At 37.4% G+C, this 72,089-nt stretch overlaps 3 protein-coding genes across 5 annotated transcripts in view; all 3 read left to right on the plus strand.

Annotated features, from left to right (window-relative positions):
- Nucleotides 1-2,272, plus strand: part of LOC125364490 (sulfotransferase 1E1-like) — a 13,410-nt gene extending 11,138 nt beyond the window's left edge. The window contains exon 8 of the mRNA XM_048364101.1: nt 1,869-2,272. Within this exon, the coding sequence (XP_048220058.1) occupies nt 1,869-1,981 (113 nt within the window). The 3' untranslated portion in view covers nt 1,982-2,272. The remainder of the gene's footprint in view (nt 1-1,868) is intronic.
- A 14,136-nt stretch (nt 2,273-16,408) lies between these two features.
- Nucleotides 16,409-31,975, plus strand: LOC125364743 (sulfotransferase 1 family member D1). Its single transcript, XM_048364416.1, has 7 exons — nt 16,409-16,556; nt 20,361-20,486; nt 21,446-21,543; nt 24,516-24,642; nt 25,942-26,036; nt 28,108-28,288; nt 31,699-31,975. The coding sequence occupies exons 1-7, from the start codon at nt 16,409-16,411 to the stop codon at nt 31,809-31,811; spliced, it is 888 nt and encodes a 295-aa protein (XP_048220373.1). The 3' UTR covers nt 31,812-31,975.
- An 18,255-nt stretch (nt 31,976-50,230) lies between these two features.
- Sult1b1 (sulfotransferase family 1B member 1) overlaps nt 50,231-72,089 on the plus strand; it is a 25,433-nt gene continuing 3,574 nt past the window's right edge. The window contains exons 1-7 of one of the 3 annotated variants that reach the window (XM_048364415.1): nt 50,231-50,236; nt 59,615-59,808; nt 60,094-60,222; nt 62,107-62,204; nt 65,782-65,908; nt 66,918-67,012; nt 71,114-71,294. In XM_048364415.1, coding sequence (XP_048220372.1) covers nt 59,661-59,808; nt 60,094-60,222; nt 62,107-62,204; nt 65,782-65,908; nt 66,918-67,012; nt 71,114-71,294 — 778 coding nt within the window. In that variant the 5' untranslated portion in view covers nt 50,231-50,236; nt 59,615-59,660. Of the gene's footprint in view, nt 50,237-56,888; nt 57,118-57,926; nt 57,934-59,614; nt 59,809-60,093; nt 60,223-62,106; nt 62,205-65,781; nt 65,909-66,917; nt 67,013-71,113; nt 71,295-72,089 lie in introns of those variants that run through there. The other 2 variants (XM_048364412.1, XM_048364414.1) reach the window with 2 other exon arrangements.

Consider the following 72,089-nt stretch of genomic DNA (forward strand, 5'->3'; position numbering starts at 1 on the left):
ACGAATGACAGAAGCAGGAGCTGGATGGGGTGCAGCTCTGCTCAGGGGACGGATCTCACGGGTGTACCCCGTGGGATGCGATGAGCTCAGCCCCTCGGTTCTGAGGTATGCAGGCTATGCGCAGAATTGGCGCATCCTCTCTCCAGTAATGAGGAAGTGCACACAGAACAGAGAACGCTTGGCTCTGTCAACCGAGCCACCAGGGAGAGGGTCAGGGAAGCTGTTTCAACAACATGAGTAGGATTCTTGACAATGGGCTAACGCAGGGAGCCTTTTCCGGATGAGCCATACATCAATTGGCTGAAATATTGAAGCATACTTCTAAGTCTATATAATTTACAGATCTATACCTATATAAATATACTTGTAAGTATCAAATATATCTACAAATATAAGTATTTAGGTTTTGCTAGTACTGGACTTCAACTCAGAGTTTCACAATTTTATTTTATTTTATTTTTTGGTGCCAGTCCCGGGGCTTGAACTCCGGACCTTGGCACTCTCCTTTAGCTTCTTTTGCTTACGGTTGGGGCTCTACCACTTGAGCCACACGGGCTACTTCTGGCATTTGGCAGGCTTATTGGAGATGAGTCTTATGGACTTAACCCGGGCCAGCTTCAAATTGCAATCCTCAGGGTTCCGCCTCCTGCTAACGGGAATCAGGGACTCGGCTGGGCTTCTCAGGCTTTGAAGGTGTTTCATTTTATTTTTTCTCAGAGTTAATGTCTTATTGTTTGAGCCACACCTCCCCGTCCACATTGTGCTGGTTATTGGAAGATAGGAGTGTCTCAGCTTTACTTGATCCCACTGGCTTCAACTTAGGCATCTCATAGTTCAGTTTCCCAAGTGGTTTTCCATTTCAGGCAGCAGCCGCCGGGGCTTGACTATTGGCTCTCTTTGCCCAGTGGCCCACCTTGATAAGGTACTCAGTGTTCCTCATGAGGGTCAGGAGCTGCTGAACTGCTGCATCCTCACGCCCTACCGAATTTTCACTGCACATCTGCAATCTTCGGCTGTTCGGGTTCTTCCAGTGTGAGACGGTAGAGTTCCCTGAGTTACAGGGCAACGGAACTACTGATTCCTTTTTAAAGTGAGCCACACTTCCTTCCTTCCCTGTGTGACAGAAGGTAAAGGAAAGCCTGATTTCCTGAGATAGGAGCCCAAGAAGAAATGTCTGAGCAGCTCTTCTGTCTGGTAGTGGCAGAATAGGTAGAGAGGAGCCCATGGAGTAAAACAAAACTCCTGACTGTAGCCCTTGAATTCGATGCCTCGGTAGAGGCCAAGGCACCCAAGCCCTGGCGCCCTTTGGCGGAGGGATGAAAATGGCGTCCAGTAAACAAAATGGATAGGGAAGAACAGAAACTTCATTTTGGATGAGTGGAATTTGGAATACTTGGGCAGCATCCATATGACAGTTTCATGAAGGTGAGTGCCTGCGAAGGGCAGAAGTGTGGTTGTTGGGTGTGCTGTCAGTGAAAAAGCGATGCTCAATAACTCAGCACTAAGTAAAACCCGGGGCTTCCTTTGACCTTTCCCCTTGTGGAAGGAAGTTATTCACCTTTAAAAATCGTTTTTTAAATATTGGAAATCTCAATATTTGAGGAGCAATGAAGAAGAAACTAGTAAGTATATCCTAAGGAACCTCAGTGAATGAATGATGTTACTGTTGTAAAAAAGAGTCAATCTATTCATCCTTGTAACCTCCACTAATATAAAATTTATATTAGATTTCAGTGATAAATTTGAGGATGACGAGAAAAACACTGATGCAGTTTTAATGAAAGTGGTATATAGTAAAAAAAAAATAAATCCCATAATTCTGGTCTTGAAGGAGCCTTTATATTTGTGATCTCCTCTTTCTCTTATAGGAATTTCAGGAGACTGGAAAAATCACTTCACAGTAGCCATGAATGAGAGATTTGACACACACTACGAGCAGCAAATGAAGGATTCGACACTGAAGTTTCGCACCGAGATCTGAGGAGGGCTTCCTTTATGTATGTCTGAGATTAAATAGTCTCCTCATCATTCTTCACTTTTTCTTACTTTAGACTGGAAAAGGAAAAAAATGTGAAGAATCATGGTTCAAGCTCATATATTTGTTGGGTTATTTATAAAGAGGAGAAGTGCTTTTTTGTGTTCTATCTTTTCTTGTTATATATTCTTTCTTCTATCTCCTTTTCAACTAATAGTACACAAAGCTATAATGTATCAGAACAATACAGAGCACCGGATAATTGAGCTTTTTAGAATTGTACAAGAAATAAACATTTTGAACTGCATTTGGGGCATTTTTTCATTTTTTTCTCTGTAGATGCCTGTGATAAACATATCAACACATCTATCTATCCATCTCTCTTATTACTCATCTCTATTTATCTATAATAATAATATTGGATTAAGCCTCATAGCCATTAGGCTTCACTAAAATAGGGGGAGAATGATAAATATCCAGTTATTACTTACAGGATCCAATGCATCCTTTGAAGGTGGAGTTCATGTGGTGATACTTTTGTAAAGGCTATGGAAAGGCTCAGGTGTAGCATGTGGGGAAAGAATGATTTCATAGTGGAGAAACCTAGCAAATGCTACTATGGAGAGTTGGTACAGGTGAGCGTCGTGACGACAAATCCAAACGAGAAATGTGTTGTACAAAATATTCTTATGTTCAAATGATTACACACATGAACAGTGGATCTGTTTTACATTCCCCTATTATCTTTTGGAAACTTTTCTTTTGGCTTATCATGTATTTTCTGGCCCCATGTGTGGAACTGACTGTTTGTCCAACAAATTAGAATTCCCTTTAGTGGATGATAACATTTAGAAGCAAAAATCTTGGTATTTTCCAGAACTATTCAGACAAATTGAAGAAGTCAAAATATGTCCTCATGAGAATAGCAAGTTTCTGCTCTCCAGATTTATTTTTAATATAGATTTTAGCCATGTATATAGATAGATATGCATATCTATGTACATTACATGTAAGTGTACAAATATGTATTATGCAAATGAATATTTTAATTTATTCACTATTAAATAAAGGAAAATAATCCCAAAAGAAGGAGAAAGAAGAAAACAATGACACAGTAAAATTAAAAGAGAAAACAAATATCATAAATACAGGTAAAATTAATAAGAAACCAAACAAGTTCTTCAGAAAATCAATCAGTCTCTCGCAGGACTGCCCCAAATCAAAAGATGTAAATAATTTTGTTTCCATACAATAGCAGTGAAAATAAATTACATTGCCAATTTGGATGTCAATAAATGTATAATAAAGAAAAACTACAAGAAACATTATTTTCATAAGACTGACAAATTACAATTACTGGATTTGTTCCTCAAAAACCATATAGCATAAAATTCACACAAAAATAAATATACAGTTAGAATCATCTTATAGCCAATAAATTTGTTTTACTAAAGACTCACTTGAAAAAGAAATCCCTAGATGTAAATTACTAGCAAACATTTAAAGAAGGTGATATTAATTTTACAGTCTTCCAGAAAAATCAAGGAGGAAAGGTGTTAATCCTATTACAAATTGGATATTTGGTACTACTCTGATATCAAAACAAAATATAATAATGATAATGAGAACATCACACTAGTATCCTTCATTAATTTATGCACAAAAATCCTCAGAGAAGACATTAGCAAATATTGAGTCTAACATATGCAAAGGATTATACATTATATGTAATTGAATGTCAGCTACATGAGGTTGTTGACATTTGAAATTTGGTCAGTTTAGTATATGATAAAATAATAATGTATTACGAAACAGGACTTTCTCAAATCCAATACCCATAGATGAAAGAAAGAAAATCTCTCAAGAAATTGGAACATAGTGGAACTTCAGTTACTGGAATCCTGCCTTGTAAACATCCTACAACTAAAATCATATTTATTCCATACTGTGAACTCTTTCCAATTAAAATCAAACTAAGGTAAAAACATTGTGATTCAATCCAATATTAGAAATCCTGGTCCTGAAAGGAAAAACAGACAGACATATGACCCACTTATGCATACACTGCAGAGAGGTATGCTCATTTGTAAAATTTATCATATGCGATATTCATTTCAGAAACATCTCTACACAAACATCTGGGGCATTTTTTCCCACTGAAGTTGCAAAGGCTTTAGAATAACCATAATAATTAGAGAAATAATTTGAGAAAGTAGACTGTCTAAAAAGTGGTATAAAAATAGTGTGCTGTATAGTTTTAGGTCACCTCCTCAAGAATCAGTCTTCACCTTCTTTCATCTTGTTGCCTGTCCTGCCGATGGGTAGCGTCATCAGAACGTTGGGTTTCATTTGGCAGAAGATCTGAAGGAGAGAAGAAAGTGGAGTTGAGTTGATTATTTTCCTGGCTCTTGCCTATGAGACTAAATCAAGTGGTTGGCAGGCCTCAGTCAAATTAACTAAAGGTGGGTTTTATCTCTTAAGATGCCTGTTCTTGGAGCACATTCCTTTCAGCTATAGCTAGTGTTGCAAATCATGAATCCACTCACTGATTATTACATTTTCTTTTGTACAATGTAAATCTCCAGTTTCCTGCCCAAGGTGGGGTATGGGACATACTCAAAATCTGGGGACCACTTTCTGGCTACAAGTTATACAGAGAGGGAATTTAATACTCCTTATTGGTTAGATTGATTTTTTTTTGAAAAGATCTTTAAAAATTTGTTATTGTAAACGTTATGTACAAAGCAGTTACAGTAAAATAAGTTAGGAAATGGGAGGACTTCTTTTGGCCCTGTGTTACTCCTTCGCTCTCCCCCCACCTTCCTCCCGGTTCTCTCTCCGGACTCTCCCCACAAGCTGTGGAGTTCATTTTCAACAGAGCGTCTAGTGAATAACACAGCTGCATGTTATTAACGGCAGTCTCTTTGTTTTCCTGTTGTTTTATAACAGGAGAGCATTCAGGTTGTTGGTTGGTTTCTTCCTTGAAACAGAGTAAAATGGTGTATTTTAAGCTCTTTCTACTGAAGAGAAAAATAAATGTTTACTCTGGGTAGTCACAGAGGGCGATGATAAAAATAAGTATATTTTCACAGTTTGCTACATTGGAGGCTCCAACTTCAAATTCTAATATTTTGTGTACTGATAAGCTTGCAACATTTTGGACTTTGCCACCTGTAAGCAGTTTGAGACATAGAAAGTATTACATTATTGAAAATATTTCGATTCTATGGAGAATTACTTTTATTTTCAAGCTGGTTATCAGCGGCTAACTCCTATCATCCTCCATACTCCGGAGGCTGAGACCCGAGGATCAAAGTTCAAAGCCAGTCTAGGCAGGAAAATCCATAAAACTCTTATCTCCAAATTACTATCAAAAATCCAGATGTGGAGCTATTGCTCTAGTGGTAGAGTGCCAGCCTTGAGCATCAGAGCTGAGAGACAGCAACCTGGCCATAAGTTCAAGCCCCAGGAGCAGCAAAAAATAAAACAAATCATCATGACACCATTTGTTGACTTTTGAAATAGATGTTATTAGCATGACTGGTAGCTGTGGAAACTAATAGCCACCAATCTGACTCTTTTTAGCAGAGCACCATTTAAGGGGCAGAACATGCTCCAACTTTTCTTGTGTTTTTTTTTTTTGTTTCTCCAATTTTATCCTTCACAGGGAATATACATGGGCACATCTCACTTGACTAAACAGTGCTAGGCAAGACAAATTACTTTTAGTTGGAAGTGTATAAATAAATAGCATGGGAACTGTGAAAGGTCATCTTTGTAGGATCTAACTTTACCAAAGTTAGAAGCTCATGTAGTTAAGAATAAAGAGCCTTTCTTTGCTAAAGATAATTATTTGACAGCAGTATTTCCAGATGTTATCCTTGCATGGGCTCTTTGTTTTATTCTATGGGTCAGACAATAAATAAAAACCATAAAACTGTCCCTTAAGACTTTCACACTCAAATGTGAAATGACCATGAAGCTTAGTTTCACACAGTTCGTTACAGTTCATCTTTTGTCTTCATTGCTATAGAAGCAAAATCTGGGTCTTCAATTCTTTAAAATAAGCAGTTGCAAACGATTTTTTCAAGTATTTCTTTGCATAATACAACAATTAAAATATTAAAGAGTGATAAAAAAGTGCTTATATGGAAGTTTAAGCATAAAAGGGAGATGTTTGAGAATTTGTAACTCTCAGAAAGACACAGCATTATTTCCCACAGTTAAAGCATGGTAAAATAATCTGACCTAATATCTTTTTAGGTTTGCAATACTGAAAATAATGTGAAACTTAATCTTCCATCTTCTCAATTATTTCTGCTTATTACACAGGGATAGTCTTGCATAGTCCACTGGCAGTCGAAGTTCTAACAAATTTTTGTTGGAAAATATAACACATTGAAGCAAGGATATTAGTTTAACAAGCTTGCTTTTGCACACTGTTCCAGATTTCCCAAAGCAATATGTTGTGCAGACACTAAGAAAGTGTGTTTCACATTGGTGGCTGCTTTATTTTCCATTCTAAACTATTTTGGCTACTTGCTATATTTTTCATTAGAACGACTTCATGACTATTAAATCAGAAACACCGAGTGAACTTTCTGAAAGTTAAATTATACTCCAAAATATTTCGAAACAGATTGGAACTATGCTATTTTTATATGTATATCTCTCCCATCATTTTAATGAATCATCTTCCTGGTTTTATACATATATTTCTCAGTTACCTTCATTTTTTAAAACTAAGTAATATTCTATCCAATCCATATTAGAGGGAAGGCTCTGCCAAATAAAGAGTACCATGAAGCATGTGACATGATTGTCTATTATTTTTAACCATAATGGTAAAAGATGATGTATTTTAAATAAAAATATTTTATATTAGATCAAGTATAGTAAATAGATTGATTCACTTAAGCTAATACTGTGAACAGCCATTACAATTTTTTTTGATGAATACAGGTTTCAAAATAATTATTTTAAAATAATACTTAAAATAAATATTGACTTGTTTGATATTCATAAAAAATTATGTTTTTATTTTTAATGAAATATTTGGACTTGTCAGCTATTGGTACACTGAAGCTATTGTGGACCTTAAAAACCCTGGAAGTAAAACGGCCAGAAGTGGCACTGTGGCTCAAGTTGAGCAAAAAGAAGCCAGGGACAGTGCTCAGGCCCTGAGTCCAAGGTCCAGGACTGGCAAAAAAAAAAAAAAAAAAAAAAAAGATGCTGAAATCTGAGGATTGTAGGGTTAGAAGCCAGCCTAGGCAGAAAAGAGAATCCATCTCCAGTTAACTTGCAAAATGTTAAGCTGGAGGCAGAGCTCAGGTGGGAGAATACCAGCTTGAAGCAAAAAAGAAAAAAAATCCTGGAGGTAATGATATTTTTGGTGAAGTGACTTTCTAGAGAACCAGTTTTTCCAGCACTATTTGTTGAAGAGGTTCTCTGTTTTAGAGGTATGAGCTAATTAAATTATACACAACTTGAACAATTAGCGTACAGTAAAATGAATGGTAGGAAAGTAAAACACGTTCTATTGGGGTGCACACCAGTGGCAGGCAGCAGGTGGAGGATGGTGAATAGGATCGAAGGACTTTATATTCATGGATGAAAACATAACAACGAAACCTGTTGAAATTGCTTTAAGAAAGAGGAGAGGGGAAGGAAAATGGAGGGAATTGCATGCATGTGTGCAAACATCACAATAAGACCCTCTTGTACAACTAATTTATGTGAACAAAAATGTAAAAGTAAACCCTGGGCTAACTGCATGCATATGTGCAAATATCACAATAAAACCCTCTTGTACACTAATTTATGTGAATAGAAATGTAAAGGGCTGGGAATATGGCCTAGTGGCAAGAGTGCTTGCCTCGTATACATAAAGCCCTGGGTTCGATTCCCCAGCACCACATATATAGAAAATGGCCAGAAGTGGCGCTGTGGCTCAAGTGGCAGAGTGCTAGCCTTGAGCAAAAGGAAGCCAGGGACAGTGCTCAGGCCCTGAGTCCAAGGCCCAGGACTGCCCCCACCCCCCCAAAAAAAAAAAGAAATGTAAAAGTAAACCCTAACTTTGTACTAAGAGTGATTTCAATGTGATTTAACAGAAAAACAGATACCTTGTCTTTTATCTCATGAATAACTTGGTATTTCAAAATGGCCTCAGGTAGTTAGAAAATATTTTTAAACATCAATGGAATTCTCTATTCTTCCTGGGGATGTTAGAGAATTTATATCTTTGGCTTATCTAAGAGAGACTCCTTCTTGTGTTTTGACACATATCATAGCAAGTCTTTGAAACTAATTTTAAAACTGATTAGGAAGAAGCTTTCAAAAGACATTAATAAAGATAGGAAGATGGGTGGCCCACCAAAATTTTATGTGTTTTAGTCTTTCATCAAGCAGGGAGCTTTCTATTGCTAGGAGTCAAATTTGTTCACTTCAAAATGCACACACTCATCTTTTTAACCATGTTGTGAGAATAAATTGTGAAGACTGGAGACATTCTTTCCTAGTGAAGGAGTGGGATATCTTACAAATGATGACCACAAAAGAAATGTAATGGAGAGTATTGATCTTTCTAAGCAAAATGGGCAAATTTTGTCGTTCTTTTGAAGACAAAGGCAAACTTGCTTTTCTGGTTGGTGGCAATGCATTTTCAGTAGTTAAAAAAGTCAATATGAAGAATTAGGACACTATGAAACATGTCATATTCAATGAATGGTATGATAAATGCATCTGGATGAAAGCAGTGCTCTTCAGAGGCGTTCAAAATCACAAGTTGCTCTTACTAAGCCTCTTCCATTCTGACAAAGACAGTGCTATTCAGATAGCTAGGTGCAAAGTGAGCTGCCTGCAAAGAAGCCAAGGCCTTATGGGAAGAGGGAGTTTGTGGGCGGCACGTGGGGCCTATCACAGTGTTGCGGAGTGTACGTCTGTCACATCACGTTGCTGGCTTGGCATGAAATCCTGTGAGAGCAATGGAGGATTCTGCCGATTTCCAGTTATTCTCTCCTCCAGCTTGGGGTGATACTACAGATACATCAAATACTGACCATCTGGCCATCTTCTTGGGGGGATAACTGCGATGCGTGTGATGCATTTGAAACTGGAAGCGATGTGTGATGCTACAAGAGAAGGGGGTCTTGTGTATCAGTGAGGAAACTTGATCCAAGTGGTTTCATGACATGCCACTAAATTACAATCCCAGAAAGTCTCTAGAAACAGTCCTGACAATTCAACAGTGTGATCACCATTAGTGTCAAGTGTGACTTTGTTAAAAGTGAGGGACTTTCCCAGCCATCAGTGTAAAGGAGTTAGGGAATGACCTTGACTCTGGTGGGGTGATCCTATTTATCACTGTGCACCTGAAGGGCAATGGCTGAGTTGTGGGAACATGCTTATGGGGTTTTGTGATCTGTGGGGAAGCCTCCTCCCTGCCGAGTCGCTGCTGGGCAGCGAACCCAGGTGTTCACCTGTTTGTTGTACAACCAGCTCAGCTGTTCCATCCATGATGAAGCCAAGCCAACAAAATACCATTCCGAAAAAGTTATTTTTTTTTCTTCCAAGTTTAATGTTGCAAGTCTCTTCCTGCTGGGTCCTACACTTTGCAGAGCCAAAATGATAAGGACTTCAAGACTCACTCACTAGAAGACTTCGTGTGGCCTTCAAATCTCTCTCCAAAAAAACCCCCTCAGTTTAACAGCTACTTCTGGCTGCCCAATGGTGGTTTTTTTAATGAGGAACAGCAGCCTCGTTGCCTTCCTACCACCATAGCTGCTTCAGGAAGCCTTATTCCAGTTGCAACATTGTAACCTGCTAGAGTGCACATAAGCCATTACAAACTTCATTAATCTAGAGATCGCATTGTCTACAGCTCCTGATGGCCCTGGCCCTTCCTTCTCTTGCTAAAGTAAGAGTGATGCTCAACTAGATCGGTAGACAGCATACAGAATGCTCTCACTGATGACAGTCTAGTTTTGTGCCTGGTTGTGTAGCCAGTAGAAGGGGTAGCACGCATGTGGCTTTCACAGGAATTTAATATGGGCCAGTGACAGTTTTACCAGCCTCTGTTTTTACCAAGACTGTTTGCAAACCTTACAGGAACCAATTTGAAGCCTCACGTAAGAAGAAATCATAAGACTTGCAGGAAATTCCTTTCCTCCTGATGGCTGTGATAAGGTCAAAACAGATAGTGCTGTAATTATAGTCCATCCTGTTTCTTTAATTTTCCTACTTAGAACGGCAGATGAGATCATAATCGATATGATGAATCTGTCATGGCAAGGAAACAACACAGGCATAATAAAGCAAAAGACACGTATAAATAAACCTGTGTATACATAAAACCTATCTAGAAAGACTGATGTTTATCTTGTTTGTAACATAAATGTCCTTTAAATTACAAAGCAAGCAAGATCTGTTAGCACAAAGAATTGTTTATTCTTTGGGAAATGGACCAATGACCTAAACAATCTCTTTCATTGCTATGGTGCTAAGCAGACTGTTTTCTGAATATTATAAGGCCCTGGGGATTCCAGAGGCAAACAACTTCGATTAACCCTTTACAATCACATTGTCTACTTTAGAGGCTCCAGAGACAAAACTATTGCTTGGTAGAAAGTGAATGACATTTCTTGACTTTGTATAACATATTTCCTGAAGGAAGGCTATATTTACCCATAGAATATCTCCACAAGATGGAATCAGTGGACACGTACACCTATCTTCATTTTAAGTTATTAAGCAGTAAAGTTAATGAATTCCATTCCTTCTTATAATGAATAATATTCTTTATGAATATACATAAAACACTCACATATATATTTATTTATCCAGTTATTCTTTGATAAGTACCTATACCAGTTCCATATCTCAGCTCCTGTTAATGGTACACTGACAAACATAAGACAAGAATCCATATGCTGATTTATTTCTTTGAGATATTGTACTCCGAATGGCAATAACTACAACAGAATTTTGACAGAGGAGATTTGTGGTGAATTTATTTTTGTTTTTTTGGGTTTTTTTGTTATTGTTGTGGGTCATGGGGCTTGAACTCGATCTGGGCACTGTCCCTGAGCTCTTCAGCTCAAGTCTAGCTCTCGGCCAGTTTGAGCCACAGCGCCGCTTCCAGTTTCCTGGTGGTTAATTGGAGGCAAGAGTCTCGTGGACTTGCCTGCCCTGGCTGGCTTTGAACCGAGATTCTCAGGTCTCAGCCCCCTGAGTAGCTAGGATTACAGGTGTGAGCCAGTGGCACCTGGCACATATTTGTATTTTTATTTGCATTTCCCTTATGGAAATTTGATAAATTTAGTGTGAACTATGATTTTTTAAATATCAGTTATAGTTTTGGGGGAAGTAACACAATCTTATTCTTAGGTAGATGTCATACAGTGGTCATAAACCATGTCATTGGGTCATTTGTTTATATTGATGAGCTAAGAAAGTTTATGTGAAAAAGTATGGGAAAATAATTTTTATTGCTCTCAAGTTGCATAGGCTACTTTGTATGAATGCGAATTTTGAGTTTTGTAAAAGTTAAGTTGCATTTTAACTAGGCCCATTCTGATGTATTTTTCCAGCAACAAAGGAGTATTCTGTTCACCTGCTCATTCTTTTCTGGGACTATATCAAGAATATGTTGGTTATTAAAATCCCACTTTCCGAGAGAACAGAACATTACTATCAGTTTAATATTTCTTTTTATAGCTAAGGCACCTAGTATCTTTCGGAAATTAGTATCTTTCATATATCTCATCTTATTTGCTTGAGAGAGTTGGAATTTTTGTTAGGGTTACTATAGAATACTATTAACACACAAACATTAAATTGTGTCTGAGATCTTCTAATTATCCTCCAGAGGAAATTATATGTCAAGGGACATTAGCAGAGATGTAAACAGAGAAGAGGCCGAAGGGAAAGAATTATCTTCCAAACTTTCCTGAGTTTACTGCTTTATTTCTGTTAAATATTAACTTATGTACATACTATTCAAGGGCACCATTCTGTTGTGATTCTTCATTTGAGATTATCCACTTAAGGTACTGGAAGGTAAGTTGAATTTCACTGCATTTGTTTCATGGATCTGTTGGCTGTGGGTTATTAAAAATAATAATATTAATACAGAATTTTGAATTCACACAAAAATTGAGTCAGATACAAATATGAAAACATAATGGTTTGATTTGTTAATCTTTTGTATGCCATATGATCAATTTTGACACGAGTTTAATGCCAACCTGAGACCTTGTTCCAAAATGAAATATAAGAGCAAAAAAAAAAAAAAAAAAGAAACAAAGGAGGATTCAAATCAGTTTTTTTTCTTAGAAGGTAAAATCTTAAATTTTATGTAACTAAGTAAAACTATGTGACTATTAGCTAAACTAGTCATATATGGTATTAGATTTGTTATCAAAGAAAACCACAAAGTCCTTTTCTTCTTGATTCTTGTGACCTTGCTCAGACTCGTGGTGTAAAAGCTCTCTCCATACTCATCAGAGCAGATTAGCTTAGTTCAGGCATTGTACATTCACATGAAATTTTGAGCAGGCAATGGTGGTTGGAAGCTTACCAGTGTCTTTCACCTGATCTTCAGTACTGCCTTCATTTTCCAAGTCTCTCTTCCTATTTCCAGTTAGACGTTTCACTTCCTGGAATCTTTATCAATATCTTGTTTTATTCTATGACACTTATATCCATTTACCTTTGGTATATAACACTTTTTCTGGAAAAAAATGTATGTTAGTGGAGAGTAAAGTTTATGAAACAAGAAATGGATGTGGGGTTGGGAATGTGGCCTAGTGGCAAGAGTGCTTGACTCGTATACATGAAGCCCTGGGTTCAATTTCCCAGTACCACATATATAGAAAATGGCCAGAAGTGGCACTGTGGCTCAAGTGGCAGAGTGCTAGCCTTGAGCAGAAAGAAGCCAGGGACAGTGCTCAGGCCCTGAGTCCAAGGCCCAGGACTGGCAAAAAAAAAAAAAAAAAACAAAAAAAACAAGAAAAACAAGAAATGGATGTGTATATATTAGATGTTACATTTGATTAGTACTTCAGTAACTGTCATAATATCTAGAGCTTGCAATAAGCATATGGATCAATTTATCATACAACTATATACATATGTAAATATATGCAAATACATAATATAATATATGTATTATATTACATATGTGTTTGTGTGTATATATATGTGTGTTCTTTGTGTTAATGAAATGTAAATCTATTGTGCCATCATCTCTAGAAAAAGTATCTGGTACATTTGTGTATATTTCATGTGAGTTATATGTTTTCCTTATCATAACATAGAGCATAACTTGATTTCTATATTGAATAATATAGAAAGGATATAGAAGAATAGATTTGGGAAAGTTCTAAGACATAATATATGTGAATACTTTCATTGTTATACATGAAAACAGTCAGAGAGGTGAACTGGGATATTGTGGACTCCAAAAGAAATTATAATAAGGACAAACAATGACTCCTCATAGAAATGAAATCATGACAGCTTTGACTCAATGAGCACATTTCCCCATCATACCTTGGTGTTTGAGATACCTGGGCAATCCTTGTCCTTTATTTAGGAGAGCAAATACAGTTTCAGAAAATACTTTTGCATTTGTCATAGTTTAAATTCTTTAATTAGTGAACAGGCATGCTAAAACATAGGAGTAATTTTATACCATTGCTAGTACTGTCTAAAGAGACTGCAGTGAAATTGGAATCTATATAATATCACATAACTTAGCCTGACTTATAGATACATTTATCCATTTGTAATTCTGTGTTAATAAAAGATTAATGTACTCAGGTTGTCTATGCCTTGTCTAAGCATCAGTGAGGAGGCTTGTATGTTCTTTAATCTGAACATCTAGAAATTTAGAGTCATGACAGGGAAAAATGGATTTTTTTATAGATTTTATGATGAATGTATGTCTAATGTACTATCAGGAAGCAAATTGGAAAAAATGTAAATTAAAATTTATACCTATCTAAAAGAACTTGACATTGGACGGCTGCAAAGCTTTTGTCATTACTCTTGTATAGGTTTCTTTTTCTTTTACTTGTGGTACTGGGTCTCTTAGACCTTACATCTGCATTATTAGTGTGTCTGTTGTAATTATAGCTAAAAGGACAATAAAGAGCTCTCCAATTACAAATATATAAGAAGAGCTAGCTGTTCTTACATCAATAGTTTTAGAAATAATTCTATGATAAATTGTATAGTTCAGGAAGAATTGAGAAACCTGCGTTTTCTTCTTAAGCTTTTGAAGAACCAACAAAAGATGCAGAATGCCTGCATATTAAATAATAGTATTTGGTAAGCATTTTAATTATTATTTTACTTAGTGCTTAATGTCTATAAGTATAGTGTAAACAATAGCAAAGGCCAGTTCTACAAAAACAAACTGTGTCTCCGGGACAAGTTATTGTGAAGATTTTCGACTTAGCTTCTGAATATATTTTGCCAAAGTGAAGGACGTGGCGACTAAAGGCGCTACGCTTAGGTGTACTAGAAATGCTCCTCTTTGTACAAGCTGCATCGAGGAAAGCAAATCTACTTTTGTTAAGAGAGGTCTGCATCCTTAGACTCTTTTTATCATTGTCATGGATGAGTACCAATGGGATTTCCTCCAGCACATTTTCCCCTCTAGGAACATCTCCATGTAGGTCTCGTCTAGATTTCTTTCCTTGGAGAGCTGCATGCAATTTCACTAGAGCTATGACAGAGGAAAAATACAGCCTGTAAGTGGCGGGCAAGGAGTCTGTCCGCTTCAGAAGGGATGTGGCCGACGCTGGGCACTGTCGCTCCATTGATTTATAGTGCTTCTTCCATATTGGGTTGCACTACTACGCAGAGATGTTTTATATTTATCATGGTTGTTTTTTTGTTTTAATGTCCTGGCAGAATACTAACCAAAAACCATTCTGGTATTTGAGCTGGGGTAAAGCAGCCTGAGTTGCTGTACCAGCCTGCTCAGTACACTCATGTGCTGGAGTGACGTTTTTTCCATCAGTCACCCCGAGGGTACACCGTGCACGGGTTTGGAGCCTGCGAACTCTGTGTCAGTGCAATGTGTGCACACTGGCTACCACACCTTCTTCACAACTAACCCTGTGGTTAAGCAGTGCGTGACAACGTTCTATCTTTTATGACATTCCCACGCTCCAAAAAAAAAAAAAAAACTCCATTTCAAACAATTTTTTTGAACTACAACCTTTTAAAATAAAAGGAGTTTGAATAATGTAGGGTAGGAGTGCAGTGGAAAGAACCTGAGAAGACAGGAAGATAAGAAATTGCAGTTTAAAACGACCCGGTTAAAGTATTTTGGCAGCTCCACACGGGATTGCTGGCAAGACTCCAAGAACAGTCTAAAGTTCCTTATGTTCAAGCCCATTATATAACACAGCCTAGTATTTTCCATAACTGGCTCAGATTCCTCCATCAACCTTAATTCATCTCTAGATTACTTATAATAATGTCTATCATAGGGAAAACTCCATGTAGATACTTGTGATACTCTATCCTTAAGGAATAATGAGAAGAAAACAGTCTGCACACAATAGCTGACTGCAAATAATTACTTAAAAGAGGAGACATGGTTCAAAAAGAATGGTACTGACTCTAATTCTTGAAGGTAAGTTCAATGTCTCATACAGGGTGTTAGGAATCTTTGTAGCCGAAAGACTTTTAGAACTATTGTTTTAGGGAAAGAAAAACGATCAGTCAGCTCCCAGTGAATTAGGGGAAGGGAGACTTTAAGTATATTTCAAGCTTTTTTATTCTTATATGATAGTTATAAAGCAAACTGCCTTCATGTATAGTCTCACTAAGGATATAAAATGACATCAGGATCTCACAAATAAGTACCTTAAGTTGATTAGAGCAAGATACCAATACCTGAATCTTATTTGAGTTCTTGAGTTCTGTTTGCTTTTGTCTCTACCCCACAAAGATATTTTCTCTCACTCATGTGGATTGTTCTCTGTAAATTTACATAGAATGACTTGCCACTTTACCCTATACTTTAAAGGAAGCAAGGTCTAATTTGGACGTTTCTGTTTCTTCAAGAAAAAAAGGCCTGTCTCGTTATGAAACTTACATTATCTCTGCAATTAATTGTCAACACTGCCATTCATATTTCCCTTCTGACACTCAAGTCGCGTAGGCTCAAAGAACTTTTTGCCTAAGTAAATGCCATCAGTTACAAACATGATATCTACAAATGTTATATAACATAGGAGTAATACATGCATGAAAATAATTGGGAGTTTTTGCTGGTGTTGCTACTTTGTCTTCTTCCATGATGCAAACTAGATGCTGTGATTGGATGCTTCTGGAGGAGAGTAATGCTAATGAAAAATAGCGACCGATTTTAAGGTGATTGATGCTACATTTGATTTAAAATTTAGTTGCTCAAAAATGGATAACAGCCTGGATGTGTTCAGGAGAGAGTTAGTGGCTGTTGAAGGAATCCCCCTGATCTGGAGTATAGCTGCCCAGTGGTCTCAAGTGGAATCCTTTGAGGCCCGACCCGATGACCTTCTGATCTCCACCTATCCGAAGTCCGGTAAGACGTTTCATTCTTTGGTACTAGATGATTAAACACTGATTCATACACAGGAGCCCTCTGATCTGCACATCATTCATCAGGTCTAACCTGAGATCTCTAAGTGTTTGCTACAGAAGCACCATGGTGGTTTGTGGAGACTCTTTCTTTCTTTTTTAATTTAATTTCATTGTCCAGGTGATATGCAGAGGAGTTGTAGTTTCCTGCGCAAGACAATGAGCACATTATTTGTGGAGCATTGCCTCGTTCATTTCCCACTTTCCCCTCCCCCAACCGCCCCACCCAAGTTGTAAAGTTCCTTTCCAACATACCATGTCTGGTGAGCATCCCTGTTGCATTGGTTCACCCTTCCTCCTTTGTCTCACCATCTTGTTCCCCTTTCCTTCCCCAGTTCAGATAAACGTGTATACAAGACACAGGGCACCAAAATCAAATACAGTGACAACAGAGGATAAACCAAAGGAAAAAAAAAGAAAAAAAAGAAATATCTTCACACAGTACATTAAAAACAACAACAACAAAGAACAATCTCTTATTTCCATATCTTGGGGTTCATTTCACTTAGCTTCATCTTATATGATCATATTCCTTGCACCATTACTTACCATAGCTAAGATATAGAACCAACCCAGATGACCTTTAGCACGTGACCTTTGGTAGATCAAGCAAATGTGGTATATTGTATATATGTTTATCTGAATTAGGAGACAGAGGGGAACACCAAAAGGGTGAGACAAAGGATAAAAGGAGAACCAGTGCAACCACGATACATGTAAACCAACTGTACAACTGGGGGGCAATTGGGGAGGAGGGAAGATGGGAGAAAAATGAGCGAGGAGGTAACAAGTTTGACAAGAAATGTACTCACTACCTTATGTATGTAACTGTAACCCCTCTGTACATCACCTTGACAATAAAATAAAATCTATTAAAAAAACAAAATGTGGTATATATACACAATGGAATTTTATGCTTCCATCAGAAAGAATGGCATCGCCCCGTTCATAAGAAAATGGAAAGACTTTGTTTTTTTGGGGTTTTTTTGGCCAGTCCTGGGGCTTGGACTCAGGGCCTGAGCACTGTCCCTGGCTTCTTTTTGCTCAAGGCTAGCACTCTGCCACTTGAGCCACAGCGCCACTTCTGGCCATTTTCTGTATATGTGGTGCTGGGGAATTGAACCCAGGGCCTCATGCATATGAGGCAAGCACTCTCGCCACTAGGCCATATCCCCAGCCCAAAATGGAAAGACTTTGAAAAAAATCATATTAAGTGAAGTGAGCCAGACCCAAAGAAATATAGATTCCATGGTTTCCCCATTGGTAGTAATTGGTATATGTTTAGGATAGTCCGAGCAGAGGATCACAATAACTCAATAGCTAGGTACATATGATGCTTTTGTCTTAATTTGCATACATTCTCTTCTTAGTCTACTGAATAATATTCTACAGTAGATATATGCTGATCAGAGAATATATTTTAGAGAAACATTAATGCTATTGCTTTTTTGTTTGTCTTTTGTTTTTTGGTCAATCATGGGGCTTGAATTCTGGGCCTAGGCACTGTCCCTAAGCGCTTTAGCTCAAGTCTAACGCTCTACCACTTTGAGCCACAGCACCACTTTCGGTTTTCTGGTGGTTAATTGGAGGCAAGAGTCTCATGGACTTTCCTGCCCAAGATGGCTTTGAACTGGGATCCTCAGATCTCAGCCTGCCGAGTAGCTAGGATGACAGGTGTGAGCCACTGGTTCCTGGCTGCCCCTTTTGTTTCAAAATTCAAGCCCAGTTACTAAAATTATACCCATATACGTGATTTGGGTACATACAGACTTTTAGGTTGTTTTAGACTTTCTTCCTTTTTTTTTTGGTTTTAGACAGAGTCTTTCTGTATTTGAAACTGACTTGGAAATTTTCATACTCCAGCTTCAGCCTCTCAAGTGCTGGGAACCGAGGTGTGCACCACTATTCACAGAAAAGTTCATGTATTTTGGTTATAAAAACCAAGATTTTTTCAGTAACCAAAAGGAGAACTTAAAGTGGTTCATTATGAATTCATAATTTTTATTTCTCTATGTACATTATTAATAAATCTGTCTGATCCACCTCGTGGTAGATGAGGTAGCAGAGAGATTAGAATCCCTTTCAACTATCCAATCAATTTATTTGAATCCATTGTAAGTTAGCCACTGTAATTATTAAGCACATTAGCATAATTTTTCCCTTAGAGTCCTATCTCAGTCCTTGCCGACCACTGACCTTCCTTTTTACTACAAGGACCAACATCTTTATAAAGACATGAAGACAGGGCTGGGAATATGGCCTAGTGGCAAGAGTGCTTGCCTCCTGTACATGAAGCCCTGGGTTCGATTCCCCAGCACCACATATACAGAAAATGGCAGAAGTGGCACTGTGGCTCAAGTGGCAGAGTGCTAACCTTGAGCAAAAAGAAGCCAGGGACAGTGCTCAGGCCCTGAGTTCAAGCCCCAGGACTGGCCAAAAAAAAAAAAAAAAAAAGACATGAAGACAGCAACTGGTGAAGTACATGTTGTTTTGACTTTGCTATTTGGAGATACAGAAGATCTATTTAAAATCAGAGAACAGTCAAGATAATGTTTGAAACATACAATTGTTTTAAAACACAGTTTAGCACAAAGAGAACTTTTGAACTGAACTGGGTGCTGGCATAGCAAAAGCTGAGTGGCTGTGTGGATTATGTAGTGAGAGGCAGCACCGCTCCACGATCTTTGGAAGGTTTTGCTAATGTTGCTCTCCCCGCAAGCTGGTGATTACATTCATTACTATACTAGTGCCTTTGTATATGTTCCAACTCCTCCTTCCTTAGCTAAACGTTGCGCCTCATTTCTTTTTCAAAGGTTATGGAAAACAAACTTTTTAAGTACAGGCACCAAAAACAGCTACATTGGCATTTTTTCTTGACAAAAAAAACCTCATAGACAGTGCTGTGGGCCACTCATTGGTGCAAGATAAAATGTTTTTACATTCTACTTTGGAATTTCTGTCTCTTTCATGCCGCTATGAGATAAGAAAGCAAAACATTTGAGGATGCATTTCTTAGTATTTAGTATTACACTTGTCTTGAAAGGACAGGAAGATGACTCAGATGTAGGGCCAAGAAGGAAACTAATGGCCATAAGAAAGACTAAAAAAAAAAGTCTCAGGTACTCTAGCGCCTGACACCAAAGGTGCGCACATATTTTTATCATTCATAAAAAAAATGTGGGAATGGATTAATTACTTTTAAGGTTTTAGTTTACCGCTCATGATTATTCAGTTTGGGGACATACCTTTGCTATAGAGAAAACCAGTAAGAACAGTAAGAAGATGATGTCTATATATATTTAGTAATTACTTTCAGCAATGTTTCAGTAACCTGATAGTTGAAACTCAGACAATTAAGCAAACAATGACATCATATGCTTTAGATCATTTCTCAAAGGATTGGTGAGATGCAGTGTCATGAAGGTCAGAGTGAATCAGGCTGTTCTGTACACGCAGAATTTATTGCCTTAGCTACGACGCTAGCCACTGTCCATTCCACGTGAAGCCTTGGAGTTCTGTTTCCCTTCTGTATGTGCTCCACCAGACGCTGGACGTTTTAACCTAATATTCTTTCCAATGCCCAGATGTATTACTATTAGTGGGAAAATGTAAGGATAATTATGGCTGGAGAAAGGGGAAGGAAATAACCCATTTGTATTTCAGATAACACACAAATTCTGTACTATTGTCTCCCTCACACTCGTTTCAAAGGTAATTTTAGTTTCTTCTAGTTTTACTTTTTCTGTAGGAACAACCTGGACCAGTGAAATAGTGGATCTGATCTATCACAATGGGGATGCAGAAAAATGTAAACGAGATGTGATATACAACAGAGTGCCATTCATGGAACTCATAATTCCTGGAATAACAAATGGTACTTACTCTTTTTGTTTTGGTCGGTCATGGGGCTTGAACTCTGGGCCTGGGCACTGTCTTTGAGCTCTTCAGCTCAAGGCTAGCTTAGTGCTCTACCACTTGAGCCACAACGCCACCTCAGGTTTTCTGGGGGTTGATTGGAGATAAGAGTCTCAAGGATTTTTCTGCCTGGGCTAGCTTTGAACCCCAATCCTTAGAAATCAGCTTCCTGAGTAGCTAGGATTACAGGTGTGGGGCACTGGTGCCCGGCTATGGTATTTACTCTTAATGTTACTTTCCTCTATAGGAGTAAATCTGCCTATCTTCTTTCTGTAGAAGTCATGATGAGAATGGTGCAGAGAAAGACTGGCTAGTTGAATCATAAGTCTCTATAAGAGAACAATCAGAATTCAGCTCTGCCATTAACGTATAACACTCCTTCTCCCCACCCCAAAGAGAATATCTGCATGATAGAAGGTTTGTTGTAGCACACTTATTTATAGAAGTATTTGATTGGGGTAATGTGTCATCATTGCATAAAGAAAATTTAGAAGAAAGAGTCATGTATACTACCAATTAGTTCATATTTACAAACTGTAGGAAAGTTTATGGGAATGTAGAATGCTGTATTTAAACGTTTTTAATGACCATGAGCTTTATGATGTTATTGGATTATAGAACTTTCACATGAGAGATCTCAAAAGTAATTTTAAAACACTATAGCTAAAAAAAAACACCACATTTCATAAACATCTGTGCAGATAATTACCACATTCTGGTCATAAGAGATTAAATGGATTCTACTCATAGGACATTAGCTAAGATTCCTGACTTTTTTTCAGGAATAGTTGAAGCTGTACAACCATATAATCATATGCCTATATTAGGCTACAAGTTGGATTAATGAATAGAAAGTTTTGGGTTACATTGTAAATAACTGTGATTCCATATTTCTTTTGTTGATTTGTGTGTTTATAGGGGTTGAACAGTTGAATAATATGCAGTCTCCTCGATTAGTGAAAACACACCTACCTGTTGAACTTCTCCCTCCTTCATTTTGGAAGAATGATTGTAAGGTAGCACATTTTAACAAAACAAAAATCCTCTTTCTTTGTGTTGTAATTTCTTTCTGAAGAAAACAAATTATGGGGGTTGGGAATGTGGCTTAGTGGTACAGTGCTTGCCTCATATGCATGAAGCCCTGGGTTCGATTCCTCAGCACCACATCTACAGAAAAAGCCAGAAGTGGCTTTTCTTTGCATCCAAGAGCCAGAACTGGCAAAAAAAAATTATGCAGAAACAAAAGAAGGGAGGTTAGAACCCTTAGATAAGCCATTGGAGAAACAATAATACTATGGTCACTATATCTCTAAGATCCATACAAAACCAGTGAACACCAGCAATGTTGAGATTTTACTTCATTCTCAGTTACTGAGACATGGTCACATTTTCTGCCATTCTAAACTCTTTTTCTTTTCTTTTCTTTCTTTCTTTTTTTTTTATTTGCAAGTCTTGCAGCTTGGACTCAGGGCCTGAGCACTGTCCCTGGGTTCCTTTTGCTCAAGGCTAGCATTCTACCACTTGAGCCACAGCGCCACTTCTGGCTTTTTCTGTGTATGTGGTGCTGAGGAATCAAACCCAGGGCTTCATGCATGCGAGGCAAGCACTCTACCCCTATGCCACATTCTAAATTCTTTTACTCACAATACAACTACCTTTATTTTTATTTTTTTCAAATTTTTATTATCAAACTGATGTACAGAGAGGTTACAGTTTCATACGTTAGGCATTGGATACATTTCTTGTACTGTTTGTTACCTTGTCCCTCATATCCCCCTCCCTCCTCCTCCTTTCCCTTTCCCCCCCTGAGGTGTTCAGTTCATTTTTCACCAAACAAATACAACTACTTTTAAAGAATTGATATGAAAATAATTTCAGAACTGCTTTTTAATGCTTCAGAATCATTTCAATATAACGTTGTTAATTACACATAACTTGAAAGATGAATCCGTTAATGTCATTTATATCTAAATCACGAATTCATTAGTAAATTCATTTAATTTATAAGCAAATATAAATATAGAAATTATTAAACATTATTTCAATGTACTTTATAGATTATATTTTCATGAATTCATTGTAGGCACTCTCTCCCTCTCTTCCTTTCTCTTTCTCTCTGTGCTAGTACCAGGGCTAGGACCCAGAGCTTCAGGTTCTTACTCAGCTTTTTTTGTCTTTCGCTCAGGATTGCAATAACCATTTGATATACCTTCAGACAACTTTTTAGTTGGTTATTTTGGGAACGAATTTTCTCTGTTTTGCACAGGGTGAATTGGAACAATAATCCTCAGATCTCATCTTCCTGCATAGTTAGGAGTATAAGCATGTGTAATCAGTGGCTGTCTAGGCTTCTATTTTAATAAACATTTTTCTTCAAGCATTTGAGGAGGAAAGAACACGGTTTCAAAAAGTATACATCATGCTGGATTTTAATAAATTGAGCATGCCCACACAATCAACACCCAGATTCAACAGGACATCATCGAATGCCCAAAGCTCAGAACCACACTTCCAATCAGAAACCTCTCTATCCAAAGAGTATCATCCTGAATATTTTCACCATAGACATTGTGTCTTCTTTCCTTGTAATTATCAAGTATACTTCATCCCTCTTATTTTAACTCACCGTAATATTTCTGAGAGCTATTTTCATTTTACCTTTTTCACAAAATGGTAACAAACGTGGCTCATGATGCATGCGAAGTCTCAAATCCCACTCAGATGTTTCAATTATAATTTATAGAAGAAGAGTACAGAAACCTAGGGGGTTGTTTTTTCTCCTAGTAGCAGAGAACTTGGGAGATATTCAGGATGTCCCTTTCTCTAGACTATGGAAAGCCGAAACAAACCTCAGTAAAGAACGTCGAGGTGACGGTGACAGAAATGGAAAACAGTTGGCTCATTGCCATTGTCTACTGATATTGAAATAAGAAGTAAGCAACAGTATTGCTGAGGGTTGTTTTTCTCAAGAAGTTACATGAGCAACAGGCTCTCAGCTGTTAGAACTCTATACGATGTCATTTTTAAGCTTCTTTCAGACACTCCAAACCCACTTCCCAGCCTTATCCCAGAATTTTAACACTACCATCAATGACTGGAACTATCAAAGCTCATTTCCTTTGCCTAATACATTGGAAAGAATGGACATTTGATTGTTCTCAGATGAAAGAAAGGTTCTTCCTGTATGGATTTTCCCTGGGAAATATATTCACAATGTGCAATATTAATATGCTTCCTCAGTGAAGAGGATTTTGTGAATTTCAGTAGATTTTGCCTGAGAACCAGATTTCCAAGATATATGACAAAATTATTTCCATTTTTAAAATTCTTGCCTTCAAGTAGACTTCAAAGATTCAGACAGAAAAGATATTTAAACCTCATACCTGATATGAAATAAGCATCATTATGATCATAAAGAATTTTTAAATTTTCCCTGCCTTTGAATTTACCTAGTAATACTTTCTGGTAAAAAAATTCGGTAGGGTTTTTTTTTGAAGTTTACTTCTTGATTAATTAATTTTAATGACACATATTTTAAATTTAGGATATAGCAGCTACTTTGCTATTTTAATATTTACTGTAGTTTTTATTTTACTTGACATTTAATGTCTCAAGGGCTGATTTTTATAACAGCCAAAAAGAAATTGAGGAGAGGGTATGCAAGATGAGAAGTGAGTTTTTGTATTCAAACAAGACACAGGGCCGAGATGTCGCTCAGTGGCAAAGCACTTGGCTAGCAAGTGCAATGTCCTGGGTTTGATCCCCAGTACCCAAAAGAAAAGACAAAAAATAATACAGTTAAATCCCACTCTCACCAAAAAAAGAAAAATACCAACAAAAGCCAAAAGATAGTTGTAGATACATTACATGAGGCCATTGTCATTAGTATCAAGGTCAGGATTCCAAAACAGAAAATAAGGACAAGGTATGCAAATGTTAAAAACTATGAAAGCAGAGAAAGATGCTAGTGTTCTGTGTCACCTTCCAGATGATTTACATGGCCCGGAACGCCAAAGATGTGGCTGTATCTTACTATTACTTTTACCAAATGGCCAAAATTCATCCAGAGCCAGGCACCTGGGAGGAGTTCTTGGATAATTTCATGGCAGGGAAGGGTGAGTACAATTTATTTGATTATGGAATTATGAGATGTAGACTTGATCCAAAGAAACTACAAATTTTAAATATTACTCCTGTGCCGATCATAAACCTTCCATGCACTCTGCTGACGCATTACAAAGACTATGAAGAAAACATGAAGCACTTTGGGGAATTTGTGGCACATACATTTCTCAGTCCTTCGTTTCATCATCTTATTAGTGATTCGTGGACACTTTCAATTTATTAAAGCACATTCATCATCTCCCTTGTCCCTACTGTCATGCGGTTCTAATTTTACACGTATATCTTGGGATCTCATATCTTCATGCTTCTTTCTTTTCTTACTCTATGAACTCGGAAAATTCTTATATTATTTTCCTTAAGATGTGGTGCTTCTATTGATACTTTGTGGGGTTTTTTTTTCCTCAGAAAACTCATTTATACTCTTGCTAGTAAATGTATCAATAATTTTTAAAAATATTCTCTTATGTACATTCTTCTTGAGGCAAGTACATTTCAGTGGCATCTTGTACAGACTGACCCCTGACACTGGATTTTCTCAGCACTAGAATGTCATCTTTATTAATGTCATGACCCAAGTCCAAAATGCTGAAATCAAGCACTCTAATTTCTCCATGGGCCTTCTTTTCTTTTTTTCATTAATGCATGTGTCTTTCCCTTTTTCTCTCTCCTATGAACTTCCATACCACTATTGTGTAAGTTATTTAGTTTTTACCATCTTACATTTGTAATTTTAGTTATTAAAAGTTATATCTGTTTCCTGGAATTGGCATAGTAAAGTATCAGTCTGAGTGGCTTAAACAACAACAACAAAAATGTTTCATACTACAGAAGCTTCAAGTCCAGAAATAAAATGCTGCCTGGACTGATTTCTTCTAAAATGTTTCTCCTTTACCACCTCCTTCCTCTGTCTTTCCAAGATCTGTCCTAGTTTTGGGTTTTTGCTCTACTTCCCATTTCTAATCAGAGTACTACATACGGAATGAAGGCCCATTTTCAAGCCTGAATGTTAGGTTGCTTATAACGACTCTTCCTATCTCTAAATATAGTCACATTTTGAGGTCCTAGGGTTGGTACTTCCGTATATGAATTTTGATAGAACAAAAATTCAAGCATAACAGTGTATTTTTCTTTTCCAAGTAGATTATAAAATCAGTGAAGAATATAATTTTATATACTTCTCTTCTATTAACTAATAGTTATTGATACTGGTGGTACAGAATGACATTTGACAGGATTTTGAGTTAGTGTAAATAGTTGTGATTTTTACAAATATTTCTCTTTAAATTTAGTGAGCTTTGGTTCTTGGTATGATCATGTGAAAGGCTGGTGGGAGAAAAGGAGAGATTATCGTATCCTTTATCTATTTTATGAAGACATGAAAGTGGTAAGAAACTACTGTTATTTCTTGTTTTTAATATTTTGAAAGAAATGTAAGATTAATTTTCTTTTCTCTCTAGCTTTCTTTTCCTCTTGGTTTATAAATATAATTAGTCTATTATCCTACCCACGGAACCTTAAACTTAGGTCTTTTACCCATCTACTTTTTTCTGTCATTGTAGCCCAAGTGTCTGTCATATTTATGAGGACCCTTTCATTTTACTTTTATGATTTACTCAGAGTGAGTGGTCACTCTAAAGCCGAACGATTCTCACTCCTATTTCCCAATATTTCAGTATTCTCTGTCTTGAGATGAAATATAAATCATTAAGATTGTTGACAACATTTGCAATTATTTAAGCCAATTTTTCGGATCTCTTCTTATGAGGTTGCTAGGTGAATCCACATGAAAAGTTTCCAACTATTTTCAGGTTGGGACTTCGGTCGTCATTATTTGGATGTCTATAAATCTTAAAATTAGTAACATTCTTCCATTTCATGTATGATTTGATAAATCTATTGTATATCTTTAGGGAAACAGCCCACTTCCTTAAACTGACTCTTTTAGAAAGGTTCCTCATTCAAACTCACAACTTGTTCTTCATCTTGTTAAAACTACTCCACACCATTTACTGGATTAAAGAGGGACAATGCCCAAATTATGAATCTCTACAAAATAAGGAATGGCTTAATTGTGAGTCATAAGAAATAGACAAGCTTTCTTCATTTAAGAAAAAGAATTTTAGGACAGATTTAGAAAGTTAACATACATCTAAGCACGAAATAGCTCAAAATGACTCAAGCGTTCAAGAGTCTGTATCATTAGATCATCCTAAATAGTCATTATATGTTTGAACATTCCATCCTTCTCTCTTCACGTGACCAGTTAACATTCATGTGATTGGCCGGACCCAACTTGGAAATCAAATGATATTGTATAGTTGTACAATTAATGTTTGCATTTAATTTTTAACACACTCAACTCTGTGGCTAGAAAAAGAAGAGTGATTCTTTTCTTGTCACTGTAGACATGCTTTGGCTCTGTCTCTACAAAATAGGATGGATTGTCTCAGAAACTTAATCTCAAGTTAGCTTTCTGGTTGATCTCACTTGCAAGGTCATTAAGGTTATGGCCCTCTGCCTTAGCTTGGCTTAGACCACTGTAAAGACTATCTTGTTGATTGGTAGAAATTTGTCTCGGTATTATCTTTTCTTTAATGTTCTATGTCTACTCTGAAGCTTGAGAAAGGGGAACTGATCCGAGATATATCAGATGCATTCCTTCACTTTATCATGCCCTCTTTCTCTTTCCCATAATTCCATAGGTTGGAAAAAATGACAGAATTTTATTGTACTTGCTTCTGGTGTACTATCAAAAATCTATTTAGTTGTTAGATGTAGATTTTTTTCCACTGTAAGAAAAGTCATGAGTCAAGCAATCTGTCCTTGATGATAGCCATCGTGAAAAGCAAAGAATTTCTGACGGGCGTCTGTGGCTCACGCCTGTCTTCCTAGCTACTCAGGCAGCTGAGATCTGAGGAACATGGCTCAAAGCTAGCCTGGACAGGAAATGAAAGTCGGTGAGATTCTTATCTCCAATTAACCACCCCCCAAAAAATTTTTTAAGACAGAAATAAAACTGTGGCTCAAGTGGTGGAGTGTTAGTCTCGAGCAAGAAAAGCTCAAGGGCAGCAAATAGGCCCTGAGTTCAAGCCCCAAGACCAGAGTATAATCTTTTTAATAAATATTTTTTAATCAAGGCATTTTAAAATCTCTTCCTCATTATAGTGGTAGTTTGGATCATTGCCATCATAGTCTGTCTGTAAACTAATTCTATTTTTTGGACAGAAAAATTTAAAACCCTGTAATTTTCTTTCTTTTTAATCTTCAATCTAGCATGCTGTTTTCTGTCACAATTAAGGAAATGATATGTATTTGGAAAAGCAAATTAGAAAAATGTCATTAAAATTTACAATTCTCCCCTCCATTCCAATGGCATAAATAGAAACTTGCTAAATATCTTCCCTTCTTTATGACCAGATCTATCAAAAATGATTCTTTTTCCTTTACTCTTTTAGGATCCAAAGGGGGAAATTCAGAAATTGTTAACATTTCTAGAGAAAGACCTGCCCGAAGAAACTGTGAATAAAATCATCTATCATAGTTCCTTCAATGTAATGAAGCAGAACCCAAATGCAAATTATACCAGCATGAGCAAAGAGGAGATGGACCATTCCGTGTCTCCCTTCATGAGAAAGGGTGAGGCTATAAGATACTAACTTCTGTCGTTTGTTTATTATGCTTTGGAGAGTATAAGCGTGTACTAAAGGATCTTAGAGGCAGCCGAGTAACCTGGAGATAGATAAACTGAAAGAAAAGAAATCCCAGAGGAAATAATCTGTGGTTGACATTTTATTTATGTTGCACATCTAACCTGTAAGGTACATCTCATTCATAGCGCAAGTCTTGGTACACATTTTTATTCCATCAGTAAAAAGCCCTATTTGAATTCTCTAGATATGGTTGGATTTTCTTACAATTTTATTGCACGAGGAAGTTAGTTTTAATTATGCTAGACAAACTACCACAGCTGTTGTTATGATTTCTACAAATTATTACATTGCATTACTGAACTCCATATATAGCATCTTGCAAGAAACAGATCTTTAACACCTACATTGAATTGTGTGAGTGTGCATGAAAGAATGAGAGAGAAAAACATCAAACATCACCAAACACCTTTGGTAAGAAATAAAAACAAACTGAAAGAAACTAGGTCAGGCTTAAGCACCAATTTATTTTTTATTCAACTAACATGTTGATGTTGATGAAAGCTGAATACTTTTATTTGAATTTGTTTGTTCTCTTTTTGAAACTGGGGGCTATGCTTAACATATATGCCTACTATATTATAAACTGGAAGATGAAGATAATTGGTAGAAACTTGTTACGTTTTTTTCTGTTGAGGTGTACACACCAAACATTCCAATTTCATTGACCAAAGCAGATAAAAATGCAAGTCCAAAGTGAATGGGAAAAGAGGTGTCACATAATATGTGATGAGCAGAAATGTACACTCTTACTAGCCAAGGAGGGACTGCTCAGTTACTACCAATAATAAAATCTAAGACAGTTTTGGAGGATCAAAGTGGCTTTATGGTAGGCTATAAAAAAACAGTTCATACTAATTTTAATTATAATGAATATCACTGTAATAGAGATCTTTTGTAACTAGAAGTTTACAAAATATGCCCTGAATAAGTGGGGTTGAGAGTTTCTGCATCTCAACTACATCAGATTTTGTTTTTACTTCCAAGGAATGAATATCTAGAGATAGTGTTGTAGTCACAACTGGAGGTATTATTAGAAGACATAAGAAAATGCTAAATTCACTAATGTATGTCCAATAATGCCCAAGACAGGGATCCCTTTACCCCCAAAGAATTGCTTTTATTTAAGTGTAAAAAGAGGAAATACAAGAAAATAAAATGGGAAAGTTGAGAAACCCTGGGTCAGCCTGACATACAGTCATCCCTTCCTATCCCTGAGGGATTGGCTCTAGGGACTCCCTCGGCTCCTGAATGTACATATACGCAACCGTCTTACAGAAAATCACGTAGTAGCACATGACCTATCTGCATCTTCCTGCATCCTTCCAATCATTTCTAAATGACTAGGAAGAACTAACGTAATTTAAAGGCTACTGTATTGTTTGGGGAATCAAGGGAAGGAAAAAGAATCTGAATATTTTCAGCACATTTTCTGCAAGTATTTTTAATGATGGGGGGGTGGGTAAATCTAGAGAGTCGGATCCCCCAAATACCAAGAGTTTCTTGTAATGAATTTTTTTTTACATGGATTTCTAAAACCTGGGTTTTCTAAAAACCAGATTTTTCAAGAAAATAGTATTTTTTAAAACAGTCATTGCAAATGTAATGTCTAGTGTTATTCTAAAAGTTTCTGATATGATTAATAGCTTGAAGATTCAGATGTGATTAATTATACTTATTGTACTAATTTTAGAATTTTGTTTTAAAACTATTTTTTAAGTTATCATTTGAAATTGGAGACTATAGTTGAGATGTTTCTTTGCTTTTTGTCTGTTGTGGGGCTTGAATTTGGGGTCTAGGCACTGTCCCTGAGCTCTTTTGCTCAAGGCTAGCATAGTAATTCCCATTAAGAGTGGTGTTAGAAACTATGTGTGCCTCAAACTTGCCATCCCAGTTAACTGTGAAGGAGGAACAAGAGGATTTGCAGTTCAACTGGCCTGAGAAATTTTTCTCAAAAATAAAACAGGAGGGCTGGGATGTAGCTCAGGGGCAAAGTGCTTGCCTAGCAAGTACAACTTCCTGGGTTGGATTCCCAGTACCACAAAAGGAAAAAAAAAAGTAATAAAACAGGATGGGGGGTAGGGACGTGGCTTAGTGGTAGAGTACTTGCCTAGCATGCACCAAGTCTTGGGCTCAATTCCCTCAGTAACCCATACACTGAAAAAGCCAGAAATGGCTCTGTGGCTCAAGTGCTAGAGTGCTAGCCTTGAGAAAAAGAAACTCAAGGACAGTGCTGAGGCCCAGAGTTCAAGCCCCCAAAACTAGCCTAAATAAATAAATAAATAAACAGGATGCTGGGTTTTGTCAAAAGCTTTTATGCATCTATTGAGGTGATCCTGAGATTCTTATTCTTGGTTCTTTTAGTGTATTGATAAATACACTGATAAATAAAATGTGGCATGTAATCTGGGATAATATTACATCGTGCAGAGATATGGGTGGTGTTTCAAATAATTATAGTAAATGAAATAAGTCATGAACACAAAGATTACATGTTTTCCCTCATATGTGGAAGTTAGGTCTAAATTATATATGTATATGAAAACACATACCTGGTTGCATGCGTATGGGCACAAAGATATTAATTAATTCTGGTATATGCAAGGGAGGAGTCCGATGGTGTAAGTCCTTTGAACAACTAACTTATAGTTTAACAAAATGAACATCAGGAAGCTAGACCATGTGTTGTGGGGGAGGGTGTGAGGAGGAAGGGGGATGCAAATGCAGTCAGGATAATCAATGCATACATGTGAACAGAGAGCTAAGTAAATTGAGGGGTTGAGAGATGAAGGAGACTGGTGAAAGGAGCCACGCAGATCGAGATTCGCTATGCTCACAACTAACATATTGAGAGCCCCTTCATAAAAAACAACTTAATTAAAAATAATTTCATTCAAAAAATAAAATAGGTACTGGCCCAGATGAGTACCAGTGCATAGGGAAGTGCAAATAAAGAGGGTGAATGAGGTAAACATAGTCAAAGCATTTTCCGTGCATATGGAAAAATACAAAAACAAAACCTGCTGAAATTGTTTTAAGAAAGTTCAAGGCCAGAGTGGAGTAAAGACTACTGGGGCTACTTTGTGCACATGTATTAAAAAGTCATCATTTCTACTATATGACTAATATATACTAATCAAAGTGCAAAACAAATAAGAAAAGGACTGGGATTCATTCCAAGTGATAGAGAACTTGACTAGCATGCCCAGGGCCCTGGATTTCAACACCCAGTACCACATGCACACACACACACACACACACACACACACACACACACACACCCATCAAAGAAAAACTTTATAGTATTCTTAAGTTTTTAACTTTGTATTTTCTTTCTAGGTATTTCAGGAGACTGGAAGAATCAGTTCACTGTGGCCCAGTATGAGCGATTTGAAGAAGATTATAAAAAGAAAATGGGAGAGACTACACTGAAATTTCGATCAGAGGTCTAAGAAATACTTCCTCCTTCTCCATCTCTTTAGCTGGTACCTAAATTGACAGAAAATCCTATATATGCTGTTTTTCTATTTACACAAACTCATGGTTTCTAATAGAAAAGTCAAAGAATTTAAAACTCTATGCAAGTGATGATATAGCTTCCATTTCAACTATCTTCTGCAATATTTATGGTGAAAATTAACAGTAATAGAGGAAGGAGCATGAATACAAAGTATTATTATGAATAAATGGAAATATCATAAAAATATACATAACATTTAAATTGAATTTTAAAGTCAGAGTGACTTCATTTTTAAAATTCAAGTGCTGATCATTGGCTTTATTAAGAAGATTTTTATGGAAATGTTCAAATGAATGGATTACAACTAAAATGTCCCTCTATAACATTTGATTTCTCCTTGTTCTATGCCCATATAAGTGTAAGAGATAAATAAAACTTTGTAGGAGGAATTCAGTGAAATTTATTGCCACAAAATAGATCTCTATGTATTAAATCTTCATGTATTAATCATATTCGCTTCCTGTTAAAATTTGCACTATTCATAATAACAAAGATATGGAACTAGCCCAGATGCTCCCCAATAGATGAGTGAATATAAAAAAGTGGCACCTATACACAACAGAATTTTATGCATCCATTATATATAATAAAATAATGTGATTTTCAGGAGACTGGATGGAACTAGAACAAATAATGTTAAGTGAGGTAAGCTGAGCTCAGAGAGACAAACAGTGCATGTTTTCTCTGATATGTGGAAATCAGATATAAAATGCACTGGGATATGATACATTACAAGGATTCTAGATACTCACACACAGTGAAACCAAAGGAGGATATGCTAAGGAGAGAAACACAAAGGGACGAGGATTACATGCCTCTTAATATTTATATAAAATTATATGCATACTGAAACAAACACCAAGACTTATGCAAAACAATATACATGCTGAAACAAACAAGGGACCTTATTTTCTTTCTGTTATTTCTCATTTTTTAATTTTTGATGATTTTGTCTTCTTTATCTTATGTATGGTATATTCAACTGTACATCTTTGGGAGAGTAGGAAAGAGGGCACAGAACTTGGGGGGAGAGGGTGAAAAATGCAAACATGGGGCTTACTGGACATTGATGAAAAGAGAACTATAAAACTGGTGGATGGAAACTAGAGGCAGGCAGTGAGAGAGAATGACAGCACAGAAGATATTGTACAGAAGGAAATGTACACATTAACTGACTCATGTAATTGTAACCCCTCTGTACAGCACCTCTATAATAACAACTAAGTAATTAATAAGTAAAAGCATGAATAAAAATATAAAGTTTTGAGGGGCTGGGAATATGGCCTAGTGGCAAGAGCGCTTGCCTCCAACACATAAAGCTCTTGGTTCGATTCCCCAGCACCACATATATGGAAAACAGCCAGAAGGGGTGCTGTGGCTCAGGTGGCAGAGTGCTAGCCTTGAGCAAAAAGAAGCCAGGGACAGTGCTCAGGCCCTGAGTCCAAGGCCCAGGACTGGCAAAAAATAAATAAATAAATATAAATAAATATAAATAAATAAAGTTTTGACTTTAATCACCTAAAATAACACCAATAAACTATCAGGTATTAGTTCCATACTGGTGTATTAGTTGCTGTCAAGGTGACATCTAAGCAGTAATTTACATAAAAGTAACCTAAACTTACTAAACATTTTCTATAAATAAATCATTATTGTTAGGAAAACAGAAACAGAATAGTATCTCGAATTCAAGAACTACGTCAAGTTACAAACCAAAAGAAAACAGAAAATTATACCTTCTCAACTTTACTCTGAACTAAAAATTACTCAGAAAACTGAACATTTTTTCTTTTACATAATCTTAGTTGTCCTTATTCTCATATGCTCTCACTAATGTCTCCTGAATTATCCCTATCATGTTATCACAACTGAGGTTTGCATACTAACTATATTTCATTGTTTCTACCTGATCTAGATGTGATTCAATTTACAAATATCACCAAAAACTTTCCTTGACCTGGAAAACAGTTGTTATCAAGTCACACTCTTTCTCATACTTTTGCAAGAAATATGTAAAACTTGCTTTTCTTTCTGTGCCAAAAAATTAACCAAATGCAGAATAGCTTAGCATCCCTGACTCTATTACGAATGTCTTTGCTCTAGGCTTTTCCCTCTTCAGTCACTTTCCAAACACACAGGAATCCAGGAAGAACAGGACTCATTGATAACATATTATGACAAAGGACTAACATTATCTCTATTAAAAAATGGAGCCTTCCCAGCACGGACTAACTACCAGACAGCAATGGCATGGTTATTCTGACCAGGAATGAGAATGATTACTTCTCCAGAGTAATTTCTCAAGAAACAAGGACTGAAACAATTGCCAGCAAGGCCATATTTTGTCTGAAACTGTTTAATAATCATTCTATCTCCCTCTCTGTAACCTCAGTTGTTTGCTTATAGAAACCTAAAATGCATGTCTAAACCGCAAAGGTGACTGAAGATGAACTGAAGTGCTATCTTCGTTGTCGTTTTATATGATATCAAGGGGCGAATAGCTGAACCTGAATGAGACACTTGGAGTATGGGTATCTGGACTAACACTCTAGTTTCAGTTTGATGTTCTAATCTGGGAGTCTTAGAATCTTTCAAAACATTCACATTAAGTTGCTGATGGCTCACTCCTGTAATCCTGGCTTTTCAGGAGGCTGAGATCTAAGGATTGTGGTTCAAAGGCAGCCCATGGAGGAAGGTCTGTGACTCTTTTATCTCCAACTTACCACCAGAAAGACAGAAGTGGTTGAGTGTTACCCTTGAGCAAAAAGAGCTTAGGGACAGTGGCCAGGCCCAGAGATCAAGCCCCATTAAGAATGACAAAAAGACAAAAAGTAAAAAAAAAAAAAAAAAAAAAAAAAAAAAAAAAAAAAAAAAAAAGAACAAAGAAATAGGACCAAAAAAATTCACATTAAATTCAGAGTTCTAGATGTAGTCCAATACTCACTACTGGCAGTCCACCACAAGTACTGATGGTCTAAAGTTGCATGCCATGCGTTAACATTCTGTACATGTTTCCATCTCACATTGACTGCTGGCCAATGCTACGGATGGAAGAAGTCTGTCGTCTAGCTCGACCTTGCTAATGCTAAGAAAGCAATTGCCTTCCCTGTGCTGCAGCTACACTTCCCGCTCTCGCTCACAAGTCAGAAGCCATGGCGCTGTCACTGTTGGATACCAAGATTCGATTCCCCATTCAGATATGGGATTGAGTGTCCAGTCTTCACGGGGCGAATTCTCATGTGGTGCTTTCACACAGCTGAGTGGCAGATTGATTTTGAGGGCTACGTTTGGGGATGTGATTGTCCTGAGAATGACGGAAGGTGTGTGGGCCTTGGTTAGACAGAGCACCATGTTCACATTATGGAAGTGGAGGCTCAGGAATGTTCCTTGTGCTGCGTACCATCCCAAGTGCAACACTACTGATTCCCATTCCAACAGGAAACCCCACCCCTCAAAATGTAGCAGGAATTTCAATAGTCTTTAATAACTGTCAGACAACATGGGCCCTGGTGACTTTGTATCTTTAAAATCAATAGCTTTCTCCCTCTGAAATATCTTGGAGGAGACTCGGGGCTCAGACTTAAAAAATTCAAACATTAAGCTATGCTTTTGGGGGTGGGTTGTTTATAAATTACTATCATCCAGCAGTGCTACATAGAGATCTTAGCCACAGATACAGCCAAGCTGTCTCAACTGCAAGGTTCAGCATGTGTAGAATGAAAATATAGGCTGACTATTGTTGAAGAACGGGGCATGGCTGGGAGTCATGGCTCACACCTTAATGCTTGCTGCTCAGAACACTGAGATCTGAAGATCAAGGTGCAAGGGCAGCCTGGGAAGGAAAGCTCAGGAGTCTCTTCTCTCCAATGAACTACCGAAACCTGGAACTGGAGCTGTGGCTCGAGTGGTAGAGTGCTAGCCTTTTTTTTTTTGGCGGGGGGGGGGGGGGGGGGGGGGCGGGGAGGTAAAAAAACTCAGGACAGTGCCCAAGCCCTGAATTCAAGCCATAGAACTGGCATAGGCAGGGAAGAAAGAAATAAGGAGGAAGGGAGGGAGGGAGGGAGGGAGGGAGGGAAGAAAATGTGACATAGGTAAAGAAGCACAGGTTTGTTATCAAACTATAAGGGCAGAAATCTTGGCAGTTAATTGGGATGTTTCCATTGATTGCAGCATTAACGCTTCTCGTTAGATCTGTGGAGGAAGAATTACTTCAGTGTTGGCCTTAGTTATTCCAGGAAACAAAAGTAAAACATTCTCTTTGAAATGCAAAAAAAAGTGAATAAGATGTAGTTCAGATGGAGACACTCACTGTGTGAAGAAGGAACTTATGTCTCACATGAGGGCACTTGTGAAATTTGAATTATACTGGATTCAGAGCATGATTTTTATGGTGATTGTATCTGTAACCAAACAAGTCTTCTTTTCTAGCCAGAATCAGACGGAAGCTAGGTCAAATATTTTTCTTAGTAGTTTGAAGTTTCAGTTAATGTTTGTAGAAGATCAAATACAGAAAAATAATAACTTGGCACAATGGTGGTAACACAATAATGACTGAACACTATTCAGTTATATGTAAAATAGGAAATTAAGGATATACCTATTCATATCAGGAAGGAGATTTAACACAAGCTGATTAAAGAGACCGAGTTCTTAGGAAGAAAAATAACACCCATATACAGTCTGTTCCAAAGGGAAAGGTAATCCACACATGCTATGAACAAGAAAAGGCTAGGTGTGGTGAGCTCTTGACTATGAGCTCTCTGGGAGGTAGAAATTTATAGCACTGCAGTGAGATTAGTCTAGGCAAAACTTTAGCAATACTTTCTGTCAATAACCAAACGTGTAATGATTCACAAGTTTATAATCCCAAACTGTATGGAAGACAGATGTAGGAGGAACATAGACCAGGGTTAGCTCCAGAAAGTACAAGATTCTACCTGATAAATACCTGCAACAAAAAGGTCTGGAAGCATAGTTCAAGGTGACAGGTCATTTGCCTGGCAAGATTCTGAGTTCAATCCCAATACCACCAAGAACAAAAACCTAAAAGTGAAAAGAAACTAGAAGTCTGGAATTTGTCATCGGAGAGAATAATGTGGCAATGAATGTTGAAGTTATTAACTCGTATTTATGCATAGAAAATGACATTTAGGAAAATTAAATCTATGTAAATAGAATTCACTTTAGACTATTTCATTTTCATTCAAACTCCCTTAAATCAACTCTTGCTCAAAACTGATAGCATATTTTCATTTTCAATTGATATTTTACAAACATGTTAAAGTAATGTACATGATAACATCTGATTGTTGATATATTTATGTCAAAGTCAGGGTAGTTAGCATATCCATCACCTCAAGCACTTTGTGATAAAAACATTTAAAAACCTGTCTTCTTGCTAGTTTGCAAAGTGAACTCCTCATTAACTATGGTCACTTTACTACAGTAAGCTGGTAAAATAGAAAGTCAGAGTTTATTCCTTCTATTCTATTAAACTTATATCCTTTCAATTGTCTCGTCTTCTCTCCCAAATAATCAGAATTCTTAAGGGATAGCTCAAAGAAATTTGTTTCTCTAGGTCATCCTTCCCTTTGTTCTCTTGTTTATTCATTTGCTTGTTTGAAACAGAGTCTAGCTATATACTCTCTGCTGACCCTTTGGGGGCCTATGTCTTCTAAGGGCTGAATTTTCCCTTGCTTTTATCAAAGCATTAATAAGCATGTAAAGCCTGTTTCTATTATTCTAGAGTGAATATTTAAGAAAACAATGATTGCACAACCCATCTCCTGTCTCCCTCCCACGCACTCCTTGCCTGCATTCTTTTCCTTTTTTAAAACTTTCTTTTCTTTCTGTCTCTGTTTCTCTCTCTCTCTCTCTCTCTCTCTCTCTCTGCTGCTAGGAATTAAACAAATGGCTTTGTACATACGAGGCAAAGGCTGTCATTTTTTTAAAAAAACATATTGCAGTCTAGTTTTAAGGTAATAGCAAAATAAAGAGGAGGGTAAAGAGATCTTTTTTGTATATTCTTTCCCCATCACTTGCTTATCCACTTCCATTATCACCAAGCCCATGAGTGATGTATTTGTTACAGTTGACAAAGCTATAGTTATGCACTAGTAGAGCCAAATACCATAGTTTAAACTAGGCATAGTTCTTTGTGATATACCCTTCAGTTACTTTGTCTTATAAACAAAGGGGGTTCTCATCTCTACTTTAGGTGATCTTAAAATGGTTGACATGACTTTTCTTCAATTGTGATTTTATGGATATATCTTCCATTTAGTTTTGCTTTTTCTGTTATATCATCAAATCATAAACTGAGGATCTCATGTACAATACAAATTTATTTCTCATATTTTTGAGGACTTGAAATTCCAAGTGAAAGAATAGGCTAATTTTGTTTCTGGTGAGGGTGTGTTTTCTGATAGAACCTTCTGTCTGTGTCCCCACAGGATAGAGAAGATTATGGGTTTCTCTGTATGAGATGCTAATTTGATTCCTGATGGTTTCACCCCTGTGACCTAATATTTCAGATACTCTACCTCCTAATCCTATCATCTTTGGCATTCAAATTATATATGATGTTTAAGGAAACACAAACATTTAAACCACCACTAAATTTTCAACTACGGCATTTTCTGTTGAATTTCTCATTTCATTGATTTATTGATGATTTTTATATTATTATTATCTTTCAGTAGTTGTACAAAGGAGTTGTCATTCGACAAAGCAGTTTATAAATACAATGCAAATTGATCAATATCACCCCTTTCAACACTCTTACTCATCTTTCCTAAACCATTCCTTCCTTCCTTCTTCTTAACTTTGTAGGTTATGCACTGAATCGTGTGAATCGTGTGGGATGTGTGTGTGTGTGTGTGTGTGTGTGTGTGTGTGTGTGTGTTCTAGTCCTGAGGCTTGAATTCAGAGCCTGGGCCCTGAGCCTGAGACTTTTGCTCAAGGCTAGTACTCTACCACTTTAGCCACAGCTCCACTTGCAGCTTACTTGTTAAAGAGGGAGTGCTTAATTGGAGATAAGAATCTCATGGACTTTCATGCCCAGGCTTGCTTTAAACCCATTCTCAGATTTCAGCCTCCAGTAGCCAGGATTACAGGAGTGAGTAACTGGTACCAGGCTATGCATTGAAATTTTAACTGCATTCTTCCCCCACCCTCCTTCTTTTCCTCATTAGACTTCTCCCTTTGACTCTCCCCACCCTTTTCAAGTACCTACTGCCTGGTGTTTATGTTGGTGACCTTCAGCTTAGCCATTCTAAGAAATTACACTATTTGAGTTTGATGACTTTTAAAAATTTTACATTCTATGGCTAGTCATTTTTAAAGGTCAATTTCATTGATGCTTTGTTTTAAAATATTTCCTGCATAGTTACATTCTCTAGTTAACAAGCCTAACACTTGATATTTGGATATTTGGGAAAGCTTATATCTGTAATGTTCATTTTTATGTCAACCATATATGCTAGAATTCTGAGGTACATATAATTAAGAGAACATTAACATTTGCATCTATTAGAAATCAGCATTATCAGCTTTAATAACTTTTCTGAAAATTTAAAATATGGAGATTATTTGTATCTCTGTGTACATAGAATACATTTAATCATAGAGTAGGCATCAAGCTACAGTTACAAGTTCTAAGGTGTCACCATCGTCATGATCTTGTCAGGGAAAAGCAGATTTTACTGCGAGGTTTTCCTACTTCATTAATTCTTCAATATTTGTTGTGAAGCACATTTCATCTAACTGTGCAAAATTTTAGGAAAAAAAATTTGCAACAACTCAAATCTCAGCATTATGGGGCTTATTGATAGATTGTAATGGTTTGTGTTATGTGACACTTCTCAAAATGTGTACCTAAGTCGAGATCCATCAGTATTCAGCTGAAAGCAAGTTGTGGAAAGAAAAGAGGTAGTTTCATTCTGTGGAGGGAGCTGTACTAATTACAAAGGCATCTGTTCTGCTTCAGTCTCAAAACATAAGTCTGCCTCTTTTTAAGACAGTGTCTGAGTAGGATAACATCTGTATATGTAGAGTACTGAAAATTAACTTGCCCAGCTTGGTTAGTGATTGTTTAAAATTATGAGACTTAACACATCAAAGACATAGATGGGCTCAGTAATTCATAGTATACTTCTCTTTGAAAAGCTAAGTTTCCATAAAACATAAATACTAATTACTAGAGGATATACTAAGTCCTTAGTAAGAGCTTCTACTTAGTGGGGGAATATGATTGCTTTCAAATTCCTGAGACCAAATTTAGTAGGAACAAATACAATAACATTGGAAGAATTGGAATCTCTGTTATTGGTGTCAGCTCTTGGTAGGGTTGGGAAGAAAAGCTATTATGAGAAAATAAGATGACAAGAAAACCAGAAAAGGGGAAGAAGATACAAATACAATAAAATTTAATAATCACTTGTAGTTGTAGAGGTCATCTTACTGGAGAAATGTTACAATGAAAGAGAAATCTCAATTGTGATTTCTACGATCTGCTTTCTAAAGAAAAGTAGCGTTATCATAGTTGGGGAGAAAGCCAGCTACGATGGCAGCTCTCTGGGAATATAAAACTTCTTGTTGTGAATTAGGCTTTTGATAAATGTATTTCCTTCTGGTTCATTAAATGTCATATTAAACAGCTGATTTCTGTGTCACCACTGCTGGTAAATTCTCCTTATTGCTCTGGACTATAGGGTAGGTGAGTCAGAAAAAAAAATTCAGGGAAAATAAAGATAAAACTTCACACTTGCCCAGTACTGACTACAAGTAGAGCATTATAGTAAGTACTTTACAGAATTAACATTACAAAATCAGCATGCCATCCATGCGTATGAGCTGTAGTATTATTCATGCTGTGTGTAAGGTGATGCTGAAATACATAGACAGGCCTTACAGCTTCCCCAAGGGCCAGCAGAGCTAGCATTCAGATGATCCTGCTTTACATAAACCCCACCTCTTTCTGATTCCAAATCAATGCTTTGCACTTTAGGAAACGGATGTCAAGGAAACAAGAGTTATTTCTAGGCTGATATTAATAATAAAGTAGCCAAGAACATAATAATAAAATATCTTTATTTCTGAATGTCAACCTTAAATCCCTAATGCAGTTGGCAAGAAGTGGTACAAACCAGGAAGTGAATTTTTTTTTTAAGTTATGGTGGTACAAACCAGGAAGTAAAAGGTATGTGTGTGTGTGTGTGTGTGTGTGTGTGTGTGTGTGTGTGTGTGTGTGTCATGATAAAAAACATAGTTAAACTTATCCTTGGAAGAAAGACATTTGAACATTGAACATTGTGTGTCAGGGTGCATTGTGGTAAAGCATTCTATCCTTTATCTTTCCCTCTCATGGATTTTCAGTCTACTTAGCCTGTCTCAGAGTTCGCAACTGGTCAATTGTGGGCCAGTAATATGTACAGAAATCTGGATCTTTTTATGTTTATTTACTGTTTACATTCCTTTATCACATTATAAATACAGTGATTTCTTATTGGATATGTTTTAAGCCAACTATGTCTATTTAAACTCCATAGGAGGTTATATAAAATTAACCCTATACTCTAGCTCTTTATTTCTTAAAAACAAGGAAAATAAAAGAAAAAAAGGATATCTTAAGGGTAATATTGGATCTCAAGTTACTTAATATAAACTTTGGGAAGCTCATATCGGCAATAAATAGTATCACCCTAATTTACTACAACTTTTATGAGAAAAAAGGTTGCCTATTATTTATTTTAAGTAAAAGAAAAGTTGTTATTTATTCATTAAAATTTTTTGTTTATTTTCCTGTGTATCAAACCCAGATCCTCCACATATAAGTATTTTATCATTAAATATCCTCAGCCCAATTTCTTTGTATTTCAATGAGTCATAAATCATTTTATCCTAATCACTTTTTTTATGAGTTTACCTCGTAGCTATGAAAATCAGAAATCTCAAGATATTGTGAATATAACTTCCTATGAGAAATTTTTACAATCATCTGCAAGAGCAACTTGGGCAAAAATCTATAAAATGCCCTTATTTGTAGGCAGTAAGGAAATATTTTGAAGATTTATTCAGCTAAACAATTATAAGATTACTATATATTTTAACAACTGAAGTATTACTTTTACTCAGTTGATACATAGTCAAGGACACTCACACTAAGCCAATAAATTTTCACTTTTTAAAGCATATCAACTTATGCAATTAATAGACACTTGCCCAATCACACACTTCTTTAGCTGAAATTAGGCGAGCTTGAAGATTAAGCATGTATTTCCAAAGTAGTCGATGTCTAGAAAGAAGAAAGGACAGGATAAATATTTGAATGCTGAATGTAGATTACATGTCCACAAAAGGCATCACTTCAGTAGGGTGCTAGTGGCTCATCTCTGTAACCCTAGCTACCCAGGAGGCTGAGATCCGAGGAGACCGTTTGGGCAGGAAAGTCTGTGAGACTTTTATCCCCAATTAAAATGCCCCCCCCCTAAAAAAAAAGCTGGAAGTAGAGCTGTGGCTCAAGTGATAGAACATTATTGTTGAGCATGAAAGCCTAAGGGATAGCATCAGGCCCTGAGTTCAGCCCTAAAAAGGCAGGCGCACACTTGCGCATGCGCGCACACACACACAGGCACACACACACACAGACACACACACACTCACACACTCACAATGTCATTGTACATTTTGCTCTTGCAGCATACCTATGCGTTTTCAGGCAAAAGACATATTCCTGTAAGGCGTGTCTGTCTGTCTGTGTGTGTGTGTGTGCGCGCGCGCACACACACACACATATTGGCAGTAAAACAAGGGTGTTGAAGTAGGAAGGATATATATGACTATGAATCATGTAATAAACTTTATTTCCTTCTTGAGGGACAAGAGACAAAAGAAGAGTATACAAAATATACAGATTTGTTAACAGGGCTTCTGTCTTTGGTAGCTAAAATAATAAGTACCCTGGTAACAATAAGTTACCATTGTTTTAGTGATGAAACATTCATTGTCTAATCATTTATATTAACAAAAAGAAACAGAAGAAGCAATCCTATCACTTCGTTTCCATAAACGAACTCCCTTCCTTGAAAAATAATATATTCAATTGGTAGAAGCTATACATGAGAATTCATTTTGTTTCAATAGTGTTTATTCAACTACTACCAAGTAAGTGAAAGAATAAAATTTGAACCTAAGTTTATCTTACTAGTACTAGAATTCATAGTTTCACCATCATACTATTCTGTTATTGAAGGGTCATTATTTAAACTTTTGCCAAATTCACAGAGTAATAACATGCTATTACACACCAAGTACAACTAACTGAATAAAAAATTATGGGGCTGGGGATATAGCCTAGTGGCAAGAGTGCCTGCCTCGGATACACGAGGCCCTAGGTTCGATTCCCCAGCACCACATATACAGAAAACGGCCAGAAGCGGCGCTGTGGCTCAAGTGGCGGAGTGCTAGCCTTGAGCGGGAAGAAGCCAGGGACAGTGCTCAGGCCCTGAGTCCAAGGCCCAGGACTGGCCAAAAAAAAAAAAAAAAAAAAAAAATTATGTCCTAAATCTAGGACAAAGCAGAGCCCTATTTATGTATCACATGACTATACGCTTATTGACACACTTCTAAAGCTATTCTATTAATCACAAGGGTGTATTCTAAGGGACAACATTTGTCTAGAGAACCAAGAAGTAGAGTTGCTGCATGATAGATACACTATAATTTCAGATGGGACTTATTTGCATTGTTTTAGTTATTATTGTGTATTGGTACTGAGGCTTGAATTCAGGGCCTGGGCACTATCTCTTAGCTTCTCTGCTCAAGGATTGTGCTCTGCCAGTGAGCAACAACTCTATTTCCTTCCTCACTGGGATAGCTTCAAGTCAGGATCTTCAGATAGGTTCCTAAGTAGCTAGCATTATGGGTACGACACTCTGATGCTAGGCTCAGAAGGTACTTTTATATTGCAGCACACAAGCTTGTGTCCCTAAGTGGAATTTTGAAAGACAATGTGTTAGTGACAAAGTAGAAAGCACAGGTGCCACCACAAAGTGCTTTGAATAGTGTTGAATGAATTCTGTTGCTATTGATCACATTGAAGGAAAGAAGAACCAACTCAACTACTTTGTGATATTTGCACTTATTTCCTAATGTCAAAACTTGTATATTTTTCTGGATATGTCCTTTCTTCCTCATTGTTGACATCTTCTTTCTCACTGAAGATGCTGAGGCTTGCGGAGACATCATTATTCAGATGAAAGATGTCTACATTTGTGAGACTTGACGTGAAGAAAACCACTTAACACCCATCAAGGCAATCTGCTTTCAGAGAAGGAAGAAAGTCCATCTCCATTTGAACCCTCGCTTTGTTGGGTTGATGAGCAACAATGACATAAGAAATGTTAAGGATGTGACTCACACAGTTACATTCATCATGAGAAGAAAATGATTGCCTCCTGCTCAGAAAATTACATGGAAGTAAATGGTTGCAGAAAGGGCTGTCTTCTGCCCTGGGATCACTCATAAGAAAAATATTATAAAAACATGATCTGTACACAAACAGATGGCACACAAAAGACACACACAGAGCTTCAAATTATCATAGAAAAATGAGTGATTCAGCCAGGTGTCAGTGGTCTCACACTTGATATCTTAGCTTCTCAGAAGGCTGAGACCTGAAAGTTGAGGTTCAAAGCCAGGCAAATTTGTGAAACTCTTGTTTCTAATTAACTACCAAAAATTGGAAATGGAGCTGTTATTCAAGTGGTAGAGAGCCACACGTGAGAGCCTAAACTCCAATACCAGTGCAAGTTAAAGAAAAACGTATCTTTATACATATGGAAAATAAACAAACACCCTCAAAATGTCAAAGAAAGCTACAAAAGTAATCACATTCTGAGAAAAACTCCCTCGATTTTGCCTCTAGTTAACTAGACTGAAAATAACACATACAGTTCTCAGCTTTCTACCTATTTCCAGTTCTTTATTATCTTCTCTTTAAAGTTCTTGGAACATTTAATCAGTATTAGTAAATCATTCTAATGACTATACTATTATCAAACTATCAGACACATTTTCTGATCCTCCAATTATTATTATTATTTTTTTAGATAACTTGAGGTCTCTAGCTTTCTTTTTTTTAAATTTTTATTGTCAAACTGATGTACAGAGGTTACAGTTTCATACATTAGGCATTGGATACATTTCTTGTACTGTTTGTTACCTCCTTCCTCATTCCTCCCCTCCCCTTTCCCCCTCCCCACCCCCCATGAGTTGTTCAGTTTATTTACACCAAACAGTTTTGCAAGTATTGCTTTTGGAGTCGTTTGTCTTTTTTACCCTGTGCCTCTCGATTTTGGTATTCCCTTTCAGTTTCCTAGTTCTAATACCAGTATACACGGTTTCCAATATACTCAGATAAGATACAGGGATAGTGCAGGTACAACCACAGGAAGGGGATACAAGAGGATCATCAATAATAAAAGCTACAGTTACACATAGCACGTTGAAAGTAGTTACAACTGTGATATAACAATCGTTTCCATAACATGGAGTTCATTTCACTTAGCATCATCTTATGTGTTCATAAGGGTACAGCTATTGGGCTCTTGTGATCCTCTGCTGTGACTAGCCTAAACCTGTACTAATTATTCCTTATGAGGGAGACCATAGAGTCCATGTTTCTTTGGGTCTGGCTCACTTCACTTAGTATAATTTTTTCCAAGTCCTTCCATTTCCTTACAAATGGGGCAATGTGATGCATTCTGATAGAGGCATAAAATTCCATTGTGTATATGTACCACATTTTCCTGATCCATTCGTCTACTGAACAGAAAGCCCACAGATTGGGAAAAGCTCTTAACCAGCCATACAACGGACAAAGGCCTCATATCTAAAATATATGCAGAACTAAAAAAATTACATTCCTTCAAAACAAAACCACAAAGAACCAATAGTCCCCTCAACAAGTGGGCTAAAGACTTACAAAGAGACTTCTCTGATGAAGAAATGAGAATGGCCAAGAAACATGTGAAAAAGTGCTCTACATCACTGGCCATAAAAGAAATGCAAATCAAAACAACATTGAGAGTCCATCTCACCCCAGTAAGAATGCCCTTTATTAAGAAAACGAACAATGACAAATGTTGGAGGGAATATGGCCAAAAGGGAACCCTACTTCATTGTTGGTGGGAATGTAAACTGGTTCAGCCACTCTGGAAAGTGATATGGAGATTCCTCAGAAGGCTAAATATAGAACTCCCCTATGATCCAGCACCCCCACTTTTGGGCATCTACCTAAAAGACCACAAACAAGAACACACTAAAGCCACCAGCACAACAATGTTCATCGCAGCACAATTTGTCATAGCTAGAATATGGAACCAATTATTTTTTCTTATACGAGAAATAACAAAAATTTAATTTAATTTAACAACATGAAACTGTTGTGCAAAAGTTAAATCCGATGACATACTGCTGTGGAAAAAATGAATTGGAATTGGCAGCTTGAGGAGATACTTATTCCATTTGTAGAAGAAAAATGATTAATGCCTTTAACATATACATAGCTGCTAATATGATAAGAATATATATATTGCAATAGAAAAATAAAACTAATAAATGTATACTCTCCCCTCTAAAAAGAATGCTAATAGAGTAACATAAGACAATCAATGGCTGGCTGATGTAATAAAAATGTCACTTAAAACAATGTTACTGGGCTGGGGATATAGCCTAGTGGCAAGAGTGCCTGCCTCGGATACACGAGGCCCTAGGTTCGGTTCCCCAGCACCACATATACAGAAAACGGCCAGAAGCGGCGCTGTGGCTCAAGTGGCGGAGTGCTAGCCTTGAGCAAAAGGAAGCCAGGGACAGTGCTCAGGCCCTGAGTCCAAGGCCCAGGACTGGCAAAAAACAAAACAAAACAAAAAAAAAACAATGTTACTACTGTATTATCTTTAAGATTATTCAATACCTGAAAGTTTGGCTATAATTAAATATTGGTCAACAGGGTGAATAAAATGTATATTTATATTCTGCTGCTGTGAATCTAAATTGGTATAATCATTACAATGTATACATCTTTTAGTCCAACAATTTTGCTTATTGCTGGTGCTCTACCACTTGAGCCATGAAACCACTTCCAACTTTTTGCTAGCTATTTAGAGAAAGGAATCTCTTATATATGTCTGGGCTGACTGTGAAACCTAAATATCAAATCTTAGCTGCTTGAGAAGCCATGAACCACTAGTGCTCAGGTAGAAATAGTCTTTTCTTAATAGAAAAATCAGCTTTAAACTAGTATTATAGTACAACACTATTGTTTTAGGTTATAGTATTTGAAAATTAAGTTTGAAAAGAAGATACTGCAAATCCCCAAATAATTAGCTAATGTTGGCAATATCTTTTAAAGACAAACATGCTTTAAAATTTCCCTTAATAGCCTGTTAATATAATTAACAGTTTCAAAATATCTGTTAAAGATTTCTAGGCCTCCTGATTTACCCTCCGGATAATATTGACATAATTTCCAGGACAAAGGCTTAGAGGATGTCATTACAATGAGACCATGGATTAGTACTCCTAACTAAATGCCCCGGCCCGCGGGGTTTCATCAACAGGAGCCCAAGGGGGAATTGACCTGAATGAGAGACAAACCAGACACAAGGAGGGAGACCAAGACAGGATTCTGATCAAGGTCTCAAACTTTATTTTCGCAGGGCAGCTTATATAGTAATCGGCAAAGGGTAACTCACACAGACAGGGTCATTAGGTTGCTAGGTTACAGAACCATGGGATGGTCCTTCTCAGGACAGGGACTGGGTAAAGTTTACAAGGTTGTTAATTAAAACTAGACAAGATGTTAGGCTTAACAGGCAAGGTTGTAAAAGCATCAAACATTCTTATCAGCTAAGACTTATAGTGTCTTCTTGTTAGAGCATGACAAACAGTGCCAGATTTTCTTATCAGTTAAGTTTTATAGTTTCTTTATGTTACATCCTGACAGCCATTTTGGCTCCCGGCATCTCCTCCCTTTTTATTATAATTAAAAAGCCAATTATTACTTTGGTGGGGGTGGAAGGCCCAGAACATAGCCAGCGCTTTAGAAGACTGTTTTTGTACAGTTATATCGGGAATGGGGGCATTAACCCATGGAAGGAAGTAGGGACCCATCCCCCTAAAGTGTTTTAATGATCCTTTTTTGAGGGGAGAGGATTTTAAATGGATCCAACCTCTATGCAGATGGGTATGCTTCCACGAGCCCGAACGGCAATTGTTTATAGCCCTCGCCGGCAGATACCGCTAGGTTCTACCCTCCCATAGGTGCCCATGGCATATGTGTCTAGCCGGTCCGGGTTCCGGCCGCCTTGGAGGCACAAGGCTCTCTGTCCTGGCCACACAGGTAGCAGGACACAGTGACCGAACCGCTGTTGTCCTGCCTTTGGCTGGCCAAATCCAGCCTATGATAGTGAATTTGAAGGGGTTTAGATGCAAGGGAGTCAATTTGCTGTTTTACAAAGCTCATAATTCTATTAAAAATACAGGGGCCGACAGCCACAAAAATTAACATTCCAAGCAGAGGGCCTAGTAAAGGGAGAAGATAGGGAAGGAGTCCGTTCAGTCCGGTCCACAATGGGCTGTCAAACAGTTCTCGCCTCCGTTTGATCAGGTCCTCCTGGAGCCTTTTGACCTTGTCTCTAACGATCCCAGATTTGTTGGCATAAAAGCAGCAGCGTTCCTGTAAAGCTAAGCAAATCCCTCCCTGTTCTGCAGTAAGTAAATCCAGTCCCCTCCTGTTTTGTAGGACTACTTCAGCCAGGGAGTCAATTTGATCTTGAAGATCGTTTATGGTGCTGGATAGTGCCTGAACATCCTCTATTAATTGATTAGACAGTTTTGCATAAGAATGTACAGCTACTCCCAGGCCTGCAGTTCCCGAGCCCAGGGCAGCAGTTACACCTAGTCCTGCCAAAAGGGGTATAAGTTGAACTGCTCTTTTCTTTCTTCCTCCTATCATATCAAAACTAGGAATGGGTAATGGTTCACTACCTGGAACAATGTCTATGTCTGGAAGTAACAAAGCAACCACACACAATCCGGTCCAGTTAGCAGGAAGCATAGAGAAAGCCAAGTTTCCTCCACATACAAATATCCTTCCTTTTGGGGGGCAAAGGGGGCTTGTGGGAGAAGAATAATTAGTTACTTGTAAGCATTTGCCAAATGAGATCAGGCCCACATCTATATCTAGGCTATTATTTTGGAAATCACCATATATGCAAATAGAAAAATTACCAACAGGTTGTATTTTAAAAGGCAGACTCGGACTGCAAGTAAGATTGTTATCTGTAATATTAATTAAGTTATCAGAGGGAATAGCAAGGGGCATGGGCGTTCCTAAAGATATGCATAATCAGCAATCATTAGCCAATTCGGGGTTGGAAGTATTTAGGATGTTAAGTGTGGCCTTTAGGATATCCGAGGTATGGACATCTAGATCTGTTTCCTTGGGCCTTGGGAGGGCCAAGGGGTGGTAATCAATTTTGGGGTAAATTTGTCTTTCTAGTTCCTCAAGCCTTTTTTGTACTTCAGCTTCTCTAATTATATCTATAGGTCCTCCTCCATCAGAGATATGAATAGGGGCTTTAGTGGGCCAACAGGCATCAGCACCTGGGGTGCCCATGCAGGAGGCTTGAGTGTATTTATTGTTGCCCACTACTTGAGGAAAATTGGACCAATCGCCTCCCTGAACTGCCAGTTTATTTTTTTGTAATATGGCAATAAAATATCTTTTGCCATCCGTACCAGTGCATTCCTGTACAGTGGAATAACAAGAGGAGTGCATTTGGGTAACATAGCTACAACTCTGGGGACATTTTCCAGGAATACCATTATTGGATGGTATAATTTTTGGTTTATTGATGCATATCCATTCTTGTTTTCTAAAACCTCCTGCATTACTAGGCTCCATCTGAAGGTATGCAGTGCTAGTGCCACAGTCAACAACATTAGTATATCGTTTGGGAATAATGGTCTTAAATTGTCCTCCCCAACACTCGCATGGGGGACCAAAAAGGGCTTTAAGCAATTCTTGTTTGTTTATCGGGGCCCCCAATCCAGCATGAGTTGTGAAGGGCAGGGCCAGCAGGATTGTTGTTATAAAGGTCCACGTCATCATTGTTATTCCTGAAAAAGAAAAAGGTGTTCTCAGGGGATCATGTTTCCCTGGAAGATAGGTTATGATCAACAGGTTTAATCAAACGTTCAGGAAGCCAGCGTGCTGCACCTTCTTTGTTGTCAAATATACAAGCAGACCCTCGACCCCAGATTAATACAGGGTCCGGGCCTTTCCATTGAAAGGTCAGTGGATCTTTCCACATAACAGTAGCATAATTATGAATTGTTTGTGGATGCCAGAGACGATCGGCTGCAGATTTTCCGTTAGCATCCAAAGTTAAAAAATTAATGACAAACAAGGCATGATGAAGAATATTTTTGGGGGATCCTTTTGTGAGGTAAAATTCCCCCGTTTTTTATTTCTGAAGAGTATTTTTAAGAGTTTGGTGAGCTCGTTCAACAATTCCTTGGCCTTGAGGGTTGTAGGGAATGCCAGTAATATGTTTTATTTGTAATTGGCCACAAAACTGTTGAAAGTTTTTCCCTGTATACCCAGGGCCATTATCAGTCTTGATAAGTTTGGGCTTTCCCATGACTGTTAGACAATTAAGTACATGGGCAATAACATTTTTAGAGGCCTCTCCAGTGTGGAGGCTGGCAAAAATAAAGCCACTAAAAGTGTCAATAGTGACGTGAAGATATTTAAGATTACCAAAAGAAGGGACGTGGGTAACGTCCATTTGCCAAATTTCATTAGGGACCAATCCTCTGGGGTTGACACCTAAGTGAGGGATTGGCAAAAAGGTGACACAATTGTGACATTGTTTGACAATTTGTCGTGCCTGCTCCCTGGTAATGTTATAGAGGAGGCGCAGGGTTTGAGCATTAAGGTGATGCAGAGAGTGAGCTTCTTTTGCTCGAGCTGTAGGGTCACATTCGACCAAAAGGGCAAGTTGAGTTGCTTGATCAGTTACTTTATTGCCTGCTGTCAAAGGCCCTGGGAGACCAGAGTGAGCACAAATATGTCCTGTATAAAAGGGACAATGTCCAATTAAAATATGTTGTTGGATTAAAGAAAACAAGGGAGTGGCATTTGTAGTTGGTTTAATATAGGATACAGTTTCAAGTAAGGGGATGGAGTGGGCAATATAAGAGCTATCTGTATACAAATTAAAAGGAGTATTAGGTAACTGAATAAACACTTGTAAAACAGCAAAAAGCTCAACCATTTGTGCAGAGCGATAAGGGGATTGTAGGGAAGTGGTTTGGTTGTCAATAGTAAAGGCTGCCATTCCATTTGAGGAACCATCAGTAAACACCAGGGAAGCGTGAGAAAGAGGTTGATGAGAAGTTTGAGTGGGGAAAACAAGGGATTGGTATTTTAAAAATTGGAGGAGTTTATCAGCAGGGTAATGATTATCAAAGATTCCTTGAAAAGAAATGCAAGACACCGTCCAAGTGTCATCATTTTGCATTAGCCACTGAATCTGAGTGGGGGAATATGGCAATATTATTTTATAAGGGTCTCTGCCAAACATTTTTCTGCTATGTTCTCTTTCAACTTTAATTAGTTCCGCCACCCAGGTGGCATAAGGGGTGAGAACTTTAAGCGAGGAGGCAGGTAAATTTACCCAAAAGAGGGGTCCCTCTTGCCAGAAGACTCCAGTAGGTGTAAAGGTGGTGGCACAAATAATAAATTGGAGGGGTTTATTGTAAGAAATAAAAGTTACTTGTTGATTTGTGATGGCAGTTTCCACTATCTTTAAGGCCTCTTGGGCGGGGGCAGTTAGTGACCGACTAGAGGTTGGATTTGGGTCCCCTTTAAGGATGTCAAATAAAGGCTTAAGTTCACCAGTGGTTAGTTTAAAGTATGGCCAAAGCCAATTAATGTCTCCTAAAAGTTTTTTTAAAATCATGCAAGGTACACAAATGAGAAGTCTTAATCCGTAATTTTTGACTAGTAAAATAACAATGACCTAAAATAAGACCAACAAATACTTGCCAGAGTTCTGCTGTAACACTTAGAAAACAGCAGACTGAATGAGATCCATGTGCCATCAAATCAAATCATATTATTTAACCTTACCTTACCAGCAGGTGGAAGAGAACACAAATGACTAACAATCAAGAGGGCAAAGGATCAAGACAATGTAAAAGTCTCAGCTTCAGTGGATCCCAAGTGGCTTATGTCTTACATCCCGAATCAGTAGGCCAGCAGGAGGGATGGGTTGGATCTGGGCAAGGCTGTAGTGGCATCTCTGAGTCCCCTGGATAGATTGTCACACCTTCTTCTGGGTTTCCTGCAAATTTCTACACAGACTGGTTAAAGACATTTGAAACCTTCCAGTATTCCTTGGTTGTTTACCCTGAGTACTCTGGCTTTTGTTGGCTGGTGCCCTACTGGTTTAAGCAGGGTGACAACTTTAAAAGATTTTAGAAGGCTTGGGCCTTTAACCATCTTCTTAGTCACAAAATCCACAAAGACCAAACGCCAACAAAGTCTTCTCTCTGCAGCAGCCACGGCAGTTTCTGAGACATGGGGGGGGGGGCGGGGGGAAGATACCAATGCTTCCCCAATGCAACCCTGTGGCCACCAAACACAACTCTGATGCTTTTAACCTTGGAGTAAATCTTGGTGGCAACTCTGTCATGATAGGCCTGCTATAAATCCAACTCTAATCTTGGGAAGGGGTAGGGCAGAGCTGGGCCTGTCAAAATCTTTACAGGACTCCTAGATTTCATGAGCAGTTTTCCATGAAAGAGAGAGAGAGTAAGGAATCAGTGAAACCAGGCAGTTTGGGAGCAGACTGTGGAGGCAGCTTCCTGTAGCCACGGACTGCCACAGTCCACACAGCTAGCACATGTGCATCTAGCACATATGTCGACCTGAATCCTATAAAGCAAAATATTAATCCTGGGTCAGGAAAATATAGGTTAGCAGCCACATTTGTATACTTGTTTTAAAATGACCCTTGTCCCTTGATCTTAAAGAGTTTATGAGAGCACAGAAAAGAATGGAGAAGCAAAATCTTAATCTATACCAAAGAATTGTCAGGATTAGATGTACACTTGACTTTTAACATAGATAGAAATAAAGAATAAAACACTGGTTTTACATCAAGGTACTTATATCACGTGCTGTATATTAGAACTTTTTGGAGTTTTTCTTAGATACACTTGCTTGCACCCAAACATGGGTTTAAAACCTGTTTTTTTTTTGTTGTTGTTGTTGTTGTTGTTTTACTTTTACCAACAGACATACAGACAGACAGACAAACAGACATACAGACAGTTGTGCACAAGCTTTGGGGCGCGCTTAGAATTGTTTTTTAATTGGCCATGTAAATTTTCTGGAATTCCAGTAGCAAAATGATATTATTTTGCCCATATTTTAGAACCACGTGGTTAGAAAACAAAAAACTTTTTCAGCAAACAAAAATTTTCACAGATTATCTGAGAAGCCACATTTTGAGAAAGCAGTTTAGCTCCAATGAGGAGCTGAAATGGGACACTATGACCAGAGAAGGTCCAGGAGATGGGAGACAGGGCATGAACAGAAAGAACACAGACATGTGGCAAGGCATAATGGCAAAGGAGCTGGTCAGAGCCTTAGCAGGCTCACAGCAAGACAGCTTCACCTCCCAGCATTTGAATTGCAAGGCACCTTTGAATTGCAAGACCACAGTTCCAGAGTTCAGGGTGGGCTTCCACCTCCAACCAATTCTATTGTCCACCATGTGCTGAATGCTAGAGAAAACTTAGGATTTAGCCAAACAAGCAGAATTTAATGCAATCTCCAAACTTAACAAACATCAATAACAAGAATAAAAAACCTTTCTTTGTGTCTTTCAAAACAGATGCTAAACAAACATTGGTACCTTTGGAAGCTAGCACCAGCCCATCACATATCACAAGCAGGCAGGCAGGCAGAGTTTAGAGAGAGGCAGAAAAAGAGAGAGACAGAGAGAACTTCGTCTGCCCAAGCACTCATAGAAGTTAAATAAAATATTCCAAATTTGTAAGGCTGGGCTCAAACTTGAGCAGCTTTTAGATTGTGCTCCTCCCATTGTAGAGCACTCGGTCAGGAGAAGTTACCTCAGTGGTGTTAGCACTTCCCTAGCCTCAGTAAGACGTCCGATAAAATCACTATACGGCTCATGGGGCCCTTGTCGAATCTTGGCGAGGGAGGTGATAGCAGATCCCTGAGAGGGAAGGCTTTTCCAGGCTTTAAGGGCTGCATGCTGAATTTGAACAAGCAGACCCGGAGGAAATTTAGCCTGCTTTTCATTAGTATTAAATGGTTTATCGCCTAACAATTTTTCTATGGTCCAGGATTTAGAATGGCCACCAGCAGACATATTGCGTCGGGCTATGTCCTGACATCTATCAGCATAATCCACTTTCCATAGGAGGAAATCGCCCGTGTTAGGGTGGCTTTGGTGAGCATGGCCCAGTCATTAACTGTAAGCCATTCATCACTTAGCGATTCTAGAAGGGAGATGGTAAAAGGAGCAGTAGGGCCATATAAAGAAACTGCATTTTTTAGTTCCTTAACATGTCTGAATTTGAGCTCTGATCAAAGCCTCACTGTACCGTCCCTCCTCTGAACTTTCTGACTCGGCAGGCTCTCCTGTCTCTGATACCTCTTTTTCACCCTCCTCTTCACCCTCTATCTCAGCCTCCTCTTCCTCCCCCTCTTCAGGTTCCTGAGTTGGAGTCTCACTGGGGGTATTCTTTGTTGATTTAATCACAGGGAAGGCGCGAAGAGTTTGTTTAGATTTTGGCTTAGTTTTGCTTAAAGAGGTGGGAGGAGATGTTAACTCTAAGTCAAGATCTCGCAACTGTTTAAGTAGCTGAGACCTTTCCTTTTTGGCTTGAAGAAGGGCTTTTAAGGACTGAGCCTCCCAGGAGAGTTTAGCTGTTGCTTGTCTGGTTATTTCCTCAAGATCGGGGGAATCGGCAAGAGTGGGAGCACAAAAGGAAGGTGCTGTATTATAAGGAGGTGGCCGTGCGCTGGAAGCGGCCAAGGGGGGCCAGTCAGGATTATGGTATTTGGCTATCTCCTCCCCTAAAGTGGCCCTATCTCCCGGTGGAGGCATATCATCATTAGAGCCACCAGATTCTAAACCAGAGAGGGCCGGGTAAATGGACTTTGGGCCCCTAGGCTGGGGATCACTGCTGACTTCAGGCATGGGAATGGAAACAGAAGGACAAGGAGACATAACAGAGGGAGGGCGGGGCGTTTTAGCAGGCTCCTCGTGGAGAGAAGCCTGGCTCCCTTTGAACTTTTCTTTTAGGAAAGTTTCACTATCTTCAACTACCTTGGAAACATCCGCCTGATAATGGCGGACTTGTAGAACCTCATGTATAAGATTCCAATAGGAGAAGGCCTGCACAGGTACCTTCTTGGGACCAAAAGTCTGATAATAATCTTTAAGGCAATCTCCAACACGACATCATCTTTTTTCATCTATCGTCCCTTCTTGTGGGAACCATGTACAAATATCTTCCAAAAATATAAAGAATTCTACTAAGTCCTTTTTCTTAACCCGTACTCCTCGTGCCTTGATAGAGGCCTTTAGCCCCCGGAGAAACAGCTCATGCTTGCTGAGTGTTTGTCCCATAATTGCGTCGCCTCTCTTACCTCACGGATCTGTATCGCAGATGGGCGTTTCTGCGGTGATCTCAGTGCGGATCTTCACTCACCGGCTGGGTGGCGATCCAATGAAGTGTGCAGCGCTGCCCCATGAGGTCGACGTTCAGACCAAACTCCGTTCCTCGAGCCCCACGTTGGGCGCCACTCTGCCCCGGCCCGCGGGGTTTCATCAACAGGAGCCCGAGGGGGAATTGACCTGAATGAGAGACAAACCAGACACAAGGAGGGAGACCAAGACAGGATTCTGATCAAGGTCTCAAACTTTATTTTCGCAGGGCAGCTTATATAGTAATCGGCAAAGGGTAACTCACACAGACAGGGTCATTAGGTTGCTAGGTTACAGAACCATGGGATGGTCCTTCTCAGGACAGGGACTGGGTAAAGTTTACAAGGTTGTTAATTAAAACTAGACAAGATGTTAGGCTTAACAGGCAAGGTTGTAAAAGCATCAAACATTCTTATCAGCTAAGACTTATAGTGTCTTCTTGTTAGAGCATGACAAACAGTGCCAGATTTTCTTATCAGTTAAGTTTTATAGTTTCTTTATGTTACATCCTGACAGCCATTTTGGCTCCCGGCAACTAAAAGGCTCCCAACTTTTGACATAATTTCCAGGACAAAGGCTTAGAGGATGTCATTACAATGAGACCATGGATTAGTACTCCTAACTAAAAGGCTCCCAACTTCTGGGCTATAATGATTGGGAAGTGCAGAAGGAGGACAATTAAAAAAAATCCCTCTTCACACACACTACTGAGTGTCTTCTGGGCCCTTTTCCATGTACATGTGACTCAGCAAACCGAAAGCAAGAAAATGAAATTAAAGACAAAAAGAGCTGAAGCAGTAGCAATGCTAGGGATGACAGAAAGCAAGCACGTCTGTGGCCCTCAGCCCTGCCCTCTTGTCCTGCTTTCCAGAAAGATATTTCACCTTTCCTACATGTTTGGTGTGCTTGATCTTTCCATGCCATGGAAATCTCGTGTTTCTCTGAAGATGAGAACAGATGTACACAAGACAATTGTTTTCCTCACAATCAAAATTATTAAGAGACCGTCCAAAAAGATATAATGAAGCAAGCAGAAAGCTTTGATTCGCTGAAACTTTGCTGTTTGTTTTTCCCTCCCTCTGCCTTTCTCAGACCCTAAGGAGCCTCTGAGAACATCAAATCTAGGCAATTTATGCCTGGGCTGGTCACCACCCCAACCCGTTTCCTCCTTAGTGCTTCCTGATTCTGCCAGATGTTGAAACAGCAGGCCTTCCTCTTACATGTATGTATCAAACTGTTTATACCTTAATGGCCTGTAACATCACAGAATACTGTGTTCAGGTCTCTCCTTGACCTTGCTTTTGTTTTCTGGAGACAAGACTAAAATGCTTTTCCCTTCCTGAGCTACGAGTAGCTCCAGCTTCCTTTTCAGTAGCAGCTCCACTGACTGAAAGTGAACACGGAACGGAATTCCACTTAGAGGTAAATCTTCTTATTTTCTTTGCTTGATGTTTTTGTCCCACATTTGTAGGCTATTGTGCCCCTGAGAACAATTTCTGCTTGGGATAGTTTCATAACCCGGAAATCTTTTACATAATTCCAAGTTTCCCACGGAAAACTCAAGTGTTGTGTTTGTGCTGTGCAGAACATTTCAGTCTTTGAATGTTTACTTGGATTTCTCTGGGCTCAGTGGAATGCTTTTGAGACATACCAGGCTTTGGGGGGCTTATCATGAGACTTGAGGCGACTTAAGGAAAAAGGAACCTCTCCAAGTTCTCATTTCCCTTCTCTTCTCTCTTAGCTACTCACCCACAGGAAATACATGCACACACACACACACACACACACACACACACACACCATTAATGACTTTCAGCATATTTCAGAATGCCGAATGCCGAATAAGTTATTTACTACATATATTTTAGGAATGGAGGACAGTTGTGGGACAAATAGAGTTGAAAGTCTTTAGGATTAGGGCAGAGGAGTAAATGACATTTTGAAAAAAAGAATCATTCCATTTTGATGTCACATAACAACTTCTCCTAATAGGAACACGTTGTTTTTAATTTCTCTTTTATTTCATTAATCTTCTTTAAAACCAATATGACATCTTAATTTTTAGCCTGTGGCTCAAGTTGTACAGAAAGACTTTACGTGTCATGTAGACTATAATTATTTTATACTCTAGATGCTTTTAATACAAGACTACTGAGGCTATGCGGGAGATATGTGGTAACCTCATCTCAAGCACACATATTTGAAAAAAGAAAACAAAAAGACTCATTACATTGTGAGGTGGTTAAAACGCAATCAAACAGAAACTGCAGTGTACAGCCACATCAGGAAAACAAAATACCTATCCCTTTGGGGTCTGAATGATCTTTTGTGAACTAACTTGTATTTTCTAAAATACACAGTATCTTATTTTAAAAAAATCTAGTTCAATGGCATTAACCATTTTGCATCTTTCAGCTCTTCCCTTCGAGGCTCCTCCACTGAAATTCTGAGCTCCTTACAAATAAATCAGCCATTGATGACAAGGAAGCAGTGCTCACTCAGATCTACTTCCCTGTAGGTTCCTAAAGTGGTTACACCCACTTTCCAGGCTTGACTTACATGTCTTCTTTGCTTTCCTCTTGTTGCTCATCGCATCTTGGGTAACATTTTTTCAGCATGAAGAACTTCAACTTTTTGTGAGCAAAGAGTTGCCTGGTGAAAGAAAAATTCTTTTGCAAAATGAGGAACACCTTTATTTGAGTGAGATAAACCACACCATTCTTATTTACTCAGGGTTGGGCCCAGTAAATGTACAATGTAAAAAAGTGAGCAGACTGAAAAGTTCATTCCTGGGTGCCTAGTCTCTTTCTGTGATTTTTGGTGTGGACACACTAGAGTCATGCTTTTCAAACTTATCTGCAAGGTGAAATTAAGATATATCTTCATAGTGGGTTAGGGTTAGACATAATATATATGAAGCACAGATCATGAGATTTATTTTCTAGAAATTACTAAATTTATTTTGTAAAATGCACACCCTATATTGCTAGAGAATAAAGGTGGTTTAAAGTCATCCTCAATTTTTTTAAATTTTTGATTAAATTGTTGTTTAAATTAAAAGTAATTAAATATGGCCTAGTGGCAAGAGTGCTTGCCTCATAAAGTAAAATGAAATTAAACTGTTGTTTAAATGATGATTACTCCCAATTCTTGTTAAAAGATAGATTCCAATTGTAGATGGGAATTTGTTTTTCTAAGAAGCTCTTAGGTGAGACTAATTGCACATGGTACTTATACACTGACTGTAATTTGAATCGGCTGCTAGTCAATCAGTAGAGGAAATAAAGGTAACTTACAGATATACATACTATAAAGTAAAACTGTGGTATCATGGCCGAATATATCCAAACATCATGGAAGCCACAATGCCGCAAAGCTCAGTACAGTTCCAGTGTAAACTTGTACGTGTGTACACACACACACACACACACACACACACGCAAATACCTATACTATGGACCATCACACTTTATTTCTTCAAATCCAATAATAAAGAACAAAATCTTAGAACCAGATAAAGAAGATCTATTATCTATGCATCAAATGTAAGAATGATGGAAGATGGTCCTTGAGGAAAAATGAGTCCTAATGATCAGCAATAGATTAATTTTTCTTAGGAATCTACTTTTTTTATTTTTAAGCCATGGTTCCATAAAGCATGAATTTAATCCAAAATATTTATTTAAAAACTATTACTAAAGATCTTTGTTCTGCTTGTTGCTGAGTCAGTTGCCCTACTTGTAACCTTTAATTTATGTCCACAAAGTTGCCCTTTGTATCTAAGTCTCTGTGTATACAGGGTGCTAAAGGTCATTTCTACTTTAGATTACATTACATTGCTTTAAGGATAACATTTGTTACTCAGATTCTGATTTTTATTTTCTTCATTATTCCTTTTCATTTCTCTGCTGTTTGACAGCGACAGTCTATTTTTACACATAATCATTCATATAGTCTGCTATAAAATGAGTTCTCCAAAAGAGGTCCTGAGACAAAATCTGAAGATGATCCATGGATATCCTATGGTCTATGCTTTTACAATCAACTGGGAAAGGATTGAACGGTTTCAGAGCAGGCCAGATGACATTGTGATCTCCACTTACCCTAAATCAGGTGAGTTTTAAAACCTGCATGATAATACAGATGTGGATTTATTATTAACTTATGTTAACATTTCTATCCCCAAGTGCAGCTATCTAATTGTAGAAGTGAATATTTGACATATAAAATGGAGACTGCCATATTAAGTTATTAGAGATGGTGTTGAGATGACAGCCTTCATATATATATTATATATTATATATATTATATATTATATATTATATATTATATATATATATATTCTCCCTTGCCCCCAGAATTGAATGCTAATGATAGAAATATTGCCTTTTGACACAGGTACCACTTGGATTAGTGAAATTGTGGATATGATTCTAAATAATGGAGATATTGAAAAGTGCAAGCGAGATGTTATTACTGCTAGAGTTGCAATGTTGGAAATGAGTGCTCCTGGATTACGATTATCAGGTAACATGAAATGATCTGCTAATGATAATTCTGTAATATTATTTTCCTAATATGTCCATTTTTGCACTGGACTCCCAATTACCATAACTGGAGTGGATTCAGCAACATAAAATTAAAGTTTACAAGTAATACAATAACCAATGAATATAAAAAAAACTCTTGTTCATTCTATTGCATACTGTTGCATATCTGGATATGATAGCAAATAAGGAAAGTCCCAGTATAAATCAATGAAAAACTTGGTTAATAACAAATAAATTTCCTTACATTTTATTGACTTATTTTGAAGAATTTTACAGATGAAAGTAAAAAAGATCCTCACTTAAGTAGTTAACTAACTCTCAGTCCAATAAAATGAATCCCAGAAAACTGGCACTTGAAAGTTGCATTGGGTGGGGTGAAGGGAAGGAAGGGTAGATGAATGAAGAGAGAAAGCAGGAGAACACAGTCATAATATTCAACGCAGATGCTATGAAACTGTGAAACTTGAGGGTAGGGAGGAATGGAGAAAAATTATGAAAGGTATGACATGGATCAAGATGTATTATAAACTGATTTGCTGCATGGTAACTCTTTTGTACAACTACTTCAAGATAACCAAATTTTAACAAAGAACCACTAGTTCTTCTTTAGGTGGTATTTAGTGTTGATAAATTTTTTTTAATTTCACAAATATTTTAAGTATTTCCAAAAGACTATTCTATTCTACTGTGGTCTAGCCATAAACTGATCAGAAAATTATATATTCTGTAACCAGAAAATTTATAGTATTATTTGACATTTAAATACTAAATGAATAATATGTCAATCCTGACAGCCTTACATATGAACAAAGTTTATGAGAGAGAATCATATTTTAGATTGGATAAGTGTCTACTTTGAATTAAGAACCAAAGTCATATAAGGCATTACGGAAAGCATATTTGAGGGAAGTAAACCTTGAAAACTTTGATGCAGAACACATTGTAGTTTCTCATGTAATGGTACATAAGAAATGTGAGAAAAATTAAAGAACCAAGGGTTAGTCCCATGGGTTTATTTTGATCAAATAAATGGGCTATGGATCCATCTATTTTATGAAAAACAGTGTTCTTATTTTTTTGCATTGCATGACCTGACTGAAGGTCATAATAAAATCCCTGGCAGAATTTTAGAGGCCTATCATTAATATTTCTAAATAAAGCTACCCAATTCAACACTCAATTTAACTGAAAATTCTGATAACCATTTTATTTACTAAAAATATTGCATAATAAATTTATCGAGGCCTATTGCAGTTTTGTTTCTGTTAACACTACTTTTATTGTTATAAATGGCTCTTAATGTTAATGATGGGTTAGTTCCTCTTAGCAATGAGACATTCTTTATCAACAAATAAGTTATATCTCTGCTTTAATGGAATCTAATTATATTCGAGGTATACTGGGGGCTGAGGCTTAGAAGGAAGAATGGGAAATAAATATGTAAAGGAATAAACACAAATAATATTGCTAAATATTTATAATTTTTGGAAAATTATATGATGCATAGGACCTCGAGGCTTTCTGAATGAGAGACCTGAAGGAGAAGTTAAAGTAAAATTCCAAGTTACTAAAACGAGTTCTATTCTCCCTCGTTTGGAGATAAGAAACGTGAAGCACATTCCTCACTTTGTGAGGTATTTTCAAATTGTCTTATAATGAGTAAGATCTGGTAAACATTTACCCCAGGGATGTCACTCTGCTGCATATTATTGCTTCTTTATTCCTGAGACACCCGGTGGGTTCAAAATGTAACTGTGTTATGATATCCAGCCCAGAAATGCATTGACAAGTGGATTGGAAAGACAAGGGGATGCAGGCTCCTTGGACACTAATTTTCCTCTGCAAAACTAAAACTTCCCAGGTGTAGAAGAATTAGAACAGATGCGTCCGCCTCGGCTTGTGAAGACACATTTGCCAATTGACCTTCTTCCTAAATCATTCTGGGAGAACAACTGCAAGGTACAGTCTGAAAGGCGAGCTAGATTTTCAGTGTGACCCTGGCCTTTTACGCATGCGCACTGCAAAACAAAACGAGCCCAATGATCTATCCACTTGTGACCATGAGAACTGAGGTACACAAAGAACACCAATTAAAATAGTTTCTATATAATACGGGGCACTTGGGTTTCCTAAACAAGCAGCAACAGATGTCTTATATCAACACAAATTGCCACTTTTATTTCTCTGTTTTCCTTAGGTTATGTGAACTTCTGCAAACACATAAACATAAAGATGCTAATTCTTATCTGAACTCTTGGTAAAATGCTCCAAAGACACATTTGTGCTTTGTATGTTAGCTTGGAAATAATATTGTATTTCAGATTCAATTTCTGTAATAGTTATAGTGTTACTCTGATACTTCTTACCTGATATTTACTAGATTTTATTTATTTATTTATTTAATTTATTTTTAAAAAAATTTTATTGTCAAACTGATATACAGAGCAGTTACAGTTTCATACGTTAGGCCTTGGATACATTTCTTGTACTGTTTGTTACCTCCTCCCTCATTCCCCCCTCCCCCTCCTCCTTTCCCTTTCCCCCCATGGCTTGTTCAGTAGATTTACACCAAACAGTTTTACAAGTATTGCTTTTGTAGTCGTTTGTCTTTTTTACACTGTGTCTCCCGATTTTTGGTATTCCCTTTCACTTTCCTAGTTCTAATACCAGTATACATGGTTTCCAATATTCTCAGATAAGATACAAAGAGTATACCTGCACTATCTCTGTATTTTCTAGTTTTTGATATATGAAGAGTTTTTCAATGCCATGGAGCTAATGAGTGAGACATTGCTCACATAATAACCTTAATATAATTGCAATAGATGTAGGATTTGTTTCTGTTTCTTATTTTGCTCTCAACCTTAACTGTAGTCTTTCCTTTATCTCTGTTGGTCTTGTAAGAGGGCTATCAATTTTGTATTTTTGTAAAGGGACACATTTTTTTCTATTATTTCCCAGATTTGCCTTATTATGTTTATTATATCTCACCTGTTTGTATGGGGGGGGTAGAGATTATTTTACTATTCTTTTAATAATTTATTTCAGTAGGAACTTAGAATAATGATTTTATTCCTTTTGTCTTTTTAACACAAGTATTTGGTGATGTGAAATTTCCTTCCTATCTGCTTTTACCTCACAAGTTTTGATTAGTTGTACATAGTTTTGCTTTTGAATTTTATAATTTATGGTAGGATTGTTTTGCAGTGGGTTGTTTTATTTTCTAAGTGTTCAAAGATTTACATATTGCCTTTCTGTTACTGATTTTTCTCTTATTCCATTGTGGTCAAAACCGCACTCAGTGATTTTGATCCTTTTAAATTTTTTACAGAATATTTGAATCTACCTTTGTTGCCGGGGTCACTTGAGAACAATGTGTGTTCCTTAGTTAGTTGGAGTATTCTATAAGTTTTGGTATGATCTTACTGTCCAATGATATTATTCAGATCTTCTCTATCCTTACTTATTATATCTCTAGTGATGCTATCGATTGCTTAGGATGAGTTATAAAAACATCCAACTATTCTATTGATTTATCTTTTGCTATTTCTAGTCCTGGAGGCTGTTGCTGGATGTAGTCTAATAGTCTGTTATCTTGTTTATAATATTGGATTGCAGCGTCTTCCTAAATGATTACTTCTTTTGCCATTATAAAATTTCTGGTTTTGCCCCTACCAGCTTTTAGACTGAAGTCTCCTATGAGAGCAACCCCACCTAGATTTTACAGATTTGCATTTTCATATGCAGTTCAATTAGAAGCTGAACAGGGGCACGAGGCTCACATCTGGAATTCTGAACCTGGAATTCTAACTACTCGGGAAGCTGAGATATGAGGATCAGTTCAAAGCCAGCCTGGGCAGGAAGTCCACAAGGTGCTTAGCTCCAATAAATTACAAAAACAACAACAACAACAAGAAAAAGCCTGAAGTGGAGCTGGGGCTCAAGTGGGATTGCACGAGCCCTTGAGCCACAATGCTCTTGGCCCTGAGTATAGGCGCAGGAAGGAATCTAGGTATGTATATGTATGCATATGTATGTATATGTTTGTATATATGCACATATGTGTATGTTTGTATATGCATATGTATACATACATACATACAGATACATAGATAGATAGATAGATAGATAGATAGATAGATAGATAAATGATCCTTCCCTTAGTCCTTATAATACATTACATATGCACCATACTTTTGGGGTTTATTTTCCTTGGTTTTGTTGAGACATTTTTAGCCTGTAATTCTGCAGATAACTTTTGTACTTTTATCTCTTGTCATCTCAGTGTGGAGCTCTAAGTAGATAAATGATAGAGCTTTTATTAGGACCTCACAGATCTCTAGGGCTCTGTCCTGTCTACTCCCTCACTGTTGTACATACATATCGAGGAACTTCAGTTGATGCACCTTCAGTTTGGCTGATTTTATCCCCTCTCATTGCAATGTACTATTACACATCCAATAACTTTTTTATGTCAGTTACTGTACATTTTAGATCAATAGTTACTCTATCATGTATTTGTTTTCCAACTATTGCTGCATTTGTTTCAAGAGAATTTTTTGAGTGTTCCAACTTCTGACAGTTACTTCGGAATTGTTGTAATATAACTCCACACTTATTTCCTCTCCGTTTTGCAATCAGTTGCCTCTCATATCCATATTGCCTTTTTCCTAAGTTTTGGTATGATGGATAATTTCTACTTGTGTTCTGGTTTTGATGGTTGGCGTTTTACAAATCCCATCTAATGAATTAATTGGTCAGTTTAGTCCACCATATCTAAATGATCCTAAAATCCTAACTGCATTGCTTTGGTAAAAATCACTTTAATTGATTCTCTACTTGAATTGCAGACAAAGAAGCTTTAGGCTACACAAAAGAAATGATAGGCAACAGGAGTCCAGCTGTCACTGAGAATTCACTCCTCCACCTTCTTGACCATTGGCCATGGATCATACTTGACTAGGGAGAGCCCAGTGGAGTGAGAGACCCAAGCACAGTGGGCCGAGCCAAGCTTAGGGAAAATAATCAACTATTGTGTAGAGCCCTGCTAGTTCTTCAGTTCCTGATAGCTATTAGTATCTATGTATACCAGGGTTGTGGTTAGTATGTTTTATTTGCAGTAAATCAGTCTCCAAAGATTTTCCTTTGGAAAACACTTCCCTACCCCTCCTTAATTTTTACATTCCCGTTTTACTAAATATTAAGTGTTCTTGAACAATTTTCATGCTCATGTGTTTGGGGGACAAGAATGAAATGAGTCTCATTACACCACGATGTTTGTTTTCAACTCACAGATCAAATGTGCTTTAGGTTTTTTAAAAAAAGTTGGTGGACTTGCCATTTTCCGTGCAATTGTTAGAGATCAGCTAATTTGTAAAATGTATTGCCTATTTGGAGAACTAAACCAGTGAACACTAGTTTTCTACTGAAAAACAAAGGAATTCTAGGCAAAAGTAATTTTGGTATTTTCTTATCTATAGGTTAGAAATCTTATAGGTACTATAACAATTGTCTGATTTCCTTCCTCCTGTTGCAGATGATTTACATGGCCCGGAATGCGAAGGATGTCATGGTCTCCTATTACCACTTTGACTTGATGAATAACTTACATCCTTATCCTGGACCCTGGGAAGAATATCTGAAGAAATTCATGACTGGAGATGGTAGGTGGACTGCTAGGTTGAAATGGATAGTTTTTTATATTTGAAATAACACGAATAAACATTATTAATATGACTTCTAATTTCAAAATTTGTTATTTTAGACATTGTTAGATTCCTTCTCTTAATTCTACATGTACATACCAAGTATCTCCATCCAACTTGCGCGGCTCTTCATTCTCTCGCAAAACCACTTTTAAGACAATTTTAACAGATTTCCCTGATCTATGTACATCCATGTCTAAAACTTATTTTTGAGCTGGTACATTCACAGTCAGCATAAGTATATTAAGGTTACATGTAGAAAGTCAAATCAACCACAATCAGTATTTTGTATCACACCAATTAAGAAATATGATATTAGTCATTGACATAATGAAAGATACTTCTAGTTGTTAGAAATTCTTTGGTCACCATGCATGTTTAACTTGTTCAAATTATTAATAATATCGTTTACATATATTGTATTTGTGATACTTACTGATGATCAATTGATTTTTATCTGAATTGCTTCTTTTTCATTTTTCATTTCATTTTTATGTATATAAATTTGTTTATGTATCCATGGAAAAATGAATTTAACTTTTAAAATTGATATTCTATTCTCCATTATCCTGATTACCAAATTCCACAAAGTAATTTACAATTTATTGTTAAGAAATAAAAAGAGCTGGGTGTTGGTGGCTCACGCCTATAATTGTAGTACTCAGGAGGCAAAGATCTGAGGATCATGACTCAAGCCAGCCCAGGCAGGACAGTCTGTGAGACCTTTATCTCCACCAAGTTATGAAAAAATGGAAAGTGGAGCTGTGGCTCAAAGAGGTAGAGTTAGACTTTCCCAGACTTTGTGATTGAGCCCCAAGAACAACATCAAAGAGAGAGATGGGTGACATATGAAAGAAAGCAAAACAGAGAGGGAGAGAAAGAGAAAGAGAGAGAGAGAGAGAGAGAGAGAGAGAGAGAGATAAGAAAGCTTGATGAGTATTTATGGCAATGGTTTTTCTGTTCTTAGTGGCCTATGGTTCCTGGTTTAATCATGTTAAGACCTGGTGGAAGAAAAAGGAAGAACATCCAATACTTTTCTTATTTTATGAAGACATGAAAAAGGTAGGATAGTAAGTAGGATAGTGGATATTGGTTTGGGATGATACCCTCACAATTTCTGCTGATAAGAGGATGGTTAAAATTTCAACTTAGATTGTGGAGTCTAAAATGATACCATAAATTTCCTATCCTCCATAGCTGCTTACTTACATCTTGATACACTTCTGATTTTTTATTGTAAAATCATTGATGTATATAATTTCTCTTCTCTCTTAATAACTTTTGGGTCTTTGACCAACCTATCTTCTTGAAATCCTCTCCTGATTCTACCAGGATTTCACGTTCCTGCTTATCCTCTTGCTATCTTTCCATGAATTCATATCTTTCCGTACTACATTTTCCTTTTTGAATTTTTTTGCTAGCTTTGGGCTATCTCTCTCATGGGTATTGTTTCTCCAAATGTTTGTGTGTGAATGATTCCAAGATCTATACAATATTTGGCTTTAAACACAATCTTGTACTGAATTCAACAAGCTCAAAGCCAACATAATTTGATTCTTTACCCAACAAATAATCCCTTTTAAAAATTCTTTTTCTTTGATACCGATTTTACATTTCCTTTCAGTATTTGGAGACTGAATATAAGTTATCTTTATTGTTTTACATCTTATATTCTGGACTTGTGGGGAGTTCACATATTTGCCTCTTGTACCTTCCAAATATGTTCCTCCTTCACGTTCTCCTTACCTCTCTTTTAGAGCGGGGACTTGTAATTGTCCACCTGGTCTTGTAGTAGCAGCTTAGTAACACTGCAAATTTCTTTTTCTAAAGTAACATACAGAGGGGTTACTGTTACATACATAAGGCAGTGAGTAAATTTCTTATCAAACTTTTTTTACCCCCTCCTTAGTTTTTCTCCCACCTTCTCCTGGGCTCCCTCCACACCCTCTCCTGAGATGCACAGTTGGTTTACAGCACATTGTCTTGTAAGTGTTGTTTTTGCATTGGTTCTTTGTCTCTCCTTTTTGGTGTTCCCCTTTCCTAGTTCCGATAAATGTACACACAATACCCAGTGAACCTAAGTCATTTACAGTGACAACTTCTACGCTACTGTTCTGGAGGCTGGTCTACTTAAATTGGTTATACACATGCATGCACACGCACACAAATGTGCACATGTGTGCACACATACAGATACCACTGAAAAATATGTAGAAGACAGTTTCTTTTTTTTTGGTTAAATTTTTATTGTCAAACTGAGGTATAGCGAGGTTACACTTTCATACGTTAGGCATTGGATACATTTCTTGTACTGTTCGTTACCTCCTCCCTCATTCCCCTACCCTCCTCCCCCTTTTCCTTTCCCCCTCACGAGTTGTACAGTTCTTTTACACCAAACAGTTTTGCAAGTATTGCTTTTGTGGTCATTTGTCTTTTTTCACCCTGTGTCTCTCAATTTTGGTATTCCCTTTCAGTTTCCTAGTTCTAATACCAGTATACACGGTTTCCAATATACTCAGATAAGATTCACAGATAGTGCACAAGCATAGGAAGGGGATACAAGAGGATCATCAATAATAGAAGCTACAGTTTCACATGGCAAGTTGAAAGTAATTACAACAGTGATATGACAGTGGTTTCCATAACATGGAGTTCATTTCACTTAGCATCATCTTATGTGTTCATAAGGGCATAGCTATTGGGCTCTTGTGATCCTCTGCTGTGACTTGCCTAAACCTGTGCTAATTATTCCCTATGAGGGAGACCATAGAGTTTATGTTTCTTTGGGTCTGGCTCACTTCACTTAGTATAATTTTTTCCAAGTCCTTACATTTCCTTATAAATGGGGCAATGTCATTCTTTCTGATAGAGGCATAAGATTCCATTGTGTATATGTACCACATTTTCCTGATCCATTCATCTACTGAGGGGCATCTGGGTTGGTTCCATATTTTAGTGATAGTAAATTGTGCTGTGATGAACATTGTTGTGCTGGTGGCTTTAGTGTGTTCTTGTTTGTGGTCTTTTGGGTAGATGCCCAAAAGTGGGGCTGCTGGGTCATAGGGGAGTTCTATGTTTAGCCTTCTGAGGAATCTCCATACTGCTTGCCAGAGTGGCTGAACCAGTTTACATTCCCACCAACAATGAAGTAGGGTTCCCTTTTGGCCACATCCCCTCCAACATTTCTTATTGTTAATTTTCTTGATATAGGACATAAAGACAGTTTCTTTAGTTGAAAAAATCTGGACCTCTTAGAATTTTAGAATGTATATAAGTTTCAACTTGATAACATGTCTAGTACCTAATACACAAACATAAATGGTTCAATGGTAATTTTTTGCATGAATAATTGATTGTTTTAATGAATAAGTGAATACATCATGATATTCAAATTTTAGTGGCATCCATTCTCACTTGAATAAGACAAATTATGCCTCATATGAAATGTATTTCTGAGAAAAAACCACAAGACGTTTCTCAAATCATACTACAAAGAATTTCCTTCTTTTTCTGCTCTGTCCTCATTTGTGGCCTATCAAAGAATCTGACATCGAAACCTGACAATAATGAATCTTTATCTAGGATTTAATAAAAATTTGTGACATTTTCTGTACATACATAACTGCAAACGTACATGGTTTTATGAAACCATTTTAATAATATGGTAACATTGTATAAATGCTTGGTAGTCAGAGTTAAGTGGCAAATTTTTAATGAGAGATAAAATTGTATATTTATCAAGTGTATACTTATTTCTTGGATAGAAGAGCAATGTTTCCTCGCTCCATAGATTAAAAATGTAGTTTCTGTTACTTCCATAAGCTTGAAACAGAAGGATGTTAACTAAATTCAGAGAGTTAAAAAAGAACAAAAAATAAAAATAAATAATGAGAAACAGAATAAAATTCAGAAAAAGTCTAATAATTTACACTCTACTCACGAGTAGTTCTCTGCTTTGCTTTCTGCTGTGTCTTCACTAATACCATCCTTAATCTGTTGGCAGTGGCCAGTTTATTCTTCATATCCTTTGCTAGACTATCAGTGCATTTTCCTAGTGTCACTACTAAATTTGCCTTTCGATTTTTCTAACTGCTCCCATCACTGAAATAACCACCCCATTTTGTTCTTTCACATTGGTTTGACATATAAAATATTGCTAGAACCGTCCTTAAAGGGAACTCCTTGCCCACACACCTCTCTGTGTGTACATACACGTGCATTCAGTCACTAGCACGTGTTTTAAATGTTGGGATTCTGTTCCACATCCTAAGGATGTTCTCAGTTTAGCCCTGACTCACGTTTCCACTCCTATAGCTTCTCTCACTAGTTCAAACAAGTCACTCTGACTCCTACCACTACTGCATGTTGTTTTTTTGTTTTTTTTAGAACACTATGAAATTCTACACTGCTAAAAAGTTGAGCTATTTCTTCTGCTGGAAACTTGCTCTCCAACACCTCACTCAACAATACATTTTGTTACATGCTCTATCTTAATACTCTATTTTAGTTAGGATGTTTCTTCTCCAAAATCTTTGTAGAGACATCAGATTTAGTTGTTGTACTCTCCAAATTTGTAAAAATCACATTTCCACCATAGAAATTTGCAAATAACTACGATTTCAGTTTTTTTTTTCCATTTTATTCTCAATGGTTAATGGATAATTTAGGCTTTTATACCTGCACTGGGAATTTTACTTCCTTATTTTCTTTTTCATGCTGAGAATCAATGCAGATTCCTATGCATGCTGAGAAAATATCTATCACTGAGTTATATCCCTAGTTTAAAAGTCAATTCTTTTCTTTCTCTATGGTATGGTACTGGATTTTGAACTCAGGGTCTCACACTTGCTGGGCTGTCATTTTACCACTTCAAACACATCAGCATATTTTCTTATTGTATGTGAATTAGGAAAAATAAGATCCTCTTATTCTTTTTTTGCTATAACTATTATTGATTTCAAAGATCTTGTGATTAAATGGTTTAAAAAATCATAAAAAAAAATTTATCCAAACAAATTGGCATTTCTTTCTGTACTGAAAGTTAGCCTGAAGAAAACAGGTAACAGAAGTTACATCATTTTCTATATTATTTTAGTAATTTACTTTTTTTTTTTTTTTTTTTTTTTACCATTTTCTTGGATACGTCTTTTAACACACTGATAGAATCCAAAGGGAGAAATTCAGAAGGTTAGCAGCTTTTTGGGGAAGAGCTTGAGTGATGAGATCGTGGACAAGATCATCTATCATACTTCATTTGAAGTTATGAAGGACAACCCTCTGGTCAATTACACACATCTGCCCACTGCAGTCATGGATCATAGCAAGTCCCCTTTCATGCGCAAAGGTAATGCTGACTTTCATTTCCTTTTTTTATTTTCCTATAAACGCTTCATTATGATGCTTTAGTTAGCATGTTTATGGTTCATGCCTTCAGCTATAAAGAACACTAAAAATATCTACCATCCAAAGTTGCTAAGTTAGACTCGACATTAAACGAAAGAATGCATATAAAGCTATTACTGGAAAACCTAAATATCTTATAATCATTTCACTATGTAGCATTCTGATAAACGCAAGTGTCCCTGACAGTGGTAATATAAATGATTGCAAATGTTTCATTCTGATTCCATTAGCTATTTGTCTAAATTGGTAGCATTTGCCCAGGAAGATCCTGAAGCTAAATCCTAATGCTGCAAAAGACAGTCTTTGTCTTACTTAGTACAATTCTTCTCTTCTCCAATGGTGTACATATTTTATTCCATAAATTATCTTCTTTGTAGTTGCTATATTTCTTGCAAATAATTATCAGATTGAGATGTTTATCTCAAGATGTTCAGGACATTGTAATTGGCACATACACAAATGAGTGCTGACAGGAGGTCAATATGGAGTAAGATGTATCTAGTGCTCAAGGATACAATGTTGGATAAGTCAATGTCATTAGTTGCACTAGAGTCCATACAATCTTGAAGGATAGATTATGTCCAAATTTTATTACATTCCCAAATTGCAACAGAACAAAAACAACAAAGAGTCCACACTTGAGCCAACATTTTTTTAAATAAAGCTCTTATGAAATATATGTATTGTTTGTAATGTAAAATTTATGCACAGATTGAAAGAGCTTTAAATGCTTTAC

Source organism: Perognathus longimembris, chromosome 16, assembly GCF_023159225.1.
Source record: "Perognathus longimembris pacificus isolate PPM17 chromosome 16, ASM2315922v1, whole genome shotgun sequence".
NCBI classification, from domain to species: Eukaryota; Metazoa; Chordata; class Mammalia; order Rodentia; family Heteromyidae; genus Perognathus; species Perognathus longimembris.

Coding starts and splice junctions, on each gene's coding strand:
- LOC125364743 (XM_048364416.1), top strand. CDS start 16,409: ATGGATAACAGCCTGGATGTGTTCAGGAGAGAGTTAGTGGCTGTTGAA. Junction 21,544..24,515: donor TTTGGAAGAATGATTGTAAG/GTAGCACATTTT, acceptor GTCACCTTCCAG/ATGATTTACATGGCCCGGAA. Junction 24,643..25,941: donor TAATTTCATGGCAGGGAAGG/GTGAGTACAATT, acceptor CTTTAAATTTAG/TGAGCTTTGGTTCTTGGTAT.